The sequence below is a fragment of the Chenopodium quinoa genome, unplaced genomic scaffold (genome assembly GCF_001683475.1).
Source record: "Chenopodium quinoa cultivar QQ74 unplaced genomic scaffold, ASM168347v1, whole genome shotgun sequence".
Classification (NCBI taxonomy): Eukaryota; Viridiplantae; Streptophyta; class Magnoliopsida; order Caryophyllales; family Amaranthaceae; genus Chenopodium; species Chenopodium quinoa.
This window is the reverse complement of record NW_018742309.1, coordinates 821,587-893,675: the sequence shown is the minus strand read 5'-3', so window position 1 is coordinate 893,675 and position 72,089 is coordinate 821,587. Positions and strand designations below refer to the sequence as shown.

The window sequence follows — 72,089 nt, the reverse complement described above, 5'->3', positions numbered from 1 at the left end:
GGTTATACACAAACAGCACTCTTGTCCGGAAGGACAAGTAGGAGATTGAAAGGAATGGTGTCCTTCGAACAAGTGTATTATTCGGATAGAGGGTTCAGTATCTATTATGGAGTTAATTATTCAGTTAAGTCAAGTGATCGGAAATTCAGGCAAGAGGCCATCTCCGATCAGTGAGATTAATTATATTAATCTCACAACTTTCATTAAACTGAACCCAACGGGTCACACCTAAGCGTGCAACCAAACTAAGGCGACGAATTAAGCCGAAGGGTTTAATATGTCAAACAAAAGGATACGTACTCTGACGTCGGATTCCGAGATTAAAGCGTTAAAGGCGAACGTCGAACGTCGAGTTAAATTCTAGGAATTAACGAGACGAACAAATAAGTCAAACAACATTAATAAAGTCAAAGTGCATAGCCCTAGCCTTGCAATGGCCTAGCTATGCAAAGGCTATGATAACACATATTGCCACACACAATAGAATTGGCCACAAACCTAGGTTGGTGCGCGCACGCACTAGCTAGGCCTGCTGGCCGAGTGCGTGCTGCTGTCTAGCAAGTGTGGGCAGTGCTAGCACTGGCTAGCAAGACCAGCAGCTACGTGCGTAGCGTGCTAGCAGCTGCTGCGGCTAGCAAGCATAAGCAGCGCGCAAGGGCGTGCAGACTTGCGGTAGCAACAACAGCGCCCAACAGTGAAGTACCAACTCGCGTATTGCGATGGGCCTAGGCTGGCAGGCCCAGTCGAGAGCACAAGGCTACCAGCATAGGCAAGCCTTGCTTCTCAAGGTAGTCGTCATCTTGTCGCTTCTCATTGGAGCCGGTTTTGGCTTAGGGCCTTATGGTCCTCCCTTATGGTCCTCACCTAGCCCTCCCATGTTTGTGCCACTTATAGTTTGATTATTTGTTATTTGCATTTTAATTCATTTTAGAATTCAATTAAATGCATTTATTTCTCAACTTTGCAAAGTACCACATTGATTGGAAATCAAGGGGATGGAGATGCTTTCTCCTATAAATACCCAAGGCCTCCCTTGGGAATTGTTGCAATAGTTGAACTCTATACAAGGCATCTCCATTGAGAAAACCTTATAAAGAGATCATCTTGTTGAAAGGAATGGTGTCCTTCCAACAAATGTATTATTCCGATAGAGGGTTCAAAATTATCGGAAAGCTAATTCTTCAGTAAGGTTAATTGATCGAAATGTCTAGGTGGAGGCCGCTTCCGATCAGTAATATTAATGTACAATTAATATTACAACTTAATCTTGACTGAACCCTTCGGGTCGAACCCAATCAAACTACCGATCCGAGACGACGAATCAATCCGAAGGATTTTGATGAGTCGTCGGAGTTTTACGAACAAAGACGCCGGATATCGAGCTTCAAGCGTCGAGATCAAGCGTCGCAAGTCGAGTCGAATTTAGAATTCGACGAGACGCAAAATCAATCGAGTTACAAGTACAAGCCTAGCCATAGCCTCGCATTGGCCTAGCCATGTGATTGCTAGGCTAGGCAAGACCCATCGCAAGCCTAGCATGCTAGGCGTGCTAGGCCTATGCATGCTTCGCGCTGGTGCAAGGCGTGGGCTGGCACCACTAGCCTAGCCATCGTAGCCACGCACCATTGCATAGCAGCATGTTATGCTATGCGTGGTGCTGAGCGCTGGCAGCCTTGCTAGCACGCTTGGCAATAGTAGCGCCAAGCCATCGCAGCCACGCATCGAGCATCGCATAGCAACGTGCTTAGGATGCATGGCTATGCGTGGTGCTAGGCACTGGCAGCCTTGCATGATGCTAGGCAATGACGCGCGACCAGCAGCCAGCCTCTCGCAAGCATGCAGCATCGCAGGGCTGGGCCTTGCTACCAATGCGTGTTGTGCATGCGAGAGCTAGTCCAGGCATATTGCGAGGATAGTATTGGCGTGGACTAGCAGCCTTGCTATGCAGCACCCAGCACAAGGCATGGCACAACAGCAGCTCACATGGTGTGTGTAGCTTGCTGGCTGTGCGCATGTGAGTACTGGTTGGCTTGCTAGCACGCCTAGGTGCCAGCAAGGCTGCCTTGGCAGCCAAGGCTTGCTAACAGCCACATGGAAGAATCGGTTTGAGCAAAGTGGGGACCAAGAGTTGTAAGCATTGGCTTGGGCACCAAGGCCATGGTCCCCCCCCCCCTCTTGGAACGGTCCTCACCTACCCTCTCCTCTCCATGTGCAACTTATAACTCATTGATTGCATTGTTTATTAATTTGTTTTTGATTAAAATAAATTAGTAGGAAAATACAATTGTCCCACATTGATCATGAATGGGATGACAAGTTGATTTTCTCTATAAATACCCAATGGTTGGGCATTTGGGACTTCACTTGAGTAGAACTCAATGAGGCATCTCCCATTAGGTGAGAAAACCTCTAAGTTCGTAAAACTCCAAGTTTTTATTGGTCGGGTCCCGACTAACCTTCGGGATTTGGACCGTTCGGGTCAGGTTCGTGGGTACGAGCCATTGGAGGCGTTCACACTTGTGACGCTCGAGCTTTCGAAGTAAAAGCTCGATTTGCGAGCGAAGCACGCATCAAAAGTATAATCCTTTATCCTTTCTTGTTTTTCACAAATTTTGCAAATGAATTGCATTAATGTGTGAATGTTTGATGTGAATGTGTAATTTTAGTTCCCAAGTATGTTAAAGTTCTAATCTTTAAAGATTTAAATGATTGGAACTCTAACCCTAAATTCCATGTTGAACAAAGTTTGGATTTTTCATTTTGGTTGATTAAAATCCATGAAGTTCAAATACTTGTGAGTAAAATTTTGATTAATCTTCATATTGGAAGATGTAATCTTGGTATTTTACACAAGTATGAAAGTTGGAAATTTTTTTTATCATTAGATGGTTAATTTATTTTTCCAACACCCATTTGTCAAAACCATTATTAATTTGCATTTTGGTTAAATTAATTATGGATGTAGCCCTTCCATTTTGTTGCATCAAGTTAGACCTAAAATTGATTCAAAGAATGGTTCTTGAATAATTTAGGCTTGTGCACCATTAAAATTGAATTTAATTAAGTTGGACCTGTTTTATTTTCATTTTTGCCCCAAATTAATTCTAAAATAAATTTAGATTAATTTTACGTCTCACGTAAATCGGGATTAAAATCCCGAGAAAAATACACGCAAATCGAGGCAAAACCCCAAGCGTCACCAAGGCTAGCCGGGCTGCCCAGCAGCCCGCATGTAGGCTGCCTATGGTGCGCACAGGGGTCATGCCATAGTGCTGCTGTGCAATGTGTGGCGAGGGCTAGTGCGTGCTGATGCATGATGCATGATGCATGATGCGGAATTTAGTGGGAGCTTAATTGATTACGTGAGCAATTTGCTTTTAGAAATAATGGATTAAACAACTTTGACTAGTTTTAATTAGGCGCGTTAATCGGATTAACCACCTAAGTTAGTTACTAGTTTTGCGTGTTTAATTATGTATTTCGTAAAATGCATGGGCCATTCACAAATAGTGAATGGGTGAATGGAAGATTGTTTTCAAAACAGGTTATTGAAAAAGGCAACTAGTAGGGCCCGACTAGGATAGAAAATACGGATTGCGTTCCGTTATGTATTTGTAAATCCAAATACGGTCTGCGAACCATTAAGTATTTTTGTACTTTAGATTAATATTAGTCGTACTAGCTAGTTATTTTATTTTGGCCAAGATGTCTCAAGACGGCGTTTCGATGAAGAAGAGCCAAGATGAAGACCCATGGAAATTGAAGATTTCAAGGGGTCATGCTAGTTGCCAAATGCATCTATTTTATGCTTTATATATATTGTGACTATATATATTTTAATGTTAGATGCATGTCTAGGATTTCATATGTTGCGGTGATTAGTTAAGTTCACTTAAATCAACCGACATAGAAACCCTAGGTCCCTTAAAATATTGAGCTAAAAATTTACCGTTCCAAGAACAACACTTACTGAACTAATGCGCGTATGTGATGGGCTACGCCAAAGTGAGGCATCACTACTTCCCTAGGAACGTAAGGTATACTAGGTATACAAGTTGTCTTGGTTAAGCTCAACGATATCAATAAGGAGTCCTTAGATGTCATGGCAATGGAGATAAAATGTCAAGGAAGCATTAGATGCGACGTTTTTTCGAACCAAGAGTAGCTTGGAGCTATTAGCAATTGGATTGCTTACCCTAAAATATTAAGTGTTAAGACAAGCCAAAGCATGCTTAATCACTTTCTGATTTTTGGGATCTTGGAATCGTTTTACTCTCACCTAAAAAGGGACAAATTTATAATGCGTGGATAAGACGCATAATAAGATTGAATGTTTGCATGTATAAAATTCCAACTTATTATGATATTAACTTGATAAAATTTGTACTTTGCACTTATATTTTGCACTTATATTTGTAGAATTTGTAATCAAATTATATTGTTTCCATTGATTGGTAAAAGAAATCTTTTGAGAATGGTTCTCAAAGAATGAAAGGCATTTCTAAAATACAACCTCTCATAATTGACTTTTATGACTTAAGTCCGAAAGGACGGTTGGATATCATGTATTCAAAATACTGGGTAGTTTTTATGAACATGAAAAAATTGAGTTGAAAAACTCAAACTGTCAATAGTTGACAACCAACATATCTTTTCACATCATACGCTTATGCGTAGGACTCATTGATGAAGTAATTCGGGTACGAATTAGTTGAAAAGATAGAACTTTGTTTTGCGGCGCATTAGATGCTTAATTATGCCTAACAAAGTATAAAAGTCGAAGAACTTAAAGAAATGATTCTTAAAGTTATGAGATGATGTACTATAAGAAATATAGGAAACAAGGAACAAAGAAAAGTATGAGATTCCTTTTCTACGCTTGAGTTCATGTTATTATGGTCAACTTAGCAACTCGTTATCTTCACAAGTATTGGATACTACTTGAGTGTTCCACTTTGAAAGTGACCCCATACTATTGAAGACAAGCTAAGTTATTGACTTACAAGCTTAGAATGAAGCAATTAATGCTACATCAGTTGTAAGGTCACTTGTTTTATTTAAAGTCCTTTTAAAACTAAGGCTGGAACAAATAATGGTTATTATGTTCCATAATCAGCAAGCGATCCGTTTACACACGAAAAGAATCACATTCAAAAGTAAAAGCAATAGTTGCTAGGTTTACTTGAATGACATGGTCGCATAAGCCTTGAGTCAAGAATGCTTGATTATAAACAAACATTTTCCAACCATGAAACTCACAAAGATCAAGTCATGGACATGATTTGTGTTCCCAACCCTTTAGCAATGTCACTAACAACAAGAACGTACTCAAGGCTCTATTAGATAGAATCTTGATAGATGATCGATTCGGAACCGTTCTAAGACAAGAAAGTCTTACTTGTTGAAATCGACAAACAAAGGAGCTATTGTGCTTGGTATAGAAAATTGACTCCGAAAGCTAAAAGGAATTTATCATTACTTTAATGTCTCACAAGAATTTGCAAGAATATGGCTATATTCATCAAATGTGAGAAAACTGGACCTTGAGTAGCTCAAATGTTCAGTGAAATATAGAATCGACTTGGCAAGATATCACAACGTCTAGCTAGATTAGATCAAGCGATGTTTGCTTGAGCCAAGTGTGATCACATCAAACTTATGAAATTGAAATTACATAATTAGCTCCACAAAGAACATAGTGTTTCTTAATGGAGACCTCGATGCCATTTGGAAATGACTCGAATGATGATGGATCACATCCCTTCCTATAAAGTTCTTAAAGATTTGCACAAATGACTAAATGTTACGCTAAACAAAAGGGTCAAAGCTAAGAAAGGACACCATATTCAGTTATGGATTGAAATAGTTTCTAGCGTCTTTTCAAGTATATGTCTAGGGCTCTTAGCTCAGTGGGAGTTCATTGACTCAGTGGGAGCTAAGTGGCTCAATAAGGGCTAAGATAGCTCGAGAAGGAGCTAACTGTTTGTTTCACAACAAACTTTTACCCAAAGACAATATACATGTCTCTTTGCAAGTATTCAAGTGAGACTACGGCCATTACCTCCACAACCTAATTGAGAACATAGTATTTGTTGCTCTAAATGGTGTCTTTCTGGAAAGTAAAACCTTTCCAGAATGACAAGTGGGAGGAAAATCGAACTCGACGAAGTTCGAGAGGACAAGCAACAGTGTCAACCTGATAAAACTGACAATCAAAATGGTTTAGAAGCAGTTGATAAGATTGGTCAAAATCAAACAGACAATGTAAATGCTCAACCTATTATCCCGTATAGGTATAGAATTCACCAAAGGCTTGGATTGAATCCTATAAATTTCTACTAAGTTAGAAATAGACCTAAGACTTATAAGCATACTATTCACCATTGGATGGTGAGGGAATATTATCTTGTAAATTTGCTACAACAAATCCAAATTCCGAATATTGGTTAGAGACCATAAAATCTGAAATAGACTCCGTGTTTGTAAATCATGTTTGGAACTTGATTCATTTGCATGAAGGGTGACAGACCCATCAATCGCAAATAAGTTTTCAAGAAGAAAACTGACAAATGTGGAAATGCATAAGCATACAAAGCTAAATTGGTTGAAAAGGATACAGTAATTCACGGCGTTGATTTAATAAAAACCTATTCACCAATCGGAACGCTAAAGTCTTTTCGTGAATGTTCTAGCAAAATTGCGCACATGAAATATGGCAAAATACAAAACCATCTTCTTAAAATTGGATTTTGGAAGAGACTATGGAAATAGTCTAAGGGTTTTGCAATTCTAAGTAATGCTATATTTGAAAGCAAGCTCAAGAAATCCATTATGGGATTAAATGAATCATTGCATGAAGGAATTGGAATATGTATTCTCAGAAAGTCAATAAAAGGTTTGACTAAAGGAGAATCATAGAAATTCTTATAAACAAGAAGTTTAGTGGGAGCAAGAGTCAATCTTGTATGGTCCAACAAGAAGTTTGTGAACTCTATTGTGAATGACTATCAAATTCTAAATTCTTAGATTTGAAAGGATTTTCGACAATGGACCAAGCAAAAGGCGACACTTAGTACGTATGGGAATTAAGATATATTGGATAGACTTAATGAAATGTTTAATGAGTAAGGGAATTTACCGTGTTAAACATGAAGGACTTAAAAGGCTTTCGACCCATATGTATAAAACTAAGTAAATGTTTTAACTAAGTATAAGCTGGGCAAATACTAAGTCAAACAAGAAAGACTCTGGTAGAGACTTTCAATCGTATCACATAGCAAGCAGTTTAGCAAGACTTAGTGAAACTGAATGAGCTAAAACGTCACATGAATGGAACATATTGGGAATAATTATGCGATTGAAACCATCATGTATGCTATGATATGGAGTGGCCACTCAACTTACATGCTTAGAGCATGAGAAGTATAAAATACCAATCAAGATAAATCTAAGTAATGTATCGTTAGATTATGGTCAAGAAAATCCAAAGTACTTTGATGAGTAAAAGGGGATAAGTTCTTGACGCATAGAAACAATTGCAATTTGAGAATTGATGTTGCAAGCACATCCTTAGCAAGGATTAGATCCTTAATAAGGAAGCCGTTTATAAGCACGAGCTAGAATGCGTCGTGGCTTTAGAATGGTAACAAGGACACGGATCCATGTATAATGTGCGGAAATTTAAGGTAAATTTCCATAATCACAAATGATTAGGGCCTCCCAAAATCTTTGTGAGTCGTTCGGAATAAAATCTGAGCAAAGCAACGTCAGAATGTCTACTGAAATATACGTTGAGAATATTGTTTCCTGTAAGGCAATGAAAGGAAAGTGTTCAATGGAAAGTTCGTTGTCGAACGTTGATTGTAGGTTGTCAAGTTGAAAGATCTCAAGTCATGAAAAGGAGTGGGAGCCATCACTTGGACAATAAATCCTAAATTACATATGATCCATAACACTCTCAAAATCTTGTTATCTTATTATATTGATAATGAAGATGCTAAGATTTGCAAAGTAATAGTGGCTCAACCTATGAAATAAGTGAACGACAACATTCGCAATTGCATGAAAGAAATCAAGCATATTAGGTATGGGTGTGATTTCTATAAATGTTTAGTGAAGAATATTACTCTTGAAACATTTGAAGAAAGCCATTTATCATAAGATGAAACGTTTGGAAGTTTAATAGTGGAATAAAATTTTACTAATAAAATTCCACGAACTATTTAATTGTGGTTTAGAATTAAATAATGAGTCCATTCGATTTATGGAAATATTCAAAATAGGGTATCAAGACCATGTCTTGGATAAAGAAACACCTATTAAGTGAACATTGAATATTTAAATCGAAAATTATCCCTAATCGAGGTCATCTAACTAATGGACGATTGATGACCACCAGAGATTAGTGTGAAGTATGATTTACAGCATCGTTTCTTGTGCTGCAAGGACATGATGGTCCTGAATCATTTGCACAGGTGCCAGTTTGGAACTGCACTGGATCGACATATGAGAGTACATTAAGAGATTCAAAATTGTCATAAGTACATTTCTCATTATAGCCATCGGAACTCGTTTCCTCGACCATGAGTATTGTAAAGTTTTCTTGTTTGAGTACTAGTCTCTTTGATGTTGCCTAACGTCTTCCGTAACTAGGGATCATAACGGGAACACTCAGGAGATTAGATCCTCTTAGTAAGAGAAACTTACAATGCAAGACTAGGAATGTCCTCCTATTAACAATAGGGAATATGTCTTTGTTGTTTACCAGGCCGCTCGAAGAGCAAGACTATGAAAATGCATGGTCGTGCTCAGATGGATTTTAGAAATCATCTTCTTATTGATAGTCGAACTCGGAGATCGAGAAACACTTCTGAACGTAATAAGGATGACGATGAATCTTACCTTATAGTTCACGAAGAGACATTAAGCGACATAGGAAATGGGCTATACACTATATACACACTTGTCCGGAAGGACAAGTGGGAGATTGAAAGGAATGGTGTCCTCCCAACAAGTGTATTATTCCGATAGACGGTTCAGAATTATCTGAAAGCTAATTCTTCAGTAAGGTCAAGTGATCAAAATGTCTAGGTGGAGGCCGCTTCCGATCAGTAATATTAATGTACAATTAATATTATAGCTTAATCTTGACTGAACCCTTCGGGTCGAACCCAATCGAACAACCGATCCGAGACGACGAATCAATCCGAAGGATTTTCATGAGTCGACGGAGTTTTACGAACAAAGACGTCGGATATCGAGCTTAGAGCGTCGAGATCGAGCATCGCAAGTCGAGTCAATTTTAGAATGCGACGAGACGCAAAATCAATCGAGTTACAAGTATAAGCCTAGCCATAGCCTTGCATTGGCCTAGCCATGTGAGTGCTAGGCTAGGCAAGACCCATCGCAAGCCTATCATGCTAGGCGTGCTAGGCTTATGCATGCTTCGCGCTGGTGCAAGGCGTGGGCTGGCACCATTAGCCTAGCCATCGCAACCACGCACCATTGCATAGCAGCATGCTATGCGTGGTGCTGGGCGCTGACAGCCTTGCTAGCACGCTTGGCAATAGCAGCGCCAAGCCATCGCAGCCACGCATCGAGCATCGCTTAGTAACGTGCTTAGGATGCAAGGCTATGTGTGGTGCTAGGCACTGGCAGCCTTGCATGATGCTAGGCAATGGTGACGTGCGACTAGCAGCCAGCCTCTCGCAAGCACGCAGCATCGCAGGGCTGGGCCTTGCTAGCAATGCGTGCTATGCATGCGAGAGCTGGGCCAGGCATATTGCGAGGATAGCATTGGCGTGGACTAGCAGCCTTGCTAGGCAGCACCCAGCACAAGGCATGGCACAGCAGCAGCTTGCATGGTGTGCGTAGCTTGCTAGCTGTGCGCATGTGAGTACTGGCTGGCTTACTAGCACGCCTAGGCGCTAGGCACCACCAAGGCTGCCTTGCTAGCCAAGGCTTGCTGGCAGTTAGCTATTCCTAGCAGCCACATGGAAGAACCGGTTTGAGAAAAGTGGGGACCAAGAGTTGTGAGCATTGGCTTGGGCACCAAGGCCATGGTCCCCCCCCCCCTCTTAGAATGGTCCTCACCTACCCTCTCCTCTCCATGTGCCACTTGTAACTCATTAGTTTCATTGTTTATTAATTTGTTTTTGATTAAAATAAATTAGTAGGAAAATGCAATTGTCCCACATTGATCATGAATTGGATGACAAGTTGATTTTCTCTATAAATACCCAATGATTGGGCATTTGGGACTTCACTTGAGTAGAACTCTATGAGGCATCTCCCATTAGGTGAGAAAAACTCCAAGTTTTTATTGGTCGGGTCCCGACTAACCATCGGGATTTGGACCGTTCGGGTTGGGTTCGTGGGTACGAGCCATTGGAGGCGTTCACACTTGTGACGCTCGAGCTTTTGAAGTAAGAGCTCGATTTGCGAGCGAAGCACGCATCAAAGGTATAATCTTTTATCCTTTCTTATGCTTTAAATTATGCTTTGCTTGTTAATTGCTTTAATTATGGGGGCAGGTCTTAGTGGGTTTCATTCCGCGTAGTGTGAGTCACTACGAAACCTAACACTTGTTAGTAGTGTTAATATTACCCTAGCCAGTAATGTTACCTAAGTTTGGGTGCGTGGGTGGACTACGTTGGAGGGGTCGAGTTTGAGGCTCTTTCTCTGTTCGTGAGTCCGTGCTCGTGCTAAGTGAAAAACACTCATCAAGGTTATGATTGTCTTTTCTTTTCTCTCTCTCTCTCTCTCTCTCTCTCTCTCTCTCTCTCTATTATTATGTGTTTATTGTTTAATTAATTGTATGCATGTTTAGTTGCTTTAATTTATGCACAGATCTTTGGGCGGTTTTGTTTCCGCGCAGTGTTGGACACCGCAAAACCTAACACAGACAGCCATATTTCACCCCTTCCCCTTGTCTCCCAGCCTTATAGGTATGTAAATCTAGCCGACTAGGTGAGTGACTCCACCCCAAAACTTACTAGAGGGTGAGAAACCGTATGCATGATGCTTTGATCATATTTTAGTTTTGACAAGCACTCCCAACATGATAATGTTAGAAGATCAGAGCTTCCTGTATCTACCAAAATCCGGCTGACTTTGAGGTTAGCAACCTTGCACTCAATAATCATAAGGTCATCATGCGGCCGACGGACTTTACCCAGTCCTTTTCAATGATAACAACATCCGAAAAAGATTCATCATTTGGCGGATCATCCTTGACCGAATGTACAAGTTTCCTTACACGATCCTTGGTTCCGCGAATAGTGGGACCACCTAAGGCATAACCGCATGCAATGACACAAATGAACCCAGAATCAGTGTCTGAGCCATTTTCATCATTTTTTGCTAGCTGTTTAGGGTCTGTCTTTAACGTTACCTTGGACATCATGGCGTATGATTTAAGCAGCCCCTTCTCAGCCAATGAATCCAACAGCCGCTTGAGTCGATATCAGTCGTTGGTATCATGGCCTACGTCCTCATGGAAACGAAAATATTTATTTTTGTCCCGGTATGTTGCCGGACCCTTCATTGCATGGGGCTTATCAAAGTACACCAGTTTTTTATCTCCATGAAAATGGAGTTAGAATCCTTGTTAAAATCGTACTTGGGAACGTATGGTTTAACTTCTTTCTTCTTTTTCTTGGACGGTTGGCTAGATTCATCAACCGCCAAACATCTTTCCTCTTTTTGTTCTCTTCATTCTTCCGAGTCGACTAATCTTGCCGACTCCCATTTGATTTTTCGGATCGCTTCTGATCCGTTTGCTTTCTTGAGGAGAAAAGTTTTTGACGCATGTATATAGGCCTCAGCCTCCCTCAAAGCCTCTGGAAGAGTGAATATCCTCTTCCGGACGAGGTCGAACTTGAAGGCCGACCCATGCTTCAGACCCTTAAAGAAGTTTGTCTAAGCAACCTCGTCAGACAGTCCTTGAATCTAGATTATTTCCATATTGAACCGCTTGACATATTAACGGAGCCTTTCTTTGTCTCCTTGAACAACCGCCCCCAGTCTATGCTTGTCTTCTTGGCCGATATGTTCTTGGAGAAGTTTGAGGCGAATAAGAACGCAAGCGTCCTAAAATCCGTGCGACAGTTTACCGAACCACTGTTGGGTTATGCTCTTTAGTGTAACCAAGTACATAATTTTGTTTACATAACATATTTTGGTAACACTTTTTGAATTTCAAAATTATTAGATTTTTAATTAACACTTTGGTAACTTTTTTATAAAATGTAACAATCAATGTAACACTTTTAAAATTAGTGACATTACAGTAACACTTTTAAAATAGTTAACATTTTATGGTAACACTAAAAAGTGTTACCTTATTTTTTAGAAAAAGTAATTAAAAATTTGTAATTGGAAAAGTAAAGTGCTAATCCCCATAAATTTACCAATTCATTGAGCTAAATTATTGCCGCCAAAAGGGAAAAAAATAGAATTTTGGCCAAAAAACATTGATACCGTCAAACTGAAGAAAAAAAAATGAAAGAAATTTTAATCGCTCAAAAGTTTCCTCCTAGCTATCAACGATAATTCCGTAGGTTTAAACCCATTCGGCGTCTCGCTCGATTTCATCAAAAAAAATCAGTCGTCGTCTCGATCGTGATCTAGGTTTCTTTGAATTTGTGCTTCCAATTTCATATACTTTTTTAATTTGTAGTGGATGTTTTTAATTTTTCGGTTATTTAATCATAATTTTCAATAATCTATGAATTATTACAATCAGATTATAGCATTTATTTTTTTGATTGGATTCTGAACGGTTTTTGGTTTCTTTTTTTATTTTAATTCCTGATTCGGTATTTCGAGTTTGGTTTGTTGATTCTGAATTTTCTTGTGTATTATTGGTTTGTTGTGGTGATAAAGTTTTTGGTATTTTGTGTTTGCATGTAATGGATATTGATTGTTTTCCAAAAATTAGATACTTTTAGTAGGCTAAGGTCTCTATTAGGTTTTAATTTCCCTGCCTTAAGGGGGGATTGCTGGTTCCCTCCTTTTTTTTGGCCAAATTTTTGTTTCCCACCCAATGTTGTGGAATGGTTCTCCATTTCAAAATCATGGCCAAAATTTTCATTTCCCACCAAAAACAGAAGTTGACCAAAACAAAAAATAATACCCAAATAAAAAAAAAAAAAAAAAAAAAAAAAACACAATATATTCAAACATAAAGTGCCTACTATAAAAGGCATACAAGATTATTCAAATTGTTCCAACAGAAAACCACACCCACCATGGCTATTCAAACCTTCCAACATTGTTCACAAAATACCCCATAAATTACAAGTTTGTTAAGTCAAAATATTAACTGTCTACTCTACAATTAGTCCTACACTAAGGGCAGCATCGGGGTTCCGCTTCAACACCACTTCCAAAAAAATAAGCAGCCAAAAACTTCATCACCATCCTTCAAATTTGTGCAAGCAAAGAGAAAGGGACACACATTACATGGAGGAGTACTATGATCAGGATTTTTTTTGACATAGACCAACTAATAAATGAGGGACCATTGGAGTATAACACAGATGATGACAACATGGATGAAGACAGTGAGGGGGACATCAGTGAAGAGGAACATGAAGCACAAGCACAACCAACAAGTAGAAAGCAATTAACAGTGCAGCAGAAACGCCAAAGAAAGCACATTAATGAGGGTCTGGCAGTTTGTAAAAGAAAGCATAGCACAAGGGAATGTCATTGATATCAGAAGCAAAAAATTGGGGAAAACAGGACCCAAACCCAGAATTATAATTGATGAGTACTTGCAATCAGTGCCTCTATACAAAAGGACATCACAGAGGAGTTATGCAGCTGCTCTGAAAGTGTCACATGGATACATCTATAGCTTGAAGAAAAAGGGTAGATTAAGAACACATACAAGCGCCAACCATCGAGCACTCACATCAAATCACAAAGTGGCAAGACTCAAGTGGGCATTAGCCCATATTGACCCAATTCCAGCAGTTGGAGATCCAACTTTAATTGATATGCAACAGGTTATACACATAGATGAAAAATGGTTCTACATGAACCCAGAAAGAAGGAGGTTCTACCTCTTACCAAAGGAAGAAAACCCATACAGATGTCAGCAGTCTAAGAGATAAAAGATTAAGGCTATGTTCATGGGGATGATTTGTAAGCCCCTTTATGATTTAAGTGACAATATGATACATTATGGTAAGTATGGGATTTTTCCATTCACCTACTAGCAAATGGCAAAGAAGAAAAGCAAGATCATAGATGCAGGAGTGATGGAGACAAAGGTTGTGCAAAGTGTGACCAAAGAAGAAATCAGGAAAATGTTGTTGACAAACATCATTCTAGCACTACACAAGCAATGGTATCCCAGTCTGTCTAAGGACATATACATTCAATGGGACAATGCTAAGCCACATCAAATTCCAAGGGATGAAGAGTTCATTGCAGCATGTACAGCACATGGATTCAACATCCAAATGATATTCCAGCCAGCACAATCTCCATATCTTAATGTACTGGATCTTGGTTTGTTCAAGGTCATTCAATCCTTGCAATACCAGTCATTTCCCACTAAAATTGATGAGTTAATAGAGAAAGTCTATGAGGCTTATGGATGGTTTGATCCAGTACTCAACAAGTAATCATGGATCACTTTGCAAAGTGTAATGAAAAAGATTATAGAGAAAGAAGGGGGGAACAACTTCAATCCACCTCACATGGGCAAGAAAAGGTTGGACATCCTAGGTCTTCTGCCAGAGTTTTTGGAAGTTGAAAGGGGACTCATTCAACAAGCAGTTGAACACCTCAACACACTTTTTATTCCAACTAATCAAGAGAATGAAGACTACATGGAGACATAGGTTGATGCAGACTAGGTACAACACCATCATTCAATGACAACATGACTTCCACACATAACCAAATATGGACTCACAATTATTTTTTGTGTAGAGTAAGCAACTGGTTTTTTGTTGATGCTTATAATGATTTGGTTATGTGTATTTTGGTAGATATAATTTCCTTTTTTCAGGCAGTCATGTAATGAATGATTATGTGTAGGGAATGTGAAAATGTAAGTTTTTGAAGTGTATTCAATGAATTTCAGTATGAATATTGAACTATGAATTCCATCAGGGATTTTTCTTTTTTTTTTCAGTGGCATGTTGTAGGTTGTTACCTCAACAACAAGAGTTAAAAGGCACTTGTTGGAGCAAAACAAACCTACACATCCAACTCAAAGTGAGTCCCTTCATCATTTGGAATTTATTCACACACAACATACTTTATGGGGGACTCATACACAACCACACAGGCACTGACTTGCAAGCACAACTAGGCAACATTCAAATGAGTATGTACACAAACAAGAATCCTACATAATCCATCATCCATCAATCATGCATTACCTTGGCTATTCCAACACTACAAACAGAAAACCAAATCCAACAAAGAACATCCACCAGAATCCATCCAAGACAGACCATCCAACAGAATCAATGCACAAGTAAATAACAAGGCATACTAAATTAATATCCAACAACGTACACAATCAACCATCCAACAAAATCAAAAACTAGAAGTGTACATAAGAAACCGTCTTTCACGGAACTAAGCATAATCCAAGATTCCAACACAACACATGCAATCATCATAATCCAGCAACAAACACTTGTAGGGACTCACATCCACACACATCACATGCATTTCACAATGATATGCACCAACAACAACAATTTACACAAGGCAAAGCAAAATCAAAAAAACAGAAAACAAAGTAAAAGTTACGCTGCAACATCAGTTTGTGGGGGGGGGGGGGGTGGAGGTCATGTGTGTATTTGTCCCTTAGATAGTTCATGTAATCAGGGTCTCACTGACTGAAGTCGTCAATGAACACAGATCTGGACCTTTTCCTCCCACTGCCGGAGCCTGGGGTGGCCGTAGCAGTTGGAGGGTCAGCAAAGACCATAGTCACCTCCTCTAGGGAGTCAGGAACATCAACAACCACCACTGGTTCCTTCCGGACCCCCTTAAGTGGTAGATCTATACTGGAAAAACCCTCCGGAGAGTCAGGAATGACCACAACATCCTTGTTCCCTAAGAATAGCGTCGCACCCTCCTCCTTTTCTTCACCACTGCCGGTGTTCTCAACAAGTTTCGCCCCTCTTTTACCATGACTGAATCTGGAAAAGGAGGAAGAGCACCGACGAACTGGTTTCAAGATCCTAGTACCTAGCTGCAACTTGTAGCGAGTGAAAGATGGCTCAGTTTCACTCTCTTGGGTCTTTCGTTTAGGGGACTCATTCAGATCTTGGACGTTACTCATAATTCCGGAGAGATCTGAAGAATTGTATGTTTAGGGTTTTGGACAGAGAATACGAAGAACACCAAAGAGAGAAGACGAGAGAGAAGGGGTGAGACTGGTGAGAGAAAAGGGGGATGGGAAAAGGGTTTATAAAAAAATCTAGAGAATTTCAGAAGAATTTAATGCTACTGGGCAGCATCTTCAAGGGAAATTCAATGAAGTTCATTGAATGAGGTGGTTGGCAGATTGAAGGATGGTGATGAGGGGGTTTTAATTTGGTGGGAATCATTAAGGGGGGGTTAGATAGTTAGATGTTAAATGTGTGTCATTAATCAATTATAATCAAAGTTAAAATTTTTAACTAAGGGTAAAATTGTCAATTTCCTGGTAAAAATTTACCAAAAGAGGAAAAAAACTATTTTGTTTCAATAATAAAGAGCATCCATTTTAGGTAAATGTTGTAGATAATACCGGACGGAGGGAGTATATTTTTTGGGTTTATGTAGTTTTTCTGGGTTTGTTTCAAGGATTCTTTGATTTTCTCTTGATAGAAGTGGGTTTTATTGTTCAATGTAGTTATATTATTAAGTGGTAAGGTATTGAATTTAGTTTAGAGGTCCCATAGAAATTTAATTAACACTGATATTGTCGACATTGCTTGAAGTGTCTACATTTGCTGCCAAATTGTAAAATCTTTGATTGTCGAGGCCGCTGACTTTTCAAGAAATACAAAGATACATAATTGAATGATAAAGTTCCCTTCAATATAAAATTAATATTTTTCTAATCGAGTAAAATATACTTCGTAGATGATTTTATTTATAAAAAGCTATGAAATTTATACTCGTTTTCTGCTTGCAATGGATTCATTATTGAATAGATTGTTTAGGCTTTAAAAAACTTCAGTTATATGCCTTCTATATGCAAGTAAAGGGTTGTTGGATAGCCTAGGATTGGGTGTAGAGGAAATTCAATAATTTGCTAATAGAGAATTAAATCTCAGTTTCACCATATGGGTTGTCATCGCAAAACCTTTAGGGGTTTCTAGAAAAACCCAATTATAAACGATGGTTCTTTGAAGATGCCTGCAATTTATAAATTGAGTAAAGTAGTAAATTGAGATGCCATTTCTATCATTAAATTTAATTTCTGTCAATTTGCAGCGAAGATAATATAAGAGTCATATACGAAGTATATGCATTTTTAGTTTTTATTGAAGGACATTGAGTTTTAAAATTACCCTTTGGTACTTTCAGAAAACAAAATCAGGGTGGAGATCACATTATTGCTTACTCTTCTAGTCTAACCTTTCCATAAGTTAAGGAAATAAGTTTTCAATTAGTGAGCATGTGCAATGCTAGAGATGAATAATCTGAATGGCACTGCTTCAAAGTGTGATAATGAGCTTGACTGATCTATACTAGTTACAGGATATTATAGTAGCAGATATATACTTGTGCCCTAGATGGTGAACAATGTGAGGTACTATGGACAGCAACCCTTGACATGGATCTTTTTTCCGCCTTTAGTTCTTGATGGTGAACAACGTTAGTAATTTTATAGGCAACCCCTGACAAGGATCTTTTTTCGGTCAAGGTTAGTAATTTGTACTAATGAGCCTTTTGTTCTAGATTAGTCATACGTATTCTATAGGTAAAGCGCTAGAGGATTGTGTTTTAATTTTTTCAGAAATAGACATATGAGCTTATTTGTTTGTTAAGTAAAATTTATAATTAATTTTTTGTTAAGTGCTGAACAACTTATATTTATGTTAGTGTGGATTTTTGTGAATGCCTTTCTGGTGCTTACTTTCTTCACAAATAATTGATTTCTTAATGTGAGTCAAACAAACATCATCTTACTAATCCGAAGCATAGATTTATAGTTTGGCTTGCTATGCTTGGAAGACTGCAGTCTAGGCAACAACCGTTTAAGCTACACACCAGTGAGATTGATAGGTTTTGAATTTTGGAAGAAATTGCTCTCTATTTCTGAAGGAGGATTTAATGCCGGTGTTAAGTTTCCAACTTATCAAATTGTGTAAAATTTGGGCAGTATGTGGAAGAATGAAGAACATAAAACCTCACTAACAGAGAACTTCACCGATAAAATTGACTCCAGGCTTAAACGAAACCGTATGAGGCCGTTAGCCTTTGATGGGTTTACGTAATCACGAAATTCGAGCCTATAAGTCATCTGCATCCTATGCTCAGTATAAATTAGACTTTTATATGTTTTGTTATCGCTAGTTGGGGAACTCTATATCTTGCTCAGGTTGCAACTATAGCAGAAGTAAGTTATGGTGTATGGGTAAAGTACCGTCTTCAGATAACAGGTAACTCATACTAACCTACCGAAATTGCTCCAAAAGTGTTGTATAGACCTAAGAAAATTTGGGTTAATAGACTAAAATAATATCAGTATAAGGTCAGAAAAACCTTATACATCATATATGCTGCATGCCTAACTTTTATAATTTTACCTATTATGGTTATTATGTCTATAATTTCTAGAGTTGATTTCTCCTCAAAGATGTGATTTGCATAAGATAACAACATTTTGCTGATATTTCTGGTGTGCAAGTTTGTCAGGGAACAAGTTCAACAACTAGATAGAAGCAAGCTGTGGGCAAGAGCTCTTGATGGCTCTGAACTGCTATTTCAACTCTCTTGACTGACTAAATAAAAAAAATAAAAAAAAAACCCTTTTCCTTCTTATTCTTTATCTATCTTCTAACTAGAAATATATAATTAGGCATCCTATGTTATAGCAGATTAGTTTACCATTTTAATCATTCTGTTTTCAGGTAGGGCTTAATAACATTAAGGAGACTGATTTTGTCAATGTTACAATTCAAGCACTTATGCGAGTTACACCCTTGAGGAATTTTTCCCTGATTCTAGAGAACTACCAACACTGTAAATCTTCCATGGTTCATCGTTTTGGGGAGCTCACTCGTAAGAAATTTCAACTATTATTACTGTGGCTGATGCTGTCACTGTTACTGCTGACTGTTGTCTGCTGTTGTTACTGTTATTGCTTGCTGCCGTTGTTACTGATGCTACTGCAGTCTCCTGCTGCTGTCTGCTGCTACTGTCTGCTGTTACTGATGCTGTCAGTTTGCAACTGTGCTTGCTAACATTTTGTGTTTTCTGTTTTGGAATTTGGCGGTTTAGAGATTGAAGTTAACTTTCTTTTTGTTTAGGTTATTAGATTGTTTAGCCAAACAAAAATAAATTGGTATTTATGGATATTTAGACATTAAGAAATTATATCAACTCAAATTATTGCATATCATATACGTTAATTTTGTATAACAACAACAACAATAATAATAATAATAATTAATGTTACCTATTAATTAACAAGGTGTTACATTAGTTTGTAAAATGTGATACATAATGTCGAATTTATTGATACTATATGTCAAAAGATGATTGAAAAATGTTACCTAATAATCAACAAGGTGCTATATTAGTTTGCAAAAGTGATACACAATGTCTGATAAAGTATTACTCTATGATTGAAAAATGTTACTAAAGATAAGTAAGTGTTACATAAGAAATAAAAAGTAACACTATAAAAATGATACTAAAAATATAAAAAAGTGTTACATAAGAGGGTTTATAGCAACACTTTTGAAAGTGTTACCATACATTACCCAAAGTGTTACATAAGACCTTAGGGAACATGGGCGAAAGGATCACCCAATAAAGTATTACTTATTGTCTATTATAACACTTTTACCACTTTATGTGACACTTTTTTGGGTGTTACTTCAGGTTTGTTATGTTCTAGTGGAAGTATTTGCACCATCGTCATAGGTATATGCCATAAGGTTGGTATATGTCATTAGGTGGTCTTTTGGATTGGTAGTATCATCATAGGTATCAACCAATACATTCTTAACCTTCGTCGGCTATGCCGCCTCGGTCATATCCTTGGAGAACGCAAAAGGTTATTCTCCAAGTCTTAGCAGACGAAGCTGTCAGTCCAATGGCCGGACTTGTTGTGCCGCCTGACCTCTAAAGAAGGCAGGTTGTTGGAAAGCTTGATCAAATGGGTTGTATGACTGTTAGGGCACATACGACGCCGACAGTATAATATGTGGGCCTGTATGGGAAGACTGACTGCGTGACAGGTATTCTTTGCCAGATTGGGAATACCTCAAAGAAGTATTCCTGAATGTGCTGTCCGACATGGTCGGCGTTGATGTCGTGTCAGATAGCTACTCAGTCTTGTTGTGCTCAATGAACTACCGAGCATCAATGTATGTCTTCTTGTTGCCATCTGGCTCTTGCTGCTGGATGGGCTTTCTTTTAGACGTCGTTGGAAGACAAATCTTAGTCCTGTCAATGGCTGGGTTGCGCCCTCCTGCCGCTTGGGTGAGGAGTTAGTGCCCTGTCCTTGACTGTCTTCAACCGCTCAGAGTGAGGCGGCTTCTTTGCCGACTAGCCCTTGTTAGGCCCAACTGTCTGACTTTTAATCATGTTTTCATTTCTCCTTTGAAGTTTGTCATAAACTTCGAGAATTCTGAACGTCTGATGTGAGCAGTCGACTCTTTAGTCTGAGACTTGCCTGCCGACTTGCTACCACCTGTCAGATTATCATTTCGCTCCTTTTTATCTTTGGAGCGGATGCGTTTAACGATGAGTGAGTCGTTAGGGGCAGTATGGACTTCGGCTCCCGTCTCTGGCTCGGTATCTTGGTCCGTATGGACCTCTGCCCCATTTGGCACTTCCTCATTGACTGAATGTGGTACAGGTTCGTCAGATGTCATCCTAGAGGTACTCTTACCATAGACGGCGCTAAATGTTTCGAGGTTTTCTAATGTGTCCTACGGTAGAGTTACAACTCCAAGACTGGCTTGCCGAGTGCGCTGTACCCGAAACAAACGGAAGCTCCGGTTGTTCGGAGTTCCGCCTCCGAAGGTGAAGTTAGTCCCAGATGGAGGAGATGGAGGAGAAAACAGAATGTAAAGAATGAAAGGAAAGATGACTTTCTCGGATATTGAGATAAAGGCAGTAAATGCTTGTAATGATTGATGAATAGTGGATGTCTGAAAGTGATTGTACTCCCACTATAATAAATGTCCCTATTTTTAGGGGTATTGGAGTACGTGCCCCCTTAGGTCATTTTTACCTAGGTTAATGGGATTTCGGCCTGAAGGCTGCCATTTCCACAATGATAGGGGGTGCCACGTGTCTTGTCCTGGTTGGCTCATTTCGAGCGCCTCCTAAGATGACACGTGTCACTCTAATGGGTCCACGTGCCCCCTTTTATTATGTAATACTTGTAAGAATTTAACCACAAACAATCCTCTCATTCACAAACCATCAGTCATCTGATTCAAAGTTGTTTCCAGAACTCATTTCAATAGTAGAGGATTTCAATCTGGCAGGAAACAACACAATAAATCAACAGCTTCAAAACTTGATTTTGGATCGACTCAAGTCAGAACTTGAAAGAAAGTTTTCTATACAAACGTTGAACAAAGACATGCTCAAACAATCTCTACGAAGAGGTAGTGCCTTACTCTACTTCACTAACACATCCATAAGCTACTAAATCTACTGTACAAACCTATATCTACTGTATTTGTAAGTCGCCGTCAATCTGGAAGGCCAATAGTATGTTTCACATTTGCAGCCACCAGGTTGATTGTCTATCCATGACCCATTTCTCGAACTTTGAAGAAGCCAAGAGTTTCAGTTGAAATTTTGAGTAACTCATAGTGCTACCTAGCAACTTCCAGGTATGAAATAATTGCTACCACCTGAACTGCCCATACTGCAAGTCAAATCACGAACGAGAAACTTGATGCTGTTTTTCCCAAGATATTCCATTATTTCTAGACACTCTTGTAAATCAGAGTCACTTACTAGCATCACCCATTCCTCTTCATCATCAAGATACTTGAGCTGGAAGGTTCCTAGCTGGATCTTAAATCGATTTGCAACTTCTTCATACAGGTGAAGACATCCGGCACTGAGCTCAAATTTAAATCGGACTGTATCTTCCTTATAGGTGGCTTTAATTGCGATTCGTGATCCACCATCTTCATGGCTCATTTTATCTTCGGATTGTCTCCGCTTATGATTACTGTTAGGTGAGCTAGACATGGACCCAGAAGCATTTGACGAGTCTGTCATGCCTGAAGAAGTAGCCTGATTGTGCTCAGTCACTCCGTCGTCACTTTCCATCTCATCTGGAGCAACTGTACATCCAGGGTTCTGGGAAACAAAATGACGGTATTGACTGTGATCCCTAAGATGAAGTGATCCAATGTCTAAATCAGACTTCCGTACCTCTTCAATACAATCACTTGATGTAATTGATTTTTTTTGTTGTCCAATTGCACAGGAATCATTCTCCAGCTTAACAGCAGGAATTTCTCCGACTAGACATTTGGAAGGGAAGCACATTTCATCTTGCATAACAGTTTCACACTTTCTAACAGGTAAAATTTTGCCGGGCAAAAATAGATTATTCCGAGCATCAAGCTCCTGTATGACGGATCCTGCTGCCACAAGCTCCCCTGTCATAGGATCAAACTTCAATCCCCCTTCTACTCCCTCAACAGAATCAAGAACAGTTTGGATTTTCCTCAGTGAACGATTCACCTTGTTTATCTTCCGTGAAGGCCATCTTGAGATACCATGCTGTCTGCATATCCTTTTTAATGTGGTTGGGCAAACTGCAAAATATTGGGGAAATCTGAGCCCTATTCATTAACTTATTTAAACGTTATTTTGGAAAGATCAATGACCTTGCGGCAATGATGGGCTGACACTAGGTTCACACACAAACTTTATTGAGAATAAAAACATACTTCTTAAGACTGGGTGCAACACATAAAATAGGTACCACTTCAAAATACGTGTATCAAATGCATACATTCCCGTGTATTAACCTTGAGCGCATTACAAACTTGAAATTTTCTAAGAGCTAGGAGAAAGAAAAAATGTTCAATATGCAACGAGAATTTGGTAATGGATAAAACAGCATTACTAATTATAGCCTAGGTGGTCTTGAATAATGCAGCAATTATTGAACACCGACAATATAAAACTGGGTAGTGCATTAGGAATTAAGAGAAAGTAAAACCTAAACTGCAAAAACTAAGTTTCTATCCAATGATCCAATTAAACATTTTATTCGAGAACTACAATCATGATAAAAACGTTATACATTTTTTTTTTTTTAAATAATAAAATCATTATTCTTAGCTGTAAGTTACATCTTAATTTAAGACAAGATCCAAAATAAATGAGTGAGGAAATATTACCACCAATGCTTTTTGCAGCATCCTTCAGGCTTCCAGAAAAGTACTGCTGCAATACACTTAGGCTTACGGTTTTCTCTGCTGTACTTCGCTTTTTCTCCATTGGTCTTCTAGAACCACTTGCCTACAAAAATAATAAATTATCACTGAGAACTCCTTTACATGTCCACCACTAGTTGACCATTAGTAAGAAAAAATCACCTTATAATATATGTATGATGATACACAATATTACTTCATTTACGAAAATAACAATTGTATACATACAAGACTTTTGAAACGTTAAAAAAGAAGACAGAGCATGAAAGGCTTTGCTCGTTTAGCAGAAATCTCAGACAAAGAAATTTGCTTAATCAAATACATACGCAATAATTTGAACATTATCTGTAGTAAAGACATTCCATAAATTTTCAACACATTGGTTACAATAAAGGCATAAAGGAACAGTTATATAGGATAGGAATATATTAGTTAGTCTCCAAAAATCGATCCATCTTTACCTTTAAAATATTTGATTTCAAGATTCTCATTACCCTTTCAACAAATATATAAGAGTATTCAGAAGTTGGAAGATCAATTGTTTATGTCACAAGATGTATTGTAACAGCTCACAGCTCCCAGACATTTCAAAAAGTGTTACCTTAACATAACCACCTCCACAAATCGCGGACCAAAACATAATTATTCTACTGAATGGGTATTTTATGCCCAATCTTACAAATACGGTAGCGAAAAACAAATCCATACCGAACCTCAGATGAGTGAATTAGGTTACATAGGTTTCCACTTATGCTAGGCTTTACAGGGGACACTGTAAAAACAACACAACTATGTTGCGAAGTGTCTTCACTACAAAGGCACGAGACGCAAAGGGTATTCTACCAAGAAGTGAGTTATTAGCTGAGGGAAGGGAAATATAAAGAGAATAGATAAAAATATGTGACAAGGGTATCTAGAAATTTTTTGCTGACTTTATTGTTTGTGGGGGAAACCCAGGAACACTCAAAAAGTTTTTTTAGGCCTTTCAGCATTATTGAGATGGGTAATATATTATCATCATCTTTAATCTCCTTTTTATGCTATCCCTGCACATTCCATTAAGTTATCTATCCAATAATACTCTCTGATATAAAATGAAAATTAAAAATCTACCAAAGAGTCCTAAAATTTAATACGGGAGGTGCTTGAAGAGCACAAGTTGCAATTCCCCCTCTATATTCTTTTAGAATACTTGATTCACTCTCCCCTTTATTTCTCATCCATATAAAAACTACCTTTTCTTAAAATATACTTCCCCCGTTTTTCAATACCTGCCTAAAATTGACTTACACTATTCATTAAGCCCTTTTCTTTTTGCAACAATTCTGGATGAAGTAATCTTTTTGCAACAATTCTAGATGAAGTAACTAGACCAATTCAAGATGAGGTTCCATGGTGTATGCTGTTTGCGGATGATATCGTTTTTAGTGGATGAAACTAAAGATGGGGTTAATGCCAAGTTGGAGCAATGGAGGCAAAGGTTGAAATCTAGAGGGTTTAACTTAAGTCAGAGTAAGACTGAATATTTGGTATGCCGATTTGGTACTCAAAGGGGGACAAGCAATGATGTAGTAAGTTTGGATGGAAAAGACTTAAAGATGAGTGAATGTTTTAAATATCATGGGTCGATCATCACAGAAAAATGGGGATATTGATCAAGACGTGGCTCACAGGATTAAATCAGGGTGGCTTAAATGGAGAGCGGCCACGGGAGTGTTTTGTGACCGAAACATTCCCTTACAGTTGAAGGGAAAATTCTACGGGACTGCCATTAGACCAGTGTTGCTCTATGGTACACAGAATGTTAGGCTTCTAAGAAGGAGCACATTAAAAAGATGGAGGTTACAGAATTGCGCATGTTAAGGTGGATGTGTGGGAACACTCTAAGAGATAGAATCAGAAATGAGGTTATCCGCAAGAAAGTAGGTGTGGCAGGCATTGCAGACAAATTAAGGGAAAATCGTTTGCGTTGGTTTGGGCTTGTAAGACGGAGACCCGAGGGTGCACCGGTACGAAGAGTGGAAGGGTGGGACCATGGAGGGTTAAACGAGGGAGAGGGAGACCGAAAATGACTTGGTTAGAAGGAGTAAGGAAGGATATAAAGTATATGGACTTGCAAGAGGGTTGAGGTAATGGATTGCAAGGGATAAATGAGGAAGATTTTTGTTGACGACCACACGGAATAATCATTTTTGGTTCATGTAGTCAACCCCATATATGGGATTAAGGCTTTACACGTTCCAATGTTCCAACTATTCGTATACTAACTTTGACAATGTTTTACTACTGATGTATATAAATAAATTTCTTTATTTAATTGTTGTTGAGTTATAGATATTTTTAAAATATATATAGTTTAAATTTGTAAATTTTAATAAAGCATAATCAAAGATATTAACGGCCAAAGTAGTACGTTGACAAACGTGTATAGTCAAAATGATGCAAGTATTGAGAAACAAGAAACAGAGGAGGTAAACATAAAGATGAGTTTATTTAAATGTCCCTCATGAGCATGATGAGATCATGAGAGTACATTTGCCTTGCAATCTGTCATGGGAAACCCTTTTTAACTGAGCTTTTTAAAACTAAGCCTAAGAATTAGAAATTAAATTTTACAAAGTACAACAAATAAATGAAGTTCATCAAAGATAGTAGTGTGAAGCCATCAACGGAAAAAATGTCAATTAGTAAGTGGGGTTTATGTTGCAACGTCTATATTCTAGACACAAAGAATAATCCCATCAACATAATTACTAATTTACTACCCCTAACAAAATCAAGTAAATGCACATTCCAGCACAAAACGAATTGACACTAATAAGCTATCATAATTACACGGCAAAAACAGGCAATTTAACTGTTTTTAGTCAAAAAAAACCCTCCTCACAACTCACAAAATTATGTTCATTAAATGACATTTAGGAAGTTTATAGCCATTGTGGTGACTCGGTACTATTATTTCAAAACAAGAGGTCACTAAAAAATGAAATCATCTATTTGATATGAGTAGATAGAAGAATTATCACAAAATATCCAATTTTTAATGAGGGGACAGATATGGACAATACCTTCTCAGAATGGCCATCTTCTTTGATATGATCATTTATTATGCTAGGGGAATCAAAAGATATCTGCTCAGTTCCAATTGATCCGCTTTGAGCAAATAACTGTGGTAGATCTCTTGGAAAAAAGCTTGGTGATGCTTCAGGATTTTCAACTTTAGAATCCGGAGAACCTACCAGTTCTGCATCTGTAACAGTCCTTAAGCTCTTGCATATTCTTTGCATGGTACCAGCAAGGCTATCCAACAATAGCTGCTGCTCCTTATTCCCTTTAATATTAAGAGGCAGAAAGAACTCCAATATGTAATCAGCATTCCCAGTATAAGTGCTCCTTAGTCTAATTGCAACAGCAGCACCCAGCCCAAACTTCCGGGCATGTTGGACGAGTGGATATTCACTAATATGGTAATTTTTGATGTCAGGGAAGAAGAATGGAAGATTTGATTGAAGGGCTTTTCCAGCAACACCTTGTCCTTCTTCAAGACAATGTTCTACACATGCAGTGACAAATCCTTGCATTTCTTTATCAATCACATAGCAAGCAGTCTCTTCAATGCACAATAAAGACTTTTCATTCAGATTTAAAATATTATCTTGAACATATACACTAAACCTTTTTTCACCATCTTCCTCCTCAAAAGTGCAGGGGATCCATGTAAGAGCCAAAGGCAATCTGTGTGCATGGCACACAGCTCTTAACACATCAGTTATTTCTGTCAAGGCAGTCCTCTGGTTTAATGAGAGGCGCTGTAAGTACCAAATTGAAGAAGTGTTGGATTAGGATTGCAACTTTCAAAACACATGCGAGGGGTAAAATATAGGAAAAAATCTAGATAGCTTTATAAATCCAGAAATATACCTGATGAAGAAGCCGAGGAGGTGTAGCTGTTCTCAAATTTACTGCCTGAAATGATCAGCAAGGATTAGAGAAGATTTAAGAAGCTTAACACCAATTTTGATTTGCTGTGAATTATTTTAACTGATACTTCCTCTGTTTTTTATAAGATGCATCACTTTCTAAAAATAAAAGTTTTAATTTAGATGCATCACTTTCACTTTTTGTTAATAAATTTTCTCTCTCCTATCACATGGACCCTCTTTGTTCTTTCTTTCTTTCTCTCTCTACTCCAAAAAAAGCCAAGGAGTCTGCCTATGTTACATGGACTCGGGAATGGGTGTCGGACACAGACACATGGATCCGGCAAGTTTTAAAATTTTAGGACACGGGGACTCTGTCCGATATTTGGACACGGGTAAGGGGACACGTCTATACATCACTTAAGTTAATATACATAAATTATACATTACAAATGCTTTAAATTTTTCATTAAGTCCACCCCTATATTTTTTTTATTTTAATTCTTTCCTCGGTAAATTATCCTAATAACGGGCAATCTTCTTCTCTCTGTCTTCTCTATATCAATGGTGTCTTCTCTATATCAATGGTGATCTTCGAACAAGATGTATTTATCTTTCATGTATCTCCTCCTTTTTTCCTCTCTACTCTTAATGGAAGTGTCCGAGTGCACAGTGAAGGGTCGGACACGTGTCCCGTGTCCATGTCCGTGTCGTGTCGACACGGACACTTCGTGATTTTAGCTGTGTCCAGTTAACACAGGAGTCTGGAATTATATAAATGATGCATCTATATAAAAACGGAGGAAATAGTAAAAATATGCAATTTATCCATAGGACTCTGTAGGACAAAGGCCAAAAATAAAAGGGCCCACACATCGCTAGGTAAGAGTCACTGCTTGTTTACAGTTTAAACATATAATTAGCAGCAATGATCAAGAAAGACCACATCAGGATGACAATTTTAACAGAAAGCTGTCGAGAAGCATCATTTCCATGAGATGCTCAACAGAATTAAACATGGAGTGATAGATAAAGACAAGGAAACTATATGGATCTGGGTCTAAGGATAGGTTAATGGAAACAAATATTCCCGAAGGCCAATTATAAGAATCCTAATGGAAACAAATATTACATTAACGAAGATGGACACTAGTTAATAGATTAATGGGGAAATTAAAGTCAGGAGAAGTGGACACTTGGTTTCAAATTACGCCAGAAATTGACATTACAACCAAGGCTCAAAATCTTAATAACATCTAAACATAAGCGTAAGGCAAAAAATAATTCACCACATGTCAAAACAACATAAACAGATGCATTGAAAACTTTGATAGCCCCAATATTGAGGCTCCAACCTAAACAAGTTAATAAAGGAACAAGTTTTCTAGGATGCGCAAAGTAAAATGACAAACTTACCTCAAGAGCATGGCAAACAGATTCCATCTCTGTATCAAAGTTGGATTTTTCTCTTACAGTGACAAGCTCCAACACAGCAACACATGAGTTTTCATCAGGAGAAAATATCGGTAATGCAACAGATCCACGAACTTCATGATCAAGAGCATGTTTAACTCTTAAGTATTCAGCAGAACTATAATAACTTACATTTGATGTCCACTCTGGTAACTTGGAAATAAATACACGCCCAGGAAGCCCTGGAAAAGAGCCCGGGCAAAGTTCAGTAGAGAAAGTATATGACCTGGATACTTCGCGATAACCTAGCAGCATTTGATCAAGCAAGTACGGCTGCTCACACGTGCTCAATATATAGTGATCTCCAGATCTAATAGGAACCCACACTTGAGCCAAAATCCCTCCCCCAGATGACTCTTTAAATAATGATAACATACGAAGCATCCTCTCAGGCAGTGAAAGCCCTAGAGGCTGAGGAATTCTATTCTGCGACAGCATAAATATGTTCCCTTGTTTCGAAGAAAAATCATTATCCTCTGATGAACCTACTTGAGGACTAAGCTGTGCATCTTTATGTGGGAACACCATTTTATCTACATGATTGAGAGGACTTCCAAACACATTCAGAGTACTGCACCCGCTGTCATTCATCGGAAATGCAGAATTGGCATTTTCAGCAAAACTAAGTTGATCATAAGCAGCATAATTTGAGGGCATAAATGGAAGAGATGATAACACATAAGATGCTAACAACTGGTCATTTGAAGAGGGGCTGTTGCACCATCCACCATAACCATCCAAACTCATCATGTCTGAAATGTTTACGAACTGATGATCTTCAGCCGAATTCATTGTTTCGCCATTAACCGCCATAGGGATATCTGATTGAGGACTTGTAGAACCCCAAAAACTATCTCCTTTTTCCTTAGGAGAAAAGGAGTATTCCATGAAAATAACTAACAAAATTACCTGCTAAAATAACAAGACTAAGACAAAACATACATAAAGTAGACACCACCAAAATTTTCTCTTCCACAGCTGAAGTCTACAATATATTCGTCCATTAACACCAAATTAAACCAGGCACGTAATCCGCCAAAAATGACTTCCAAAATTGTTCACAAACTTGCAAATTGAAATTCAACTACTTCAAAACGAAGACCTAAAGAAAACAATATAAATAAACAATATAAGCTCAAATTTATTAATTATTTCATCCAATGATCATCTAGATAATAACTAATATACTGTTTCTATCCTACTCGGGCGTGAGGATGTCCGAATATGTTAACTTTTACGCCGGATATACGATGGACCAAATTGACAATAAAATTTTATAAAGCAAATGCAAAAATGATTAATTTAACATTTAAATCAAAGTCAAAATCATTTACTAAATTCCTAAGCATCACCTAATAATAGCAAACATATAATAACAAAAACAAATACCAACAAAAATAAAAAAAATTACGATTGATTATGATTATACCTTAGTCAACTGATGTTCAAAGTCAGACACAAGATGAGAAAATCCTATGAATCCAAAGTTGCCCAGATAATAATCACAGGAAATCTTCAAAACCCAGTTGTTAAAATCACCAGAAAAATCAAATGAAATGAAAAAACTGGAATAAATTTAGCGGGAAATGAAGGAACTGTTGAAGCAAATAAATAAATCTTGCTGGAAGAAAACCCTGAACACGAGGAAAAGATTTAACAGTAACATTATTCGAGCTGTTGTAATCAAACAACCGACTATTGAACAATAGTTCCTGAAAATCCGACCAAATTTAAGAAATGGGTGCCTTGAAAATTGAGGAGTTTATTACAGTGTTGATAATGGCGGCGGTCCAAAGCATAAATAATAACGGTTTTTTTTAATTCTATGATAATGAGGAAATGATGATGAAAAAGAAGATGATGATGATATAATTAGAAAATAAGGAGGTGGGAAATTGAGAAAAAAAGACGAAGAAAGAGTCAAATTATGAAATTCAGTGCTTTTAAAAATCGGTTGAAATTTGTTTTGTTGTTGGGTTTTGGATTTGGGTAAGGTTGTAATGTAAGGGATGATGTGAGGAGGTGTTTACAGAAGGATTGATTTAGGGGGAAAAAAGATTTGTTGTCGAGAAAGAGAAGGAAGGTAGATCCATAAACACCGCTTTGATGTATATGGGACTTCATCACTGAGGCCAAAATTGTTGGCGTCACCATTTTGTGGCGTGGTTCCATTTTTATCTTATTCTTTCTTACTTACCTAGATTCCCATCCCATACTTATAATCTCATCATAGTCGTTTCATGTAGTTCCTCAATCCGCTTTTAGAGATGGAAACATTGTAAAAAATTAATACAATTTTTGTCCCATCTTTTGATTATTTTTCAATAAAAGGATCCTTATACTGATTTTCTATAAATAAGACACAACCTGTTTAGTAAGTAAAGTGTGACACGTGTCACTTTATTATTGGTAGATAGTTCTTTTTTTCTTATTTTAAAAAAATTGATTTTAATTTTACAAAAAACAAAATAACCTCCTACAGCCCCCCCCCCACCCCGTGAACTGCCCCCACCTTCACCTCCATCAGCCATGAAAACCCCACCCCACCCCCACACACCCCCTACCCTTACCCCAACCCCCCTCCCCCACTTTCACCATAACCCTCCTCCATAGTAGCCACTGTCACTGTGTCCCTTTCCTTGGAAATCGAATGCCACCCTTCACGAAGCAAGCCCTTCGCACCACCACGCTGACCCCCTCACAAACCCAGCCCCAAAACCAACACCTTCGGCTAGGATTTGAGTTTAAGGGTAAACGAGGGCTTTGTTTTGGGGTTTGGTTCGCGGGTGACGGAAAGGGAACGAGAGTGGGTGGGGGTTATGGAAAAGGGAGGAGATGGGGAGGCGGTACGGGGAAAGGGAAGGGTTGAGGGGGTGGTTAAAAAAGGGAGAAGTAGGGGAACGGGGTGTGGGGAACGGTGGTCAAAAACGGGAAGGGAAGGGGGTATGTAGGGGTGGTCGAAAAAGGGAGGAGAATAGAAACGTGGTGCGAGGAAGGGGAGGAAGAGGGGTGGTCGGAAAAGAGAGGGGAAGGGGTGGGGTGATCGGAAAGGGGAGGAAAGAGGTGGATGGAAATGGAGGGGGTGGGGCTGCCAGAATCAATGGAGAGGGTTTTTTTTTTTTTTTTTAGTTTTCTTATAAATGAATATCATTTTTGTACAGAAATATGTTAAAAAAAAATCAAAAATTCGAACCAATCATAATATGACACGTTTCTTTCTTTAACCTATGAAACAGGTAACCAATTTTTATCCTATTTATGGAAGATCAGTGTCAAAAGTCGTTTTATTGGAGAATAAACAATAAGTCCTATTATTCCTGACAATTTTTCTTTAAGAATTGTAGTTTTAATACTTTGAATTTCAAGCTTGTTAATGTATAATAACTTGTTCATACTCCTTTTGTGTTTTTTTTAAGTATTACACTTTCATCGCCACATAATTTTAGGAAATTAAATTAACTTAAATAAAATAAGAGGTAAGGGGGGTAGTTGAAGCATTAAAATTTTTAAAAGAAAGAAAGGGGAATTAATAATTTATTAAATAGTAATGAATGTAAGAGGAAAAAAAAAAGTAGTAGTGGATTTGGTTGGACACCATGAGAGGAGAAAAATATAATATTAATATGTATTTTTGCCAAAAATAGGAAGTGTTTCGGGGTTTTTGTGATTCCCTCGGGATAAAGGTCTTCAGCTGACTCGGACGGCCACATACACCTATAAAAGAACGAATATTCCGGTATCGGAATATTCGTCTCCGACGGTCAAGTTAGTAACCGCAAAGCGAAGGTTTTTAGAGAGATAAAGTAGAGAGAAATTAGAGCACTTTAAATAAGCCTTGAACGAATCATTAATGATTGGGGCATTTATGGGGGTGAGAAAGTGTGCCCTCTAGGGTTTGATGACCTAGATAGTGGCCACTTATTGGTGGCGCAATCAGGCGAGGACACATGTCTTTTGGGGGTGCCGTTTTGGCGCTTTTCTCGGGAATCGGGCCTCTTGATGTAATGGAGGCCTTCTCTTTATTCAGGTGCTCTTGTGTTGCCACGTGTCGTCTTCCCATTGGGACACGTGTTGCCCTTTTACTGGGCCACGTGTCACCAAGGGGTAGGACCACGTGATGGGTATTTTTTACCCTAAACATTTGCCCCGCAGAGAGAAAATCCTACAGAGCATAAGCTTAGACTTGCCATTTTTCTTGCCTTCAAACCTCAGTTGGGCCATGGCCAAGGGTAAGAAGAATAAGGGAAGCAATAATTCTAGCTCTAAGTCCAAAAACAAGCAGAAATCCAAACAGAAATCGAAACCAATGACCAGAAATTACACTAAGGAGAAATAGCAGAGTATAGCTTTGGAAGATACCTCGTTGGAAAGCTGGTTGGATTCTTCAATGGTGGAATAGATCCATATTGAGGAGGTGACCAAAGAAGATTGTGAGCAACACCAGGAGCAGCTTAATCAATGGCTTCATGTAATACATAACTCCTCGAACTCCATTAATGCCAAGCTTAATTGAACTTCTGATCATGATTTTTGGGAATAGCCTTATTAATCCTACTCCATTAATGATTGTTGATGCTTCCTTAAGCTCTAGGAATGTCACACACAGTTTTTCCCCAAATTGTGAAAACCTAGATCCAACATGCTCTATTTTTGTAACACCCTAGTAATTCTCTCTTCAAAACCTGTAATCACCTGCAATAACCTATAAATACTTTTAATAACTTGTAAAAGAATTACTGACGTGCTACAGCTGATTGGGGGATTTTTCCCTTCCAATCACTATCTGATAATTGGATCAATCAGGTTCCGCCATATGTCTGCCACATGGGTCAATAGGAGCCTGCCATGTCTTAGGCCTTGATCTGTCCGCCTTGGACCAGTTGAGTCACGCCACGTGGCCTTCCCCCATGCTAGATGGGAAAACCGGCCACCTAGGTCCAAAAACTTGTGGAAGCCCAATCAGCCCTAGGTTGACCTAAACCTAGGAGTGGCACGCATCCCAAGACTATAAATACATTTGCTAATCCACATTAAAGAGGATGACGTTCATTATTTACTCTCACCTAGAGAAAACATTCCATCTCATTTTCCGCATTTATTACTCCAAAAGCAAGTACTAACTTGATCGTCGGAGGCGGAGCTCCCAACACCCGGAGTCTCCGTTATTTTGCAGGTACAGGCACACGGTTCCAGTCTCGGAATTGTAACTCTCTCGCAGGACATCAGAAAACCCTGAAACATTTTGGCGCCGTCTGTGGGGAGAGTACTTTTGAGATGGCATCAACGTCTGTACCGACTCCAAAAGAGAGGCGTCCATTGGACGAACCTCAAGTCTACTCAGACCACGATACTGATAATGAGGTTGAGGTGGAAACACACACGACCTCAGACGGGACCCTAAGGGCCCGACGCACCCGTCACACCGAAAGGAAAGAATGGGTAGATTACCAAGCTGAACCAAGCAATCCAGCCGGCTCAACGCCTGATCAGCAACAAGCGGCTGAAGGATCTGCTCCTATTACACGGAACGAACTCATGACCTTCATGAGGGGGTTCAAGGGGGAGATCCAAGAATTAATCAGTAAGAAGACGCCTGCTCCCTCTAAGGAGCAGTCGGCCAGAAAACCTTCTCATTCAGGAAGAAGCAAGCCTGTTCAAGGTCGAGAGGCGACCCCCACCCTAACTCTAGGAAGTGGGAGCCGCCTGTGATCGACTTAACAAGATATCGTTTTCCCTCACCAGGGAAGAGGAAGCCCATTCGTCATGTACAAGCGGATGGGTCAAAGAAAACATACTCAGATGCTCGGCTGTTGCTAGAGCAGAAGAAGAATGACCGACTGTCAAAGTCGGCCTCCACTTCAGACTTTCAAGATAGTTTGCACAATACCTCTATGAGGTATACTCAATCGAATTATGAGAGTCAGACAGGCGGTACCTCTCGTCGGTCTGGATTTCATAAAGAGCAGGCGGTACCAAACATACCATACGTACCGCAACAACAATACTTCTTGCAGCCTCCTCTGTTTGGAGGACAGGCGGCAACAAATGTCCAACCATTGGACTGGCAACTACGGTTTCTAAGACTTGGAGAACAGCCGTCCGCTTTCTCCAAGGAAATTACAGAGGCCGCCCAGCCGACCAAAGTTAAGAATGTGCTAGTAGGCGCCTATGATGGCACTACTAACCCTGAAGACCACTTAATGGCGTTCACCAACCTAATGTACCTTCAAGGGTTGGATGATCCCACTTGGTGCATGTGTTTCCCAGCAACTCTCAAAGGAATCGCACAACAATGGTTCGGCAACCTGCCGACTGGTTGTGTGAACAATTTCAGGACGCTTGCTTACTTGTTCACCTCCAACTTTTCTATGAACATCCCTGCAAAAAAGACGACCCTTGATTTAGGGACCATTCAGCAGGGTGAGAAGGAGGGACTCCGTTCTTATATCAGGCGGTTCAACCTGATGAGGATTCAAATTCAAGGGCTGCCGGATGAGATAGCCTACACTGATTTTTTTAGAGGTCTTAAGGATGGGTCGACCTTCAAGTTTGACCTAGTTCAAAAGAGGGTTGCGACTCTTCAGGAAGCTTTGATTGAAGCTGAAGCCTATATACAGGCGACTGATCTCTGTAATACTGGAAAGCAGTCGGATGGACGGAGGTCCGACAAAAAAGAAAGCCGACCAAAGCAGTCGGCCAATTAAGGTGAGAAAAAGAGGAAAGAAGTCTGGGCGGCCGACTCCTCTAAAAGCCGGCCTAGAAAAAGAAGAAAGATTTCAAACCATACTCTCCGAGGTATGTGTTCAACAAGGATAGCCAAGCTATCCTAAAAGAAATCAAGGGCCGGATCTCAATCGAGAAGCCGGCCCCCATGAAGGGTTCTGCAAGAAATCGGAACCAGGACAAATTCTGTCATTATCATGAAGACATTGGTCATGAAACCAACGAATGTATCAGCCTCATGCGTTACTTGGGCCACCTAGCTGACCAAGGCGATCTTGACTCCTATGTCAAGAAGTCTGAGGGGAACACTTCCTCAAAGAACAAGCAGTCGGCCAAAAAGAATCATCAGTCGGCCGACAGTTCTGATACTGATGACGCAGTCGTCTACACCATAGCAGGCGGCTTCTCAGGAGGCGGCCCTAGTATCAGGGCAACAAAGACAATATTAGGCGGCTAGATGTTAATTCCGTTCACCAAGAACGGACCACCAAGAGTTCATTCCCAGAGATTGTCATCACAAAAGAAGATTTGGGAGGGGTTAAGGGGCCGCATGATGACCCCATTGTTATTGAGTGTAAGGTGGCCAACCAAAGAGTTGGCCGGATCCTCATAGATACCGGTAGCTCCTCTGATCTCATCAGTAGCAAGTGCTTGGCAAAGCTCAAGTACAAGACTGATTGCATACATCCGGTATCCCACACTTTAGTTGGGTTTGGTGAGGAGCCGTACACCCAGTAGGGCGAGTGGATCTACCCATCCGCTTGGGTGAGAAAGGGGAGGGCCGTCACATGGTCGTTAGGTTCTTAGTGGTTGAGGAACTCTCGGCCTATAACATGATCCTGGGACGACCCACCCTGAACAACTCTAAAGCTGTCATTATCCCATCTCTTATGCTGCTCAAATTTGAGAAGGACGATGGAACAGTCGGCTCCCTAAGGGGAGATCAGAAGATGGCTCGAGAGTGCTACCTCTCGGATATCAAACCCACTGTGGTGGCTGCTAGCCTAAGTGGTGAAAAAACTGACCTTGAACTTGTCAAGGAGGATGCGCCTGCTCAAAAAGCTGGCGGCAAGAAAAGAAAGGCTGCCCGATTGGGGGCCGAGAGAAAAGACAAAAGATAGCAATCACTAGCAGAGGAACAGTCAGATGAATTCCGCCCTCAGCCGGCTGGTGAGCATATGTATGTCGTTCTGGACGGCTCACGTCCTGACCGAACAGTCAAGGTTGAGACAACTGCTCTTGAAGTTTTGGGTGAAGATTTTCACCAACTTTTGAAGGAATTCAAAGATATCTTTGCATTCGAAGTTCATGAAATTCCAGGCATTAGTCCTGACCTGGCGGTACATAAATTGGATGTGGATCCAAAAAAGAAGTCGGTCAGGCAAAAGAAGCGGAACCATGGTGAACAAAGAAGTCAGGCGGCAATCGCCGAGGTTAAAAAGCTGCTTGATGCAGGGTTCATTCGGCAATGTTACTTCCCGGACTGGGTTGCAAATGTGGTACTAGTAAAGAAGTCGAATGGTACCTGGCAAATGTGTGTGGATTACACTGACTTGAACAAGGCGTGCCCCAAAGACAGCTATCCTCTGCCCAAAATTGACAGTTTGGTCGACTCAACAGCCGGCCATGCTTTAATGAGCTTCATGGACGCCTACTCTGGTTTCCATCAAATTCCTTTATGGAAGAAAGATCAGGAGAAGACGACCTTCGTCACTGATCAGGGGCTATATTGTTACATAGTCATGTCGTTTGGTTTGAAAAATGCACCGGCCACCTTCCAAAGAATGATAAACACGGTCTTTTTTGACCAAATTGGGAGGAATGTCGAAGCATACATAGATGATATAATTGTTAAGTCCAAGCTTCAGACAGACCATCTGGCGGATCTCCGAGAAACATTCACCACACTCAGGCGGCACCATGTCATGCTCAATCCCAAGAAATGTGTTTTTGGGGTTGAGTCTGGGAAGTTTCTCGGATTCCTCATCAATCAGAGAGGCATAGAGGCGAACCCTGAGAAAGTGCAGGCGGTCATTGACATGCAGTCGCCTTGCACTGTCCGAGAGGTTCAGAAGTTAACAGGTTGTCTTGCGGCCTTGGGAAGATTTCTCAGCCGGTCAGGCGACAAGTGCCTTTACTTTTTTCAAGCAATAAAGAAGAAGGCAAGGTTTGAATGGGGGCCGGATGCTGAGGCGGCCTTCCAGAAACTGAAAGTTCATTTGCATTCCTTACCAAGGCTGGTCAGCCCCTTGCCCAAAGAAGTGCTTTACATGTATCTGGCAGTATCTGACCATGCTCTAAGTGTTGTTCTTCTTGCTGAAAGAGACGGCTGCCAGCTCCTGCTCTACTTTGTCAGCCATGTGTTGAAAAATGCCGAGTTGAGGTATCCCTTAGTGGAGAAATTCGGTCTTGCTCTCTTCACGGCCGTTAGGAAACTGAAGCCTTACTTCTTGGTGCATTCAGTCGTTGTGTACACAGATCAACCGATCAAACGGCCACTAACAACGATGGAGTCGTCAGGCTGAATGATCAAATGGGCAATAGAGATTTAGAGCCTGGAAATCGCATTCGAGCCTAGGAAAGCAGTAAAGGGGCAAGCCTTTGCTGACTTTATTGTGGAAATGACTCAGCCCGCTGATTCTCAAATTCCAGACCATGTCTGGAAGGTCTATGTGGACGGGAGCTCCACCTCAAATGGTTGTGGAGCAGGCGTCATATGTCAGTCGCCAGAGGGCGACAGGTATGAGTATGCTTTACGTTTTAACTTCCAAGCCTCGAATAATGAGGCAAAGTATGAAGCTTTGCTGGCTGGTATCCGCATGTGCAAGGCGGCTGGGGCAAGAAAGATAGACGCCTATTCTGATTCACAATTGATAGCGAGTCAGTACAATGGCGAATACGAAGCAACTCATCCGACCATGATCAGGTATTTACAGGCGGTACGACAAGCAGTCGGATCCCTTGAAGATTTTTATCTGACTCAAGTACCAAGATCTGAAAACAACCAGGCGGATGCTCTTTCAAAGTTGGCATCCTCGGCCTCCTGTGATACCCCAAGAACTATTTTCTAGGAGGTTATGGAGAGAAGAAGTATTGAAGAAGACCCTATTGGGGTTCTAGATCGAAGTTCCACCTGGATGGACCCAATTAGAGCATATCTAACAGACGGCACCATGCCGGATGATCATCACCAAGCGGCCTCACTGAAAAAGCGAGTGTCCAGTTTTGAAATAATAAAGGGAGAACTTCACAAGAGAGGGTACCTTCAACCCTTCTTGAAATGTGTAACTCCAGAAAAAGGACGAGAGGTCTTCGAAGATCTTCACTCCGAATACTGCGCTTCCCATATAGGCGGCAGGTCGCTTGCTCAAAGAGCAAGGCGACAGGGTTAAATTTGGCCTTCCTTAGAAGCAGACGCCATGAAATTTGTGAAAAAATGTGACAAGTGTCAAAGGTTTGGCAAATTAATTCACCGTCCGGCTACTGACCTCACTGCCATCCATAGCCCACTACCGTTTGCTAAGTGGGGCATGGATATCCTGGGTCCCTATACGCCTACTACAGGCGGCAGGAAGTTCATACTTGTTACAGTCGACTACTTTACTAAATGGGTAGAGGCAGAGGTTGTTAAAGGAATCAAGACGAAGGATGTGATTTCATTCATTTGGAAAAATGTCATCACTCAGTTTGGGGTGCCCATGTCGATGGTTTTTGATAATGGTCCCCAATTTGAGACGCCTATTCTCAAAAATTGGCTGGGAGACCAGGGCATCTCACACTGCTTTGCATCAGTCGGCCTTCCTCAAGCAAACGACCAAGTAGAAGCTTTCAACAAAATCATCTCAGACGGTCTTAAGAAGAAGATTGAACGAGCAGGCGGCCTATGGGCAGATGAACTACCACATGTTCTCTGGGCCATTAGGACGACTGAAAAAGGGTCGACTGGAGAAACTCCATTCCTCCTAGCTTATGGTGCAGAAGTTGTTCTTCCAATTGAACACTATAAGCCAACTCTTCGAGTAATGCTGTATGATGAAGAGTCGAACTGGGAGTCCATGCGCCTGGCATTGGACTCACTTCCAGAAAAAAGGGGCAATGCAGCTCTGCGCCACGAAATATATCGCCTGAGAATGACAAGATCATATAACAAAAGAGTACATAGGCGTCCACTCAAATTGGGTGATTTTGTGCTAAGAAAAATGGAAGCAGTCGGTAGGGCTAATGAGTCAGGCAAGCTAACTCCCAATTGGGAGGGACCCTACCGAATTTATGAAGAGGTTCGAGACGGTACCTACCGCCTGGAAACACTAGACAGCCAATCCTTGCCTCGAACTTGGAATGTAGATAATCTCAATTATTTTTGAATGATGTAAATAGCCGAGAGCTACTAATAAAAGTTTGCTATTTTGCTTCATCTATTTTGTATTAAGAGGGGCATGCCAACTCGTAAAACAGTCGGCTACTCTCCATACTTTTTAAATTTGCATTCAATAAAGAGGGGCATGCCGCCTGTATCTATACAACCGGCTACTCTCCCATATTTAGTTCACCAAGAACTACCTAAGGCCTATGGCCAAAATGATCAGACCAGGTGCCCAGCAACTGATCCAACTTTTTTTTTTTTTTTTTAAATAAAAGAACTAATCCGACCTGTCCCAACTTCATAGCAGGCATCCGGCGGCATCCATTCGGATGGAATTCGTCGCAGAGAGCAGCTCCCTTTTGGGTGGAACAGTGTTCTATAAATTAATTACACGGCACCTATACGATTGTCCACAAAGACAACCACGTAGCCGTTTTTGAGACAAGGATAACTCTATCACTAATCCAACGAGTGTTAGCAGTTAACATCCGCGTCGGATAACCGACTGTATTACTTGGGATAAGTACAACCGGTACCTTTTGAGTTAATAGCCAACAAACATTGGCGAATCAAGGGGTCCAGCTGGCCTCCGCCGCCTGGTACCTCTACTACTCAAACAGAAGTGACGGCGACTAAGTAACATCCATGTTAATTTATAGTCACTCCCTAAATAACCCCTATTCTTACTAGGTTATCGCATCTTGGGTAAATAACCAACAAAATTGGTAAATCAAGGGGACTAGCCGGCCTACGCCGCTTAGTGCCTCTACTACTCAAGCATAAACATGACGAGTGAGTAACCTCCAAGGTTACCCTTAATCGCTCTAATACTTAGCCCGGATTCAAAAGGTATGACGAGTCCGCCTGCCTAAAGGTGAACCAGAGCTCTCGTACCCCAACCCTGCTAAGATGTTTTCTCTTCAAACCAGACATGTTTGAAAAATTGGTTCACAAGTCGACTGCATCTTGGCAAGCAAGGACAAAGAACTTTTTCTGCTTACCCTTCTCAAGTTAAGCAAACCTAACGTATTCACCAAAATATGTTGGGGTCCGACTAAATAAATGATCGACTGATCGCCTAACCTGGAACTAAGACAACCAGTCGTCCAGGGGCATAGGCAGCCCCCACATTGTACCTGTTCACAACTATCCGCCATACAAAACAGTCAGTATGACACGAAAGATCCTCGACACTTAGGAAAAATTCGAAGAAATAAAGCAAAATTTGAAACTTGGATAAGTAAAGACGACCAGAAAGATGGTCGCCGAAATCATATAAATAGCCGGCCATAAAGACCGGAAAAATATCAGTACCCCGGCCCCCTGGCCAGGTAAAGAGACATAAATAAACGGCACGCAGGCCAAAGAAAAAGTTGAAAAAATAAAAGCTTAAGCATTTGGAGGGGCATCGGTATTAACGGCCGCCTGATCGACGTCAACTGTGGGCGCTTGGTCCTTCGAAGCATCCTTCCTAGTTGATTCGTCTTCAAGGGCCGGATCCTTGTTTACTTCCACCTCCAATGGGTCAAGGGCGACCATCACCTCTTCCTCCTCGCTGACCGCCTGCGCCTCATCCGCCACAACCACCGCCTCCATAATTCTTCGATTGTACTCTTTAGTACAAGCTCTGAATTTCTTCTCCCATGAGGCATAATTGGCCTTTGGGAAGAGGCGGGACCAGGTCATTTTCTGGATTTTGCCCAGGTCCTCCATCATAGACCTAACCAAATCCATCTTTTCAGTTTCGGCCTTGGCCGTCAGCTCTTTGGTGAGGGCCGTCTCCTAGACCTTCAGCTGGCCTTTGAGACTCTCTACTGATTTTAGCAAAGATTCATTAAGATGCGCAGTATGCTTGAGAGGCTCCAGCTGCTCTCGGAGGGTCTTGATGGTGGCCTCCAGCTCCGTATTTTTCTTCTTGGCCGCTGACAAGCGCACATTAGGGCGCGCTTTAAGGCATATAAATGGGTGATTTTGGATGTATTTAGGCCCGTTTTGGTCGTTTATTGCCTTGTTACACTCGTTTCCTTCATATTACGTGCTTCACGGGTTTCGGTCTGTTTTTGGTGTGTTAACAGGTATAGTTGACCAAGTTATGTCGAGTCCCAAACCATTGGTGCGTAATCAGGCTATTATCAATCCTAGTCCACCAAGCTAAGACTTTGCTGCGGTTCTCAAGGCCTTGAAAGGCAAGTTAAGTAGCAGGCAAGGCAGAACAGTGCACAAATATGATACCTGTTCACTATTTTGCTCATAACTTTCAGTATACAAATGATATTGGAGTGATTCTAATTGCATTTAAAAGTAGACTTAAAGAGCTTTCCAACGATATATTGCACGCCTCAAACGAAGCTCTAGATAAGAAGTTGTGACTATTTTAAGAAGACCAAAGTGCCTGCAACCTTCCTGCCTATGCTTGCACGGCCGTGCCAGGCATTAGCACGGCCGTGCCAAATTCAGCACGGCCGTGCCATTTTCCAGATTCAGCACGGCCATGCCAGGCATTAGCACGGCCGTGCCAGGCATTAGCACGGCCGTGCCAAAATTGAATATATTGCGGATCAGCTACTGCCATGCTTGCACGACCGTGCCACTTCTAGCACGGCCGTGCTGATTTACGAAGGGCAACCTGCGCAATTGCTTTCTAAATTAAAACATATATATATATAACCCTATTGTGAGGGTTAAGGGGGGAGATTTAGAGAAAGTTTTAGAGATAGTTTTTGAGAGCCTTTGTAGAGAGTTATTGGAGAACGTTCTTAGTATTAGAGATTCATTAGTTTTCCTAGAGATTATTCTAGCGATTTTAGTTTTCTTGGATTGATTTGAAGCAATATTTTTGAAGATTCTTTGTATTATTCATTGACGACGGATATCAAAGTTCTGAACTTTTCCATTGATTCGCATCAATACAATTGTTATTATTCATTCTTGTTTATTAATCAAGCTTTATTATTCCTTAATCAGAATTCATGTTTATATCTATTATGCTTTTGGAATTCATTATTGCTTTGATTATGAATATGTGTGAGTAGTCTCCTAGCTAGGGTTTCGGGATGAAACCCGGCCTAGGTAACCTATGTAATTGAGGATTGATTTTGATAAACGGATTGTGATTAAATTGATTATATGCGATTGCATGTTAATTCATTATAATAAGAGTAGCTAACCTAGAATCTTGAATTTGATTGCATGATATCCTTGATTTGAACAAGAGATTGTGAATTGAGTATTTCATTGTTGAATGTGGTTTGATTATGTATCGAGTAATGTTAAGTGCATGAGAAATCCAAGCTTAATATTGCCCGTTGTCTTCCTACCTCATGATATTGATCAGACATATAGTCTTTGCATATCCCGTTTGTCTCTGTGATTCCTTGTTGCGTAGTTACCGATGGTTTGGTGAATTCCCGTCTTCCCTAGTGTCTTAGTTTATCTGGTTTATCCCATCTTATTAGTAGTATTTTAGAACACCATTTTCCATTGATTTCGAACTAGCTTAGGTTTAAGATTGATTTGCAATTACTCTCGTTCCTCGTGGACCGAACCTTTATTTGTCATTGTACTTGGTTATAGGGTGTTCGTATAAGTATTGTTTGATTGAGAGTTAGATTGTAGCGACCGATTTAACGCTTGTCAAAATGGTGCCGTTGCAGGGGAGCGGTGTTTGTTAATTGCTTTTTGATTTCTTGAGTCTAGTTCTTAAAACAAAAATACAAAAAGATTTTTCTTTTTGGCTACACTTGTAGCCCTGCTATTTAATTGGTTTGCCTCCAACTCAGTACGGACCGCCGCAGTGGCCTGCGCTTGATAATAAAGAATATCAGTTATCAAAATTTCATTTTGGGCATTTGAAACATTGCCTTATCACATTTAGAGGCGGCCATGACTTTAGCAGCCTTTACCTCTTTGTTCTTCGCACAGATTGGTTTGCGAAGGCCGTTTACTCGGAGCAGGGACTATAAAAGAAAAACAGGCGTCAGATACTAAGATAAAAAACGGGCGTCCTGGAAATCAACGACAAAAATACAAATTATACCTCAGAGAGGAGACCCATTATACCATCAAGGTCCAGGGTACCGACTCCCCGGACCGCGTCCCTCTCCTCAAGAGGAACGGCTCTCACCATGGACTTGGCCATTTCAACCAAGTCCGGTCCCTGATAACCGCCTGTATCACACGGTAAAGCATCAGCACGATGAAAGGAAACAAAGAGATGAATCAACGAATCAGGAAGCCAGATTGTACCTCTTGGGGGCCGGCTAGGGACTTGAGTAGTTTTACCCCCAGATTGGGGGGTGGCCGGCTGCTTGTCAGCCGCCTGTTTCCTGGTTGAACCAGGCGTACTCTCACCTATCATTTTCCGAACCTTTGAGTCCGGTTGATGGGAGGAGGAGGGTTTAGAAGCGCCCACCTGCAAAAACAATTGGTGATTAATGCTAAATAGACACAAATTTGAAGGAGACAGGGCTTGAAGAGTCCAAACTCACTTGGGGCGACTTCTTTGAAGGAGGTTCAGTGGAGGGCTTTGGGCTGCCCATTACTGCGGCTCTTAGCATGGTAGCCGCCTTCCTGGAAGCAGTTTTACTGTCCATAGCTTCCGCTGAAAAAATACAACCTAGAATTAGAAAATTTAAGAGGAATAAAACCACATTTGCTTTGAAAAGAGCAAGGTGCCGACTACCTCTTGAGACCCGACTACTCAGGCCACAGGCGGCTAGGAAGTATTTGTCATACAGCCACCTGAATTTAGTGATACAGTGTAGGGGCACTTGCTCCCGTTCCCCACTAGCAAGGTTGAGTTGTGTTTTCACCTTGAAGAGTCCTCGGTCTAGGATCTCTTCCCTCGCTTTGCGAGTAATAGGCGGCATGGCAGCACCACCTACAAGGAGGGGCGGATTCCTATTCCATCTGTTCTACCGCTTGTTCAACAGAGGATCAGAGGTTTGGATAAGGTAGAAGGTGTTCCTCCAGTCCTTCCACTTATTTTCTTTCCCCTTTGTCATCAAATAGCCCTTGTGGCTTGATAGCTGGTACCAGCTGGTACCGCTTTCTTTAGGGGTCCAACTCAAGTAGTTCATATGGGTGAACGCCTCAAAATTTGGCTCCACCCCGTGTATTTCACATCCGGCCACATAGCCAAGGATGTTAAACAAAGAGTTAGGGGCTAGCTGCCATAACCCCACCTCGTACCCATCGAGAATTTTTTCTGAACAGCCGGATGCAGGGGAAATCGAAGCCCCGCCTTAATGGCCGCCTCATAGAAACCAAAAAAGGCGTCCCCATAACTGATCATTTCAGGCCAGACTACCGCATCCTCAACATCCGACACGAATAAATCAAAATCTGGACCCATCACATGGTCCGATAAGAAGGAGTCCAATTTTTCTTTCATGACCTTGATGCGGCCCTTTGGGACATGGCAGAAATAAGCAGTGTTCAACTCCCTGTTAGAGGCGGATGGTTCTGACCATTCGTCCCCATTTTCAACTACATGAGAGAGTCTTAACTCGTGCAGTCGGGAGTGCCTTTCTTCTAAGTTTAGGGAATGATGGCTTGAGGAACTAGAGCTGGACTCACTATCAGAAGAGTCCAACTCCTCGTCTGTCATAGAGGGGACCGACCCCTCTCCTTCTGTAGGGGTCAACTGTCGACTGGCTAAGTCAACAGTTAAATGGGTAGGGAACACCTTAGCTCCCTCCTCTGAGCTTTCAGCGACAGAGCCGCTTTAGTTGATTTCAGCATCAGGCGCTTGGTCAGATGTCTCGCTGACCGGCACATAGAAGGAGGACTAGAGCTGGACTCATTATTAGAAGAGTCCGACTCCTCGTCTCTCATAAAGGGGACCGACCCCTCTCCTTCTGTAGGGGTCAACTGTCGACTGGCTAAGTCAACAGTGAAATGGGTAGGGAACACCTTAGCTCCCTCCTCTGAGCTTTCAGCGACAGAGCCGCTTTGGTTGATTTCAGCATCAGGCGCTTGGTCAGATGTCTCGCTGACCGGCACATAGAAGGAGGAGCCATCAGAGTTGGTGATCCTGTCAGTTCTCTTAGTTTGAGCCATCGTGTTCTACAGAGACACAAAGACAATCGGGCTATGTATAAAGGGAAAAGTTTGGTCCGAAAAAGGGCAGGCGACACTCCTAGTCCTAGATTCAGCCGTCCTCAGTGACCGACTGATCACTACCCTAGTTCGTGCCGGGTGCTTTTGAGGTACCGTAGTTCAAAAGAAATAAAAAAGAAAAGTAAGAGAACAGACGGTTACCTGAATAATTGAAGAAGTGACGTTGTAAATAGCAGAGATATGAAAAATCAGCCGCCTTGACAGATCAGGCGGTAGGCTATTAATGTGCAAACTGTCAGAGCAGATTCAGGGATCCGAGTGTTCTCTTTCAAAAAGTTTCCAAATGTGAAAATAAATCTGAAGTCAACACGCCCTTATATAGGCAAAATGAGAAGTCGAAGGGTCACTTCCAAAAAATCAAAAATGAGCGGGAAAAACCTTCGGCCATTCACCAAGAGACACCTGTAGCAGGTCGTCGCCTGTTACAGGCCGACACCTGTCATAGGTGACATGTGAACAATCACGTGCCACCTGTGAGGGGCAAATGATTGGGGGATTTTTCCCTACCAATCACTATCTGACAAGTGGATCAATCAGGTTCCGCCATGTGTCTGCCACATGGGTCAATAGGAGCTTGCCATGTGTCAGGCCTTGATCTATCCGCCTTAGACCAGTTGAGTCACGCCACGTGGCCTTCCCCCATGCCAGATGGGAAAACCGGCCACCTAGGCCCAAAAACTTGTGGAAGCCCAATCAGCCCTAGGTTGACCTAAACCTAGGAGTGGCACGCATCACAAGACTATAAATACATTTACTAATCCACATTAAAGAGGATGACGTTCATTATTTACTCTCACTTAGAGAAAACATTCCATCTCATTTTCCGCATTTATTACTACAAAAGCAAGTACTAGCTTGATCGTCGGAGGCGGAGCTCCCAACACCCGGAGTCTCCGTTATTTTGCAGGTACAGGCGCACGGTTCTAGTCTCGGAATTGTAACTCTCCTGCAGGACATCAGAAAACCCCGAAACAACCGCCACGTGTTCAAACGTTAAGGCTAGTTTCAGTCTTACAAGTTGGAACCATAACGACCCTTATTCAAAACCCAGTAAAATAGGAAGTAAATGGAATAAATGTCAGAATAAATCAATTAATGAAATGAATTAAGTTAAGAGATTAACCAACGCTCCACTCAAAATCCCATCACCCTGATGCAAGTTCAGTTTGTGTAAAAACCTGTGATTAATCTGCTCCCCAATTTTACAAGTGTAAGAATTGGATCATTACAGGGTCATTAAAGGGCGAAGGCCGTGACCAAGAAGAAACATACAAAAGCACGCAATCAGCAACGCTGAGTACATACAAGATACGAAATATAGTAAAGATTCCTAGCATGTTACTAACAAGCATTCTGTAAACTCACAATATAATCATTGACTCGAATACATGACTCAATTGTTAATCATTACTATGTTTTCACTAAATAGCATTGATCATTTCATTAATTTGATTAGGTTAAGCAATTGACCGGGTTGTCCCCCTATGCCCCATTTCGGAACATTAATAAAAGAAAACCCTATGCCTCCTTTCGGAAGACATTAATAAACATCCAATGGCAGACGGGCGCGACTCCGTGGCCATAGCTAGTATGAGATCTCATCTAACTCATTACAATTTTAAAAGTATTTGAAAACAAGAGACTCGTAGATCAGACGGCCTCTGAAAAAGTACACGGCTAATACCCCGTGAACCCCAACCCCTGTTTTTCATTACACTAGATGTGCACAAATCTAGAGTTTTATTGCTCATCCTTCTTGCACTTTACGTGATTTACCAGTTTAAACTTGGTGATGACTCAATTGCAAAACAACACAACCAATCATACATCAATCATTCGAACCATTCAAGTTTCCAATTAAATTCTTAATTTATTAGTAACAAACAATATTTATTATTGAATCCTTTAACTACCTCGGTGTATAAACACCTTAAGTGCATAAGGCACCTCAAATTCTCAACCTCGTCTTTTAAGACTTTAATTCTTCCTTTACTCATTCCATTTCAATATAAATGAACAAGTAACCAAAATAATTCATTCCATATATCCTTGTATCTTTGCTTCTAAGCTCACTTTGCAAATAATTGCATAAATAATGCTCATAAGGAAAATCAATGCAAATTTCTCGTACATGAATTAAACCAGTCATCACATTTATTATCAATCGACTCATTACCAAACAATTTCAACCAATCCACAAGTTCCCTAGAATTATTCTAGGTTTTTCAAAGTCCCTAAACATGCTCCTAAAATCAAGGTTTCTCGTATTCTTATACGTACCTTGAGTACACGAATTGGTTGGCCACCTTAAGACTAGAAGTCACCTTCTACGAAGTCCTCTCCTAAACAAAACAACAATAATTCAATTAATACCCAAATAAAATAATTTTACAGCAATACCAAACTACTTTAAAACCCCTTAAACTATTGAAATAATGCCTTTAAATTGCCCATAATAATCAAAGTCAATAATTCAAAGTTCAATTACAAGTTTGTATGTTAAAATCATGAAAATATAGCTTATAGCATAAAATTTCAGCAACTTTAACGTAGGATTATAATCTGAAAATTTATTTATAACATCAATCCTTCGTTAAAAATCCAAAACTGCCTAAAAATCATATTTAGAGGCTGAATTTGGCCACTAGAGCGTCGTTTACACGCGAAAAACACTATGTTTTTCTCAAAAATCAGACGAGTCAGAGTTGAAAGGAATGGTGTCCTTCCAACAAGTGTATTCTTCCGATAGAGGGTTCAAAATTATTACAAAGCTAATTCTTCAATAAGGTCAAGTGATCGGAATGCCTAGGTGGAGGCCGCTTCCGATCAGTAATATCAGGGTACAATTGATATTTCAGCTTAATCTTAACTGAACCCTTCGGGTCGAACCCAATCAAATCACCGATCCGAGACGACGAATTAATTTAAAAGGATTTAAGAGTCGACAGAGTTTTACGAATACAGACGTCGGAAATCAAGCCTAGGGCGTCGAGACCGAACGTCGCAAAATCACAATCGACAAGTATGAGCGTAGCCGTAGCTAGGCTAGGCTAGCTCATAGCAAGCCTAGGCGCACCATGTGTGTGCTAGGCGCACCATGGTGTGCTAGGCACCATCGCAGCCTAGGCGCGCCCTAGCAGCCCATCGCAAGCTAGCAACATGCTAGCATGGGTGCGCATGGCACCTATCGCCAGCAATGGGCGCACCAGGCGCACCATCGCAGGCCCTGGTGCTGTGTGCGTGCGTGCCTGACATGGCAGCACCATCGCAGGCACCAGGCGCACCATAACAAGCACTGGGTGTTGCATGTGTGCGTGCCTGGCGTAGCAGCACCATCGCAGGCACCAAGTGCTAGCATGGGTGCCTGCCTGGCAATGGCGCACCATGTGCGTGGTGGCTTGTGTGTTAGCCTTCGCATGGCAGCACTAAGCAACGCACCACATGCGAGGGCCTGGGCGCCAGTGTGGTGCTAGGCCTCGCACAACAGCTAAGCATCACTACGCATCAAGACTGTCGCATGATGCGTGGGAAGTGCGAAGGAGGGTGCGAGGCGTGTGTGCGCATGGTGCGAGGGACAATGCGGCTAGCATGCGTGGCTCGCTAGCAGCACGCATGCTGGCTTTGCTAGCGATAAGGCGCGAATAGTGTGCGTGTGTGTGCGTGGGGGTGCTGGGGGCCAGTGCCAGCACTAGGTGCTAGCAGCGCCCAACGCCAGCATATAGCACCAACACAGCCCAGCAGCAGCGTGCACTGGCTGGCTGGCTGGGTGATGGGCAGCAAGGCTACACTAGCTGGCAGCCCCAACTGGCACACTAGCTGGCAGCCAGCTAGCACACCTAGACCCGGTTTTTAGCATGGTGTGTGGGGACCAATACATGGCCTTGGGGATTAAGGCAATGGTCCCCCCAAGCCTTGGTCCTCACTTGGCTTTCTCTATAATTATGCCAAGTGTCGATTTGTTATTGAGTTGATTAATTATTTAATTTTGCAATTAAATAATTGGCATTTTACCAACTCTCCCACATTGATGGGAGATTGGAAATCAAGGGATCATTTCCCTATAAATACCATGCTTGGTGTTGGGATTTGATACAACCTTGAGTGGAATTAAAAAGGCAACTCTAAGAAAAGAGTAAACCTTTGATTCGTAAAAATCATAGTTATTTTTTGTCCGGGTCTTGACTAACCTTCAAGACTTGGGACGCTCGGGTCGGGTCGAGGGTACGATCCGTCGGAGATCTCGTCTTTTCGGGATTTTGAAGTAAGAGCTCTTTAGGAGCGAAGCACGCGTCAAAGGTATAATTCTTGTTCTTAATCTTGTTTGATTAAGTTTATTATGCTTGTTTAAGTTTTTTTAATTAAGGGGCGGGTCTTGGTGGGTTTCCTTCCGCGTCAAGACATGATTAAGAGAAATTACGAAGGAAATTCAGAAATTAATTACGAAAAATTTAGAACTTGCTATTGAATTAAACATCATCATATCATAGCAAAATCACAACAAAAATCATGCTTAAATTGAATAACTTTAGCAACACGTTTTTAAACCCTAAAAATCATGAAAAATCAACATTTAAACCTTCAATTCTCGCATAAACCAAATCTGAAATTTTATTCCATAAACCAAATAAAGTATAATTCATAAATTTACAATCTTTTATAACTCATAAACATAATCAAACCATAATAATTATTAATCATTGAAAAATTCATATAAAGGTCAAAGCTTTAAAGAAATTAAACAAGAAAAGAGAAATATAGAAGAGAAGGGGAAGTGGAAGAAACCGGCTGGGCGGCAGTTCAGGGCAGCAGCGAAGGGTCGCCGGTGGTGGAGTGGCGACGGTGTACGGGGCAGCAGCAGCGCAGAAGGAGAAGCTCTTTTTTTGTGTGTGTGTGTGTATCGTGAATGGGGAAGGGAAAAAGGCAGTAGGGGAAGCAGTGGAGGAGGAGCAGTAAGGGGAAGGCAATAAAAATAGTTATACGAGGGTTTTGAAAGGAGAATTAAGAAGTTTACTTAATTAAATTGAGGGTATGGGCTTAGGGTTTCTTGTTTTTTATTTTTTTATTTTTTATAGTAGTGAAGCAACATTGCTATTAAAATATAAGTTATCGTTTTTATTTTGTCAAATCTTTCCAAAATATTTATATAAGTATAAAATTATTATAAAATATTCGTATACATGAAATATATAATTATTATTTATTAAGAAAAATATGGGGGATTATAGTTTTATGATCCCTTGTTTTACATAATCCTTTTTTTATTCTGCATCATCTAATGATGATAGTAGGGCTTCTTGGAGAGATGATTTATTCAGGAATGTTATGGATCAAGGGTTGAACCTATCAGGGGATGGTAGGGGCAATAAGGATAATGCTGGACATAGTAATGGAGAAAATGCAATTGAGAAATTGCAGATTACTATTGATGATGTGCAACCAGAGATTGATTTGTAAAATTCTTCATTAGTATGCTATGTTTTGAGCTCTAAACCACCTTATAATGCTTTGAATGGGTTTGTTCGAAGAATTTGGGGAAAATTAGGGGTGGATAGAGTTTTAGCTTAGTGAGACCTAATAGGGTGTTTCTTGTCAGATTCAAAACATTTAAAGGGAGGGATAAGGCTCTAGGTATGGGTCTTGTTTGTTTGATAAGAAGCCTATCATTTTGAAGCAATGGTATCCATGTCTAAATCTGGAAGTAGAATCAATTACTGAGGTGCTCGTGTGGATCAGACTGCCTGATCTGGATCTAAAATTTTGGGGTAATCTAGATTGGTGAAGCTAGCTTCTTTGTAGGTAAGCCTATCAAGATTGATAGAGCTACTGCTACTAAAGAAAGGCTTGAATATGCCAGGCTGATAGTTCATGTGAATGTTAAAGGTAAGTTTCCTGACACCATTGAGTTTCTAGATGAGGCAGGTAAATGTGTGGTACAGTAGGTAGTGTATGAATAGAAGCATGTTGTATGTAAGGAGTGTGGTGGCATGGGGTACTCTGATATAAAATTTCCTAATCATGTTGTGAAGGCTAGGAACCAGAAGAAGAAAGCAGTTAGGAAGGAAGGGAGGCCAGTTCAAAAGCCTAGCTAAGGAAACAATATGGAGAAAACACATAATACTGAACAACAACAGGAAGAAAAGGATGAGAATGTAGTGATGAAGGAGGGGACGATGGATAAAGAGAAGAGAGTGCAGGCCAGTGTGCTGTGAATCAAAATTATTGAGAGGACTGGTAATGTAGACACCTACTTTGGCCTCCTGTCCCGACGGGAAGTGTGATGATGCTACAAAAACTCGTTCTTCATGCTAGATCAAAGTTGAAGGGTTTTATGGACTCTGAAATGCATTATGAAGTAAGTTAGAACCTGTATTTGAGACAAAATTATCTTAGAGCCTAGTCTGATTACTAATTAGGCCTAAAACATGCTCATACATGTTTAATCTTGATTATTAACGGACCTAAATGCGTCATATGCAATGATTAGATCAAATGGGTCTTACATTGTTAAAAACCGAGCCAACCAGAATATTTAACCACCAAATATCCGTTCAAGACCTATATAGTTGGATAACCCTTTCAAAGAGCTTTGCAACGGTACATTATAATCCCGATTCCGAGTTAAAACGAAGAAGTTATCTTCAAAATACTAAAGCGGGCCCTAAAACCGACATCCTTACACTCAAACCGCCATATCTTTTGATCCATAATAGATTTAAACCTAATTCTAACGGAATTGGATAGAAGACATTAAGATCTTTCCGATGATATCTTATTTGTCTTAATCAAACTTTGTAATCAAAATTTATGGAAGTTTTAAAAATGCATTTTTTATAAGGCAAACCGCACCCTGTACAACTTTTAAAGTTGCACGCGCATGCCACGTGCTAGTCTTAGAGTTGCGCTTAGCACTCCAGCGCGACTCTAAGAGTTGCGTGCTCCACCTGACGCCGCGGCTCTAAAACTTTAAAGATACCTACACCTAGTCCTAAAGAGAACGGAAAATTCAATATAAAAACCTTAGCACTGTGAAAACCCTAATCTCTCAAATTCTCTTATTATTGTAGACACCTGATTGTCCCTCCTCAAAATCCAAACCCAGTGATAAGTACCTTTCACGTCTTTGATTAATGAGTTTGGTAAAGAGCTTAAGATTCCCTTAAGCCTTGACCATATTTATAACCTTTCCTAAAATGTATTAATCCAAAACCATTCATTTCGTGCCTTTAAACACAAAATCATTCATTTTGTGTCCCCTAAAATCATTAATTTCGTATCCAATCCATAAAAACTTCTAAACCAGATTATTTTGGTCCATAATTCTGGTCCAATTATTGTTTATTTGGATGGAGGTTGAAAAGAGTTTTCCAAGGATATATTATAAGCTCAAATCCGACTTAAAACGAATAAGTTATGGCCAAAATAATAAACCAAGCCCAAACCGGACCTAGGTGCACCTTACCTACGACCCAATGATCATGTGATGGTCCAAATACCATATCCCAAATCCTTAACCCATTAGGATTCCTTACAAGCTTCTAGATCCACTAGAAGGTTCTAATTTATCTTTTAAAGACCAAAAAGTTTGAGATTGAATAAAACTTCTCTTTTAATAATCCTAAACTAACACTGTTCCACTATTTTCATATCTTAATTCTACAAAAGATATCAATTTGATTCCAATTGGGTTGGAAAGTACACTTCCAGAGCTTTGCAACGATATATTATTTATCTTATTCCAATTTCTGTATCAAAAGTTATGATAAAAACAAAAATCGCAAAACTGCAGGACCATCGCACCGCACAGCACCATCGCGCCGCGATGGACCCTGGAACGCCGTGATAGGTCTATCGCTCTGCGATAAAATCTTTTTTATTCTAATTCAAATTTTGATATTTTCTGATCGCTTCGACTCTCTTTTTTTCTTATAATTAGAGGTCGTGTCTCCCCTTTTCAGATCACAAACAATCATCAATAATCCCTCTAATTATCATAATCATCTTTTTCTTGATCCCCATGTTCTAAGCCTTAGCCTAAACACACCTAGATACTCTCCCAAATCATCCACAATACCTCCTTCATGAGACTTGAATACTCCTAGCCATCCTCGACGTTGCCTTCGACCCTGACATGAAAGGTTGATAGTTCTGAGGGTTTGGTCCCAAATCTATATTTCAATTCATATTTGATTTATTTATTTTATTAATTTAACTTTGTTGAAGTTTACTAACGTGTGTATTGTTTTTATAGCAAGAAAGTCGAAGCATCAAAGTGAGTAATTCCACTATCCATATTGTTTTATTTTGGAGTAGAAATCATGTTTTAATTTCTAGTATCATGATTAGGATGTTGATTTTTTATTTCTAGTATCATGTTTAGGTTAATGCTTTGATTATGATATTTATTAGTGACATGCTAGGATTTGTTATTAATATGTTTAGTATCATGTGTTGGATCTTACTATTAACGATGTTTTGATAATGTTATTATGATGATGATTGTTGTATTAATCATATGTTCATTGATTATTCATGATTTATTGTTATTGCTTGATCACGCCCCTTTTTGCAGGTTTAAAGGGAATTTGTAATTGAAATCATCCCTAATAAGATAATTAATAATTGAACTTAGGCTAATATGATTTTAATTTCAAGTGATCAACAATAATAGATTTGATTGGGCATTAATAATCAACCAACGTAGAATAAACAAGTTTAGGATTAATTTAATGTATGTATGTTGATTGAAAAGCGCACATTAATATCATAAGAATTAATTTGAGGCTTTTATAGGGCGAGTTCAATCTCTTTTAGGTTGTATTCGTACCATCATCCCTGAACATCCAGTCATGGTTCCAGACCACTATGGAGTTAGCGATCTCCGTGATTGTGAATGGGGTGTAACCTTCACACCCGTGAATGGTTTACAAGTTCCTAAAACTTTTTGGTGACTCTTTTATCTTTAGCTTTTTTTCCTTGGATCGCCGCCATGCCTAAAAGCATGCACCACAGTGGGGCTCTAAGATGAGTTTGAAAAATTCCCTTTAGTTTTTGGCTACTACGCTAGAAAGAATTTCTAGATTGATTCCTAAAATTTATTTTGATTTAGAATGAGTGGATAAGACTTGAAAGATTCTAGATATTCATTGTGCGTAATTAAACTAACCTTTGGTTTGATTTGTTTCTTGTACATATGTCTATACAAAATAACCTTTGTCTTTTAACTTGATTTTTTTTTTCATATAACTTGTATATGCTAACCCAAAAGACTTTGCTTAATTAATTGTGCATAACATGTTTGTGATTAAACTAACCTTTGGTTTGATTTATTTCTTGTACATATGTCTATACAAACTAACCTTTGTCTTTTAACTTGATTTTTGTACATATAACTTGTATATACTAACCTAAAAGACTTTGCATAATTAATTTGGCTAATTAATATGAACCTAAATCATGAATATGCTCGAACCTAGAAGACTTTAAGCTTAATTCCTCGATAGAACGATTGAAAACAAGTTACAGTGATGCTCCTGTCTCGGCGCACCACTTTGGCTTATGGCGCCAAACGATGGTGACCATCGCGTCGTGATAGTCTTATCGCACCGCGATGGGACCATCGTCCTGCGATAGTTCCATCGCCATGCGATGGTTCAGTTTTTCTTCCCGAGTCTTCACTTTGGCTCTCACTATCACGATTAACCAGTTTAAAGTAAACATGAGGTCTTTCCCTTATCTTGTTTGAGTCAAACCGCACATCTAGTCACATGGTCATGACACGAGTCTTGTACATATCACTTCCACTCATGAGTCTTGGCACACACTTTGTACATACTTTATTCACACCATGGCCATGTCTTAGGTCCATGCATGAGTCATCCTTTCTGTCATCCGAGTGTAGGGTCCTTCCTATTCTCGGAAATTTCCATATCTTTCCACAAATACACCCTTTCCTTCTACATCACCTTTCATACATTACATACCTTACCTTTTCCTTTTGAAACACTTTCCACATTCACATACTTTCCTCTTTCATGCTTTCCGCATACATATCATTCACATCATACACTATGATCTTTCCCCATCTATGCATGTTGAATCGAGTTTGAGTCGAGTAATTGACAAGAAGTGTCCACGGTTTCCCTTTCTATAGAGTTTGGTCAAGGAAAGAGGGCCGATTAGTTCGAAACAACTCCTACATTCAAGATATCTTCTTTACGAACACGGTTCCAAGGAAGGCGAAACAAATGGTAGCTAAATAAGAAGATGTTGACAGAATTCAAAAGACCGTAGATGACTTGTTGAGCTGGTTAAAGGACTCACCACTTGAATGGAGAAGGCCGATGACCCAGGCAAACATGTCCCACATGAGACATTCAAGCATATCGAAGAAAGCCTATGTTAAGTATCCAATGACTATAAGTATCTTTGCCTAAGCTCTAAGGGAATCTCATTAGAAAAGCATCTTCTTCCGCACAAGTTCTCTGCCACTGACATTTCCAAGTTCAAAGCTACTGACAATCCTTACTTTCGTTTGAAGGATTTTAAGACAATCATGGAGAGAAAGGGATTGATAAGAAAATATTCCCTTCATTATTTTCTCTTTCCTTAGAACCAGTATATCAACAACGGTTCTTCTCTATAGGTTCTGAGAAAATTGCTACTTGGGACAGTATTACTCATGCTTTGATTGATAGATATAAATGTGATGTTCAAGTAGAAACTGGTCATAGGGAACTTGAAATCCTTAAACAAAAGGAAAATGAAGGCTTCACCGCGTTTTACAATAGGTGGAAGGAAACTTATACCAAAATGATTGAGGTTACAAATGAAAAAGACTCTATGAGAATGTTCATCAGAAATCTTTAACGCAAGTATCAAAAGCACATGAAATATCAACTCTTAAACACTTTCAATGATGTCTACAATATAGGCATCGAACTTGAAGATGACCTTATGAAATTGGCAACTGCTAGCAATAATAATGCGAAAGGAAAGAAGAATGACCATCCTTCTTCTTCCTCTCCCACTAACAAAGTACACGCCATAGACACTCCTAAGCAACGAATCTAAAGGTCAAAAAGAGTGTTTACTTCACTTAGCATGAGCTACGAAACAACCTTCGATAAACTACACCACAAAGGACTGGTCATGCCCGTAGGACCTATCAAAGATCCAGTTCCAGAAGCCAGAACACCTAAGTGAGATCCTAATAACACTACAAGTACCACCAAGGAAGAGGTCATGATACTAAGGAATGTTGGAAACTCAAAGAAGCTATCCAAGATTTGATCGATGATAACAAAACTTCAGAGGTTCTAGCCGTCGCAGAAGATCAAATGTTCTTTGATCCTTCTTTCCTCATTACACCTGTTGATGAGCCCATGATCGAAGAAATCTATATAACTACCATTAACGAAATGGCCATGATTGAGGAAGATAAAGAAGTTTTCTTAGATGCCACCGAGGAAAACTCGGCAAGTCTAAAAGAAGATGTTCATAAACTTTGAGATGTCGTCGCCATGCTTATGAGTGTGGTGGAAGACCTAGTTAATCGAATATCCGTCATTAAACAAAATCCTCGTCACCAGGATTGGAAGAATGAAAAGAACGACCACCCCCTTTCTTCTTCTTCCTTCAAAGACTAAAGGAAAAACTCAATGCTCCTAAGCCACAGGTAAAACGGACCATTGATGAATCCACACTAATACTTATGATGAAGCTATCGACTACCTCCATGGCCAAGGTTACATTCATCCCATTGGTCCAATCCAAGATCCAGTACTTGAGAGACGGTCTCCCAATTGGGATCCAAACTCCTATTGCAAATATCATAGAGGAAATGGTCACACTACCGAAAAGTACTTCACCCTTAAAGATCACATTCAAGACCTCATTGATTCGAATTTTCTTCATGTTCCTCCAAGCAACAAGAAGGCCAAGGCTAATAACTATGGCGACAATGGCAAGAGCAGGAAGAACGATAATCCTTCTTCCGCTTCTTCCCATAGCAACTGCATCGACGACGATGAAATCTGGGCTCTCGACAAAAATGCTTCAAAGACCAAGAAACCAAAAAGAGAGTTCACTCCTATTGGAATGTCTTATAATGTTGCATTCGGTCGTCTTCACAATCGGGGATTAATTAAGCCTTGGTCTTATAGAAGATCCAACGCCATTAAAGCAATCTTCGAGATGGAATTCCAACTCTTATTGCAAGTACCATCGAGGCAAAGGGCATACCATAGGTGAATGTTACAGGTTTCAAAACCTCATTCAAGATCTCATTGATGCAAACAAGCTTCCATTCCCTCCAGCAGGCAAGAAGACCAAATGATAACAAGACAAAGAATAAGGAGGGCTTCAACGACAGGATTTCATGATTCTTTTCTTATTCTTGATTTTCCCTTTCCTCAATAAGTCTAGCATAGGCACCCTCCATCATGTTACTTCATGAGTTTGTTCTTTTTTATCCTGTCCATTTTCAATAACATGAGCATTTATTTCTTTGCATATGATCATTGCATTGCATTGCATTAAAAAAAAAGCCGTTGAACTGAACACAAGGTATACTAATGATTTGTGGCACCCCTTTGCAGCCACATCATATCACCTTTGCCCTTCTCAAATATACAATCCTTTCTTGATAAAGCACTTTGAGCCTCGTCTATCGATTGACCTTTCTTTTTTCAACCCACATCTACCTAACCCTGGGATGGGATTGTGTGCAACTTAAAGCTTGAGTGATTTTTACCAACGTTTCAAAATTTCAAATGTTTAAAAAGCAATAAAAGTGTGTAAAAAAAGCAAGTGTTCCAATGTCTTTGATATGAATACGTCTCAGATTGCGTCTCTTATCGAGTGCTCGGCACCATGCCTGAGAGCCTTTATACATTCTTCTTCAACCTTTAGCCTAACCCCGTTATAACCCTTGAAAGACCTCTTTGAGGTGTACACACACTTGTACGAGGTTCGGCTAGAGCTATATTCGGCCTAATTTCTAACGGATACGTAGGCAACCTCACACTAGGGTGCGGTCGTAATAAAAATGCATTCATTCATATTCATGCATGATCATATCAACGGATCTCCAATGCTCATCTCTATCCATTTAGAGCTAGACTTGGGGGCTTGATCCCTACTTCATTAGCCTACATAGCCTAAGAGTCACCATCATTTGTCTCTTCTCAAAATAGTTTTCCACACCTTTATCCTTTGTAGCCTAACATTAGTGTCACTCTCACACACATAAAAAATACATAGATAAATAATCCTTCCCTTAGGAACCCTCTGTCATGAAATTCTGATACAACTTTGAAGCATGCCTTGTCATCTTAGAATCACTCATTATCATAATCATCATTGCATCACAAAGCATAAGGTACTTAGCCTCCGTGTCTAAGTTATGAAAATACTTTCATTATCGAATCATCAACTGAGATATCCTAGGATGCTACAATCCTTGCACCATGAGATACAATTTCTAATGCATACACTTGATTAAAGCTCATTCAACATGAATCATTACTTGATTCATTATTTTCATCTTTTTCCTTTTAGGGAAGCTCAAAAACTTCATTTTTTCACCAACACTCTGTTAGGTTTTCAAGTAATTCAATAACAAGAACTACTTTAACAATTGTGGGAACAAAACCTAACTATGTATAATTAATAATGAATTATACAATAATTCAAATACAATTCAATGTACTACAACCAAACACCAATTTATCAAAGTATTACAAAAAAACACAATGAAAACACTAGTTTTGAAAGATAATATACTTGCCTTTACTCCAAGCCTCAACAACCAACATGAACATGAGAAAACCGGAGACCACTTGAGTCTAATTCCTTGATACACTGTCTTAGGCGTGTAAATACTTTCCTAAAGAGTTTAATTTCCCCCACAACGGTGCTTGAGTTCAATCTGGAAATACTCTTTGAGATACAAAAGACAGCCCAACGTTCTTTGCACTAAGAAACGATGAAAGATGAGAAATTCACAATATAGAATTAATTGCAAGAGAATTCTCACAAAAGTTTGCAAGAAATTTGAGAGAATAAGTGTGGAGAATTTCTTTGGAGAGTTTCAGAGAATTTTTCTATATCTAACTTCGAATCTGAAATCAAGCCTTTAATTAAAGACTTAACTGTCAGAATTTCGCGAAAAACAGACAGGCGCGGGCGCGCCTCTTCTGAACTTGCGAAATTCACAAAGGAAGGCAGAGTGGTACGCGATTTAGGCGCGACCACGGGCGCGGGCGCGCCATCTATGAGGCGCGGGCGCGCCACCAGACGCGCGGCCGCGCCAACTGCACCCTTCCAAATATCCAAATTCCAGTGAGGTCCGCGGTTTAGGCGCGACCTCAGCGCGGCCGCGCGTAATTAGCGCGGGCGCTACTCATGGTTCGCGAGCGCGCAACCATCAACACTCTAAATATTCCAACAATACTCCCCCATTTAGAGTGTTACTTTAAAACATTCTCCACTTCTTACAATTAAACCACATCTCATGCATCAATGTCAATGTCCCTTCGAATTGAATTGACACCTAGTACTACACACTTAACGATGATCATATCCCATGATTTCCATATGGATTGACTCACACGGATATATCCAATCATTCGAAGGTAAGGTACACACAAGACAAATCGAATTTATCATCACTTGACACTTTTATACAGCCATGTGTCCGTATCTTTCATAAGTTCATCAAAGTCTATATGTCCATCTAGACTTTTTCAAGCGGCTAAACTTCGAACTTACATAGGTAGGTTCTCATATACGTAAATGTGCCCTTGTGACAAGACACTTACATTTAGAGCTTCTCAACTCTAAACCTTTGAGAACTTTTAAATGACGCTACCTTACACATCACAAGTATCATAGCAATATGGGTCATCAAATATTGCTAACAAACTTAAAAAATGCGATTCAACCACATTGAATCTAAGACTTGATGTTTCTTCAAGCATTAGATTGGGTTTCACAAATTTGTGTTTTTGGACATAAACCCATTCCATTCATAGCAAATATGATGGAATGTCTTGTCATTGCCTTTGTGAAGCAATCCGCCAAATTCAATTTTGTTGGAACAAAGTCAAGAGTTATGACCCCATCATGAATAAGCTCTTTCACTAGGCTATGCCTTAGTGAAATATGCGGAGACTTACCATTGTACACTTGACTATAATCCTTTATCAACGCCAAATTAGAATCACAATGGATTGCCACCGGTGGTATTGGCTTTGACAATAAAGGCAACTCTAGCATGAGATTCCTCAACCACTCAGCTTCCTTCCTAGCTGAAGCAAGAGCAATAAACTCTGCTGCCATAGTGGAATCAGCGATGCAAGTTTGTTTCTTGGAAGACCATGATATGGCACCTCCCCCAAACATGAATACCTAACCACTTACAGAAGAGTCATCCTCTTTGTAAGTGATCCAACTTGCACCCGAAAATCCTTCTAAACCTGAAGGAAATACACTATAAGATAGACCATAGTCTAACGTACCCTTAGGGTACCTCAAGACCCTTCTAATTGCAAACCAATGCTGTGCACCCGGGTTACTAGTAAATCTACTCAGTTTTCCCACAGCCAATGCAATGTCCGGTCTTATACTAGTCATGGCATACATCAAGGATCCAATTATCCTTGAATATTCCAATTGGGAAATCGTTTTCCTCGAATTCATAACAAACTTAACATTAGGTTCCATGGGGGTGTTCACGAGACACTTATCAAACATATTGAACCGTTTGATCATTTTCTCAATGTAATGAGATTGACTTAATATAAGCCTTCCATTGTCCCGAATTATCTTGATGCCCAAAATGACATCTGCCTCCCCCAAATCCTTCATCTGAAAAAGATGAGGATAAGAATTCCTTGGTCAATTCTACTTGTTGTAGACTAGTACCAAAGATAAGCATATCATCAACATATAGACAAATGATGACACCATGACCTTTGTCATCAAACTTGCTATATATACACTTATCAGCTGGATTCACTTTGAATCCAAAAGAAAAAATCGTGTCGTCAAATTTCCGATGCCACTGCTTTGGTGCTTGTTTAAGTCCATACAAGGACTTAACCAATTTACACACCTTACTTTCTTGTCCTTCCAAAACAAACCCTTCGGGTTGTTTCATATACACTTCTTCTTCTAGATCTCCATAAAGGAATGTCGTTTTGACATCCATTTGATGAATCACTAGATTATATACCGAAGCCATTGCAATTAACAACCTTATCGAGGTTATTCTTGCAACCGATGCATAGGTGTCAAAATAATCAACACCATGCTTTTGCCTAAAGCCTTGGATAACCAATTTGTCTTTAAATTTCACTATGGAGCCATCCAGTCTCCTTTTCCTAGTGAAAATTCACTTGCAACCAAGAGGTTTGTAACCGGGAGGTAAATCCTCTAAGACCCAAGTGTTATTTCCCATGATGGAATCCATCTCATCATTTATAGCCTCTTTCCAAAATGAACTATCTTGGGAAGATATTGCTTCACTATATGTCTTTGGGTCACTATCCACATTGAAACAATATGGAGTAGTAGAACTAAGGACATCCCTAGATCCTTCAACCAAATAAATTATGAAGTCATCTAGAGGATTCCTAATTTTCCTTTCTCTAGTACTTCTCCTCAATTGAGGAGTTTCAACATTCTCATTATCGAATGTACTTTCATGAGTTTCAAGTTGACCATTCAACTTTACTATCTCCCTATCGTTGACACTAATTTGTAGATCTTTCAGTCCACTCATTGATGAAAATCGGTTTTCATCAAAAATTGCATCTCTTGACTCTATAACCGAATGAACAGATATATAGTCATTTTGTTCTATTACATAGAACCTATAGGTTTTGCTATGCTCAGCATAACCTATAAATATGCAATCCAAGCCCCTTTCACCGAGCTTTCTTTTCTTGTTGCTGGGCACTCTTATGACTGCCCTACAGCCCCAAACCTTGAGATACTTCAAGTTTAGCTTTATTTTGTACCAAAGTTCATAAGGAGTAGATTCTTTTACCTTTGTGGGAACTCGGTTAAGAATGTGACATGCTGTCAACATTGCTTCACCCCAGAACCCTTCACTCAAACTAGAGTAAGATTCAAACATAAACCATCATCAAGTTCATACTTTTCTTTCAAAGAAAGCTTAAATAATCCATTACATAAAAAACAACGACCTATGAAACTTGTTCCTCTAGTAATTATACACCTATTAGCTTCAAACACTAGTTTATAGCCAAGACTATTCAGGGAAGGCCCCGATACAAGATTCCTACTAATATCCGGAGCATACAAAACATCCCTAAGAATGATTGCATTCCCCGAACTAAACATTAGTTCTACTTGTCCTCTACCAAGGACCTTGATGGTTGAATTGTTCCCCTTAAAGAGATCTTCTCTATCACCAACCTTGTGAAAGGTTTTGAACCAATGCCTCATCTTGCATACATGCCTTGAAGCCCCCGAATCAATCCACCATATTCATCATCCTGCACCATAAAAATGTTAGGATTCGTTGCATTTAAATCCAAACCGGAATTAAATTCAACCTCATGAATAGGATTACCTTTGGTGGGTTGGTCCTTGCTATCATTAGCACGACCCTCCTTGGCTTTCTCCATCCTTTTCTTAAAAGAAAACCAGTCCTTCTTGGAGTGACCAACTTTACCGCATTCCCAACAAGCAAACTTGTTATTGTTTGCTTGCTTCTTAGACTTTCCCTTAAAAGAGGTATTGTTTTTCCTCTTTCCACTAGTGGAAGCACCAGTTTTTCCTTCCTCCACCAAATTAATGGTGGATGATCTAGGATTCCCATCCTTAGCATTTTCCATGGCTCTTATCCCTTCTTCAACTTGAAGATGGGTGGCCAACTCGGACAAAGATATGTCCTCTTTCTTGTGTTTAAGCTCATGCTTAACACTTTTCCAACTAGAAGGTAACTTGTCAATTATACTAGAAACAACAAATAATTCATCCATAGATATACCATGTTGTTTCAAGTTCCCATAGATTCGTTGTAATTCATGAAATTGGTCCATTATGGACCGACCATCAACAAACATAAAATTATTAAAATTACTTACTAAAAACTTCTTACTTGAAGCATCTTCAGCCATATATTTCCCATCCAAAGACTCCCAAAGCTCCTTGGCGAACTCCACATTTTGATAAACATCAAAAAGATCATCCTCCATACCATTCAAAATATGACCACGACAAACAAAGTCATTGTTGTCCCATTTCGACCTCTCCCGAACATTTTCCAGGGATTCATTCTCATGTTCACTAGGCCTTGGAGTACAAATGACATAGGCTACATTCAAAGATGTAAGAAGAAAATACATCTTCTTCTTCCATCTCCGAAACTCCACACCGTCAAACTTCTTGAGTTTGACAAAGTTTGAGGTCAATTCTTTCACACTAGACATGCTTGCTAAAGAAAATTTAAAATTTTTAGATTGTTAAGTTTTCAAGTAATTCAATAACAAGAACTACTTTAACAATTGTGGGAACAAAACCTAACTATGTAAAATTAATAATGAATTATACAATAATCCAAATACAATTCAATGTACTACAACCAAACACCAATTTATCAAAGTATACAGAAAAACACAATGAAAACACTAGCTGTGAAAGATAATATACTTGCCTTTACTCCAAGCCTTAACAACCAACATGAACATGAGAAAACCGGAGACCACTTGAGTCTAATTCCTTGATACACTGTCTTAGGCATGTAAACACTTTCCTAAAGAGTTTTATTTCCCCCACAACGGTGCTTGGGTTTAATCCGGAAATACTCTTTGAGATACAAAAGACAGCCCAACGTTCTTTGCACTAAGAAACGATGAAAGATGAGCAATTCACAATATAGAATTAATTGCAAGAGAATTCTCACAAAAGTTTGCAAGAAATTTAAGAGAATAAGTGTGGAGAATTTCTTTGGAGAGTTTCAGAGAATTTTTCTATATCTATCTTCGAATTTTAAATCAAGTATTTTATTAAAGAGTTAACCGTCAGAATTTCGTGAAAAACAGACAGGCGCGGGCGCGCCTCAAAGGTGAGCGGGCGCGCCTCTTCTGAACTTGTGAAATTCACAAAGGAAGGTAGAGTGGTACGCGGTTTAGGCGCGACCAAAGGCGCGGGCGCGCCACCAAATGCGCGGCCGCGCCTACTGCACCCTTCCTAATATCCAAATTCCAGTGAGGTCCGCGGTTTAGGCGCGACCTCAGCGCGACCGCGCGTATTTAACGCGGGCGCTACTCATGGTTCGCGAGCACGCAACCATCAACACTCTAAATATTCCAACACACTCTACCCCTTTTCATTTTCACGTCTTTCTTTTCGGGAGAAAGTCGGTACCCTCCACATAAATGACGGAAAATTTTTGCTTTTCTGCATTTTCGAGTTGCATAAGCACAATCACCTCACAATGCACACACGAGTCATGCACATTGAGTAATGTCATGTCATCATGTTGAGTTGAGTTTACACACCTTGAATCAAAACACATCTAGTCAATTTGAGCATATTGAGTCACACAATGAGTCAAGGACATCAAGTCTTGGGTCTACCCCAAGAAAATCACCAGCAAAGTCCTTTTCCAAATTTTTATTTTACAAGATACAACAATTCATTAAAGCTTCTATTCGGAGTCAATCAAGCAATCTCACCAAATTATCGAAGCTCCTATTCGCAGCCAATCGAATAATTTCACCATCCGTCACCGATTCTTTGAAGCTCCTGTTCGCAGTCAATTGAACATTCTCACCATTCCAAAAGCAATTCTTTGAAGCTCCTGTTCATAGCCAATCAAACACTCGCACCTTTTCAATGCTCTTTTGTTCAGAGACGCGTGGGCATTCCTTTCAAGCTCTTTTATTCAGAGACGCATGGGCATTCCTTTCAAGCTCTTTTATTCAGAGACGCATGGGCATTCCTTTCAAGCCCTTTTGTTTAGAGGCGCGTGGACATTCCCTTCAAGCTCCCTTGTTCAGAGACGAGTGAACATTTCATCCAAAGCTCTTTTGTTTAGAGACGTGTGGACAATCCCTTCTAAAGCTCCCTTGTTCAGAGACGAGTGAACATTTCATCCAAAGCTCTTTTGTTTAGAGACGAGTGGACATCAACAACGCTCCTTGAGAATGTGGAGGTTGTCAAATAAAACAACTTTGATTCGACAAGATTTTATTTAGAGATGTGTGCTCGCCAATCCTAGATAGGTATTTCTTTTCCCTTGACCCCTTTATTTGTAGAATTGACGCTTTCTGCAGGTATCAACATTGAAAAGGATGGTTTGGGATTGTAGAATGTTCTTAATCTTTCTCCGTCCCTATCGACTTACTTTGACTAGCATTTTCAAAACTTACGTTGCTCTAAACTCAATCAAAGTGGGGGCTTATGTAGACACCTGATTGTGACTCTCCAAAAACCAAACCCAGTTGAAGAGTCTCGTGAAGTTCCCTTAAGCCTTCACTGTATTTTTAACCTTTCCTAAAATGTTTTAGTCCAAAACCATTCATTTCGTGCCTTTAAACCCAAAATCATTCATTTCGTGTCCCTTAAAATCATTCATTTCTTGTCCAATTCACAAAAACGCCCAAACCAAATTATTTTTGTCCATAATTCTGGTCAAATTTTGTTTATTTGGATGAGTTTTGAAAAGAACTTTCCAACGACATATTATAAGCCCAAATCCGACTTAAAACGAATAACTTATGGCCAAAATACTAAACCGAGCACAAACTGGACCTAGGTCCACCTTACCTACGACCCATTGATCATGTGAGGGTCCAAAGACTATATCCCTAATCCTAAACCCACTTTAATTCCTTAGGAGCTTCTAGAATCCTCTAAAAACTTCTAATTTATCTTTTAAAGATCAAAGAATTTGAGATTGAATAAAACTTCTCTTTTAATAATCCTAAATTAACACTGTTCCACTATTTTGATCATATCTCATATTGTACAATAGATATCAATTTGATTCCAATTGCGTTAGAAATTAGACTGCTAGAGTATTCCAACGAGATATTAGTTATCTTATTTCGATTTCTGGATCAAAAGTTATGATAAAAACAAAAACTGCAAAATTTGTATCACACCGTGATAGCACCATTGTGCCGCGATGGACCCTGGCACGCCACGATAGGTCTATCGCTCCACGATGAAATCTATTTTATTATGGTTCAAATGCTGATCTTTTTTTATCGCTTCGACTCTCTTTTTTCCTTATAAATAGAGGTCGTTTCTCCCCGTTTCAGATCACGAACAATCTTCAATAATCCTTATAATTATCATAATCATCTCTTCTCGTTCTTAATCCCCATGTTCTTAGCTTTATCCTAAACACATCCTTGATACTCTTTTAAAATCATCCACAATACCTCCTTCGCGAGATTTGAATACTCCTAGCCATCCTCGATGCTGCCCTCGACCCCTACGTGAAAAGTTGATAGTTCTGAGGGTTTGGTCCGAAATCTATATTTCAATTCGTATTTAATATATTTACATTATTGATTTAACTTTCTTGATGTTTACTAACGTGTGTATTGTTTTAATAGCAAGAAAGTCGATGCATTAAAGTAAGTAATTCCACTTTATTCTTTGATTTTGGAGTAGAAATCATGTTTTAATTTCTAGTATCATGATTAGGATGTTGATTTTGATTTCTAATATCATGTTTAGGATAATGTTTTGATTACGATTTTAATTAGTAACATGCTAGGATTTGTTATTAATCTATTTAGTATCATGCCTAGGATCTTACTATTAACAATGTTTTGATGATGTTATTATGATGATGACTGTTGTATTAATCATACGTAGCTTTATTATTCATGAATTATTGTTATTGCTTGATCACGCCCCTTTTTGCAGGTTTAAAGGGAATTTGTACTTGAAATCACGCCTAATAAGGTAATTAATAATTGAATTTAGGCTAATATGATTTTAATTTCAAGTCCTAATAATAGATTTGATTGTGCATTAACAATCAACCAACGTCGAATTAACAGGTTTACGATTAATTTGATGTATGTTTGTTGATCGAAAAGCGCACATGAATATCTTAAGAATTAAGTAGAGGCCTATTTAGAGCGGGTTCAATCTCTTTTAAGTTGGATTCGTACCATCATCCCCGAACATCCGGTCATGGTTCCAGACCACTATGGAGTTAGCGATCTCTGTGATCGTGAATGGGGTGTAACCTTCACACCCGTAAACGGTTTACAAGTTCCTAAAACTTTTTGGCGATTGTTTTTATCTCTACCTTCTTTTCCTTGGAACGCTGCCATGCCTAAAAGCATGAACCACAACACGCTCAATGATGAGTTTGAAAAATTCCCAACAACTATCATACTACTTTTCTCCTTTCTTCCCAAATACTCTTCAACCCTTATCCATCCATTTGAATTCCTTGCAGGTACGAAGAAGAAAGAAGGTCCATAAATATCTAAAACGGTGATCTAAGCAAACAAAGGAGGACGATTAATTCCTGAGCACTTAGATAAATCACTTCTTCTTGTTTTAAATAACTTTAAACAATAAATTAGTGTTCTTTGATAATTTAAAAAACAGTTTTTAATTAATAAATTCACATAGTATCTTGCGAATTTGGAATAAATAAAACTAACGACATTTGTTGCAATGTAATCTTTATGTGATTGACATGGGTAAATAAAATCAACGAACTTAGTTTTAGTTACCACGTTGCATTATATTGTTTGTTGATGAAATTGTGAAAAAGGAAGAGATAATAGAAGCCGCACTTGGGCTAGGATAGCGATTCCCCCTAATGGGAACGTTATTTTAGTACCCTTGTTCCCAAACTCAATTCTAGTACAAGTAGACCAATTTGGGCATGGGTAAACTTATGATTCGTGCTAAATATCCCTTGAAATCTACTTGGGATATAGGCATGAACGAGGTTTATGAGTTTTCCTGAAACTCATTGGCGATTCCCTATAAGTTTCTTACAAAAAAGCGTAATGATATAATCAATTCTAATTCAAAGTCCCTCAAATAGTCAGGAATTCAAATCCTAACACACCTTAAAAAGTGTGAAGTCCTTTTAAAGGGCCATGGGCATAGAGGAAGTAGGATCCCCAATGACGGGCTACCCTCCTCACAATGGGGACTCCACTGGGGACTTAGAGGTTACAAGATTAGCTTTTTGGTTATGGTTCAAGGTTTCCAACTTAGGTTACCTATGAGTTGTAACGAAGGCTAACTTGGATAATCTCTAGTTAGAGAGCGATACTTGAATGCATAATATCTTTCTTCTTCACATGAGTAAAAGCCAAATAAGCTTACATCATGCATAATCATAGCACACTTTAACCATTGGGGATTGACTCATTGACTTGGGGTCGCCAACACTAGGCTTCTATCCCAAAAGCAATAACTATCATCCCATCTATATCGCCAACAAAATGTTGGGAGAACCATGCCATGGGACAACATGTTGAGTGATTGATTCATACATCGTTCTTAAGATATGATACCTTTGGATACCTAAGCCTTAACCAAAGAACGACATTATATGCTTTGACGTTTCCTTTTATGTGCTTATGTGACTACATGACTATGTGCTTATATGCCCCGTGTCTAGTTTAATAAAATTCCAACTTGTTACCTAGAGATATTGAAAAATTTGCAAAAAACAAAAAAGTTGTTCGACAAAAAAAAAAAAAAAAAAATCGAACCTGCCAGGTGGTGTGCGCAACTGTTCAACGCAACTCTAGTCTTTCGCGAGACCACTGTTCAACGTTAACTTTGACTCGTTACGATCAATGTTATACAGGGAAAACGATATTACCGCTTCAAGGTTAATCTTTAAGTAGGTGCTAATAATATCTCTTTGGCTAACAACGTTGTCTAACTTAATTGCTTTTACTTTGTTCGTCTTTTTTTTTTTTAAAAAAAAAAATTCCAAAACAAATGTCTTTTGATCGTTCTTTTTTTAAAAAAAAATTTCCCTAAAATGTGTCCTCTATCTCTCTCTTATTTTAAAAGTTCAAAAAATATTGCGTTAAACTTAATTTTTGAGAAAAAAAAGAGTGTGTTATCTTTTATTTTTGCAAACGCAAAAAAAAAAAAAAAAAAGAAAAAACATGTGGCAGGCGCTACTCTCTAAGTTGCACTCTCCACCTTAGCGCAAGACGAAAATTACGCGTGATACTATTTTCGATTATGATGATTTGTTTACGTATATTTTAATCGAACTAATGACATTACCTCTTATATATACAGTTCGTCATTAGAAGTTCGCATCCCCTAATAGAACGGCATAATTATTCCACTCTTCAACGTGCCTATTTTTCATGGTCATCATCTTTTAGTTGTAATTAATTAACCTTGATTTAAGAGTATAATTTATTTAAATTTTCTATGGTTTAAAATGAAAATCCTGAGAACCTTACTTAGAATAATTGTCGCACAAAAAAAGCAAAAAAAAAGAGGGAGCAAAAAAAGAGATCGAGAAACCCTTCTAAAAAAAAGTATGATACAAAAAAAAGAAACTAAAAAAAATTATTCTCAAAAAAAAAAAGAGAGAGAGAGAATAATGAGTGATAAATCCGAGAAAATAATTTATTTATTTCTTGGATTTTACGTTCGGAGGAAACCATTCTATTTAATCTAATAGTAATTATCCTTTAAAGATGAGCAATATGAGAATCTTAAAAAAAAAAAAAAAGTTGTAGGAAAATTTTCAAACTCTTCATTGAGCCATACTATGGTTCATGCTTTCAGACATGGCGGCCTTCCAAGGAAAAGAAGTTAGAGATAAAAGAGTCGCCAACAAGTTTTAGGAACTTGTAAATCGTTCACGGGTGTGAAGGTTACAGCCCATTGACGATCACGGAGAACACTAACTCCATAGTGGTCTGGAACCATGACTGGATGTTCAGGGATCATGGTACGAATCCAACTTAAAAGAGATTGAACCCGCCTTAAATAGGCCTCTACTCAATTTTACAGATATTCATGTGCGTTTTTCGATCAACATACGTACATCAAAATTATTCCTAACTTGTTATTCTATGTTGGTTGATTATTAATGCACAATCAAATCTTTTATTAGTGATCACTTGCAATTAAAATCATATTAGCCTAAATTAAATTATTAATTATCTTATTAGGCGTGATTTCAAGTACAAATTCCCTTTAAACCTGCAAAAAGGGAAGTGATCAAGCAATAACAATAAATAATGAATAATCAAGCAACATATGATTAATACAACAATCATCATCATAATAACATCATCAAAGCATTGTTAATAGTAAGATCCTAGGCATGATACTAAACAGATTAATAACAAATCCTAGCATGACACTAATAACAAAATCAAAGCGTTAACCTAAACATGATACTAGGAATCATAATCAACATCCTAAACGTGATACTAGAAATTAAAACATGATTTCTACTCTAAAATCTAAGAATAAGAACAAGATAGAGGGTAATTGAATTACTCACTTTGATGCCTTAACCTTCTTGCTATTAAAACAATACACACGTTAGTAAACTTCAAGAAAGTTAAATTAATAAAAGTAAATAAATCAAATATGAATTGAAATATGGATTAGGGACCAACCCTTTGAACTATCAACCTTTCACACCGAGGTCAAAGGCAACGTCGAGGTTGGCTAGGTTTATTCAAGTCTCGTGAAGGATGTATTGTATTTGATTTGGATGAGTATCAAGGATATGTTTCGGGTGTGCTTAGGCTAAGTCTAAGAACATGGGATCAAGAGAGAGAAGAGATGATTAAGAATATTAGGGGTGATGATGATGATTGTTGGTGATTGAAAACGGGGAAAATGACGTCT

The 72,089-nt window shown here is 39.5% G+C and overlaps 1 protein-coding gene across 3 annotated transcripts; it reads right to left on the bottom strand.

The window, feature by feature from the left end:
* Positions 1-21,622: 21,622 nt before the first annotated feature.
* LOC110687875 (protein NLP9-like) lies at positions 21,623-31,202 on the bottom strand. Of its 3 annotated transcripts, none has more exons than XM_021864521.1 (6): positions 30,444-31,202; positions 28,958-30,116; positions 27,543-27,587; positions 26,690-27,430; positions 23,586-23,706; positions 21,623-22,994 (listed from the first exon to the last, which is right to left on the bottom strand). In XM_021864521.1, exons 2-6 carry the CDS (start codon positions 29,900-29,902, stop codon positions 22,039-22,041), a joined length of 2,808 nt encoding a protein of 935 aa, XP_021720213.1. In that variant the 5' UTR covers positions 29,903-30,116; positions 30,444-31,202; the 3' UTR covers positions 21,623-22,038. The 3 variants fall into 3 exon arrangements, with proteins under 3 accessions (XP_021720213.1, XP_021720226.1, XP_021720219.1); XM_021864534.1 differs by having other exon boundaries at positions 28,958-29,923; XM_021864527.1 differs by lacking the exon at positions 30,444-31,202 and having other exon boundaries at positions 28,958-30,423.
* Positions 31,203-72,089: the final 40,887 nt, after the last annotated feature.

Coding starts and splice junctions, on each gene's coding strand:
- LOC110687875 (XM_021864521.1), bottom strand. CDS start 29,902: ATGGAATACTCCTTTTCTCCTAAGGAAAAAGGAGATAGTTTTTGGGGT. Junction 27,588..28,957: donor CTGTTTGCCATGCTCTTGAG/GTAAGTTTGTCA, acceptor TGATCATTTCAG/GCAGTAAATTTGAGAACAGC. Junction 27,431..27,542: donor CTCCTCGGCTTCTTCATCAG/GTATATTTCTGG, acceptor TGGTACTTACAG/CGCCTCTCATTAAACCAGAG.